Source organism: Harpegnathos saltator, unplaced genomic scaffold, assembly GCF_003227715.2.
Source record: "Harpegnathos saltator strain DR-91 unplaced genomic scaffold, Hsal_v8.6 scaffold87, whole genome shotgun sequence".
In the NCBI taxonomy this organism is placed as follows: Eukaryota; Metazoa; Arthropoda; class Insecta; order Hymenoptera; family Formicidae; genus Harpegnathos; species Harpegnathos saltator.
In genome coordinates, this window is record NW_020230714.1 from 478,794 (window position 1) to 547,255 (window position 68,462).

At 46.7% G+C, this 68,462-nt stretch overlaps 7 protein-coding genes and 1 non-coding gene across 21 annotated transcripts in view; 4 read left to right on the top strand and 4 right to left on the bottom strand.

The window, feature by feature from the left end:
• Window positions 1-18,416: 18,416 nt before the first annotated feature.
• On the top strand, window positions 18,417-26,981 carry arm (armadillo). 2 transcript variants are annotated; one of them, XM_011155858.3, is made up of 10 exons: window positions 18,417-18,731; window positions 20,241-20,306; window positions 20,401-20,631; window positions 20,731-21,525; window positions 21,660-21,928; window positions 22,029-22,370; window positions 22,450-22,623; window positions 22,798-23,100; window positions 24,258-24,354; window positions 25,849-26,981. In XM_011155858.3, the coding sequence occupies exons 2-10, from the start codon at window positions 20,270-20,272 to the stop codon at window positions 26,031-26,033; spliced, it is 2,433 nt and encodes an 810-aa protein (XP_011154160.2). In that variant the 5' UTR covers window positions 18,417-18,731; window positions 20,241-20,269; the 3' UTR covers window positions 26,034-26,981. The 2 variants fall into 2 exon arrangements, with proteins under 2 accessions (XP_011154160.2, XP_011154161.2); XM_011155859.3 differs by lacking the exon at window positions 24,258-24,354 and having other exon boundaries at window positions 18,418-18,731.
• Window positions 26,982-32,213: 5,232 nt separating this feature from the next.
• Window positions 32,214-33,267, top strand: LOC105192007 (uncharacterized). The gene is made up of 3 exons (XR_003114300.1): window positions 32,214-32,330; window positions 32,418-32,485; window positions 32,594-33,267. It is a non-coding gene; the product is annotated as an uncharacterized LOC105192007 (transcript).
• A 182-nt stretch (window positions 33,268-33,449) lies between these two features.
• NELF-B (negative elongation factor B) lies at window positions 33,450-36,489 on the bottom strand. The gene is made up of 8 exons (XM_011155856.2): window positions 36,242-36,489; window positions 35,685-36,164; window positions 35,438-35,605; window positions 35,236-35,361; window positions 34,884-35,153; window positions 34,498-34,782; window positions 34,206-34,406; window positions 33,450-34,116 (listed from the first exon to the last, which is right to left on the bottom strand). The coding sequence occupies exons 1-8, from the start codon at window positions 36,368-36,370 to the stop codon at window positions 33,952-33,954; spliced, it is 1,824 nt and encodes a 607-aa protein (XP_011154158.1). The 5' UTR covers window positions 36,371-36,489; the 3' UTR covers window positions 33,450-33,951.
• A 1,779-nt stretch (window positions 36,490-38,268) lies between these two features.
• LOC105192005 (dendritic arbor reduction protein 1) lies at window positions 38,269-46,809 on the top strand. Of its 3 annotated transcripts, XM_025307455.1 has the most exons (5): window positions 38,269-38,410; window positions 38,531-38,610; window positions 42,065-42,840; window positions 45,610-45,759; window positions 45,940-46,809. In XM_025307455.1, the coding sequence occupies exons 3-5, from the start codon at window positions 42,220-42,222 to the stop codon at window positions 46,477-46,479; spliced, it is 1,311 nt and encodes a 436-aa protein (XP_025163240.1). In that variant the 5' UTR covers window positions 38,269-38,410; window positions 38,531-38,610; window positions 42,065-42,219; the 3' UTR covers window positions 46,480-46,809. The 3 variants fall into 3 exon arrangements, with proteins under 3 accessions (XP_025163240.1, XP_025163239.1, XP_011154157.2); XM_025307454.1 differs by lacking the exons at window positions 38,269-38,410; window positions 38,531-38,610 and adding an exon at window positions 38,670-39,267; XM_011155855.2 differs by lacking the exons at window positions 38,269-38,410; window positions 38,531-38,610 and having other exon boundaries at window positions 41,961-42,840.
• Window positions 46,801-48,967, bottom strand: Nf-YB (nuclear factor Y-box B). The gene is made up of 2 exons (XM_011155853.3): window positions 48,725-48,967; window positions 46,801-47,682 (listed from the first exon to the last, which is right to left on the bottom strand). Exons 1-2 carry the CDS (start codon window positions 48,834-48,836, stop codon window positions 47,135-47,137), a joined length of 660 nt encoding a protein of 219 aa, XP_011154155.1. The 5' UTR covers window positions 48,837-48,967; the 3' UTR covers window positions 46,801-47,134.
• Window positions 48,968-49,762: 795 nt separating this feature from the next.
• Window positions 49,763-59,462, top strand: LOC105192000 (BAG family molecular chaperone regulator 2). 9 transcript variants are annotated; one of them, XR_003114301.1, is made up of 7 exons: window positions 49,763-50,425; window positions 50,973-51,085; window positions 51,166-51,817; window positions 54,617-55,008; window positions 55,081-56,249; window positions 56,688-57,011; window positions 57,777-59,462. XR_003114301.1 is itself a non-coding variant. In XM_019845493.2 (3 exons), the coding sequence occupies exons 1-3, from the start codon at window positions 50,227-50,229 to the stop codon at window positions 51,397-51,399; spliced, it is 546 nt and encodes a 181-aa protein (XP_019701052.1). In that variant the 5' UTR covers window positions 49,763-50,226; the 3' UTR covers window positions 51,400-53,434. The 9 variants fall into 9 exon arrangements, 1 of the variants encoding a protein (XP_019701052.1); XR_003114307.1 differs by lacking the exons at window positions 49,763-50,425; window positions 50,973-51,085 and having other exon boundaries at window positions 51,413-51,817; window positions 57,777-58,306; window positions 58,748-59,462; XR_002163152.2 differs by lacking the exons at window positions 49,763-50,425; window positions 50,973-51,085 and having other exon boundaries at window positions 51,413-51,817; window positions 55,081-56,003; window positions 56,086-56,249; window positions 57,777-58,188.
• On the bottom strand, window positions 53,166-59,691 carry Rab23 (RAS oncogene family member Rab23). Of its 2 annotated transcripts, none has more exons than XM_011155850.3 (6): window positions 59,530-59,691; window positions 56,017-56,138; window positions 54,408-54,570; window positions 54,065-54,144; window positions 53,762-53,955; window positions 53,166-53,352 (listed from the first exon to the last, which is right to left on the bottom strand). In XM_011155850.3, exons 1-6 carry the CDS (start codon window positions 59,608-59,610, stop codon window positions 53,222-53,224), a joined length of 771 nt encoding a protein of 256 aa, XP_011154152.2. In that variant the 5' UTR covers window positions 59,611-59,691; the 3' UTR covers window positions 53,166-53,221. The 2 variants fall into 2 exon arrangements, with proteins under 2 accessions (XP_011154152.2, XP_011154153.1); XM_011155851.3 differs by lacking the exon at window positions 59,530-59,691 and adding an exon at window positions 59,225-59,407.
• A 903-nt stretch (window positions 59,692-60,594) lies between these two features.
• Window positions 60,595-68,462, bottom strand: part of Src42A (Tyrosine-protein kinase Src42A) — a 9,309-nt gene continuing 1,441 nt past the window's right edge. Inside the window, exons 2-6 of one of the 2 annotated variants that reach the window (XM_025307463.1) lie at window positions 68,319-68,440; window positions 67,907-68,070; window positions 64,459-64,780; window positions 63,491-63,826; window positions 60,595-63,366 (exon numbers count right to left, since the gene is read on the bottom strand). In XM_025307463.1, coding sequence (XP_025163248.1) covers window positions 63,158-63,366; window positions 63,491-63,826; window positions 64,459-64,780; window positions 67,907-68,070; window positions 68,319-68,440 — 1,153 coding nt within the window. In that variant the 3' untranslated portion in view covers window positions 60,595-63,157. Of the gene's footprint in view, window positions 63,367-63,490; window positions 63,827-64,458; window positions 64,787-67,906; window positions 68,071-68,318; window positions 68,441-68,462 lie in introns of both variants that reach the window. The other variant, XM_011155852.3, reaches the window with a different exon arrangement.

The following is a 68,462-nucleotide window of genomic DNA, read 5'->3' on the forward strand; positions in this document are numbered from 1 at the left end:
GGGCAGGAGGAGGGAGGGGGAGAGAGAGAGAGAGGCAGACGCCCAAGTCACCGAGGTGAGGCAATAAAAGGGGTCGCTACTAGGCAATCCCGTCGAAACAAACGTTTTAATCCAGAAAGCGCGGCGCGACTCCTCGCCTCTTTCCCTCTCGCTCTCGCTTTCACTCTCGTGCGAGAGCCGAAGTTCTCCTCGCGCCAATACGCCGGCTGGGGTGGCAGGTAGGCGCGTGGGTGTCGGCGACGACGTATAATTTAAGGCTGCGAACGCAACGATTCAATTTCACAAGACCGTGATGCAGCCGCGCTCGTTCGGCTCGCACAGGCGAAACTAACCCGCTCCTTGGAGCTTGACGGGGAGGGGGGCAAGGAGAAGCGGGCGGGAAGGAAATAATCTTCTGATTTGTGTCGCGAATAAAACCGCACGATTCATACTCGTCCGCGGCCGCGGCTCGCGCCTTATCTGCGCGCACGCCGTGCCCGCAACGATCGGAAGTCTCTCTCTCTCTCTCTCTCTCTCTCTCTGTCTCTCTGTCTCTCTGAGAGACGTCCTCGCGACCGCGACTCGCAAAATTGTCGAAAATACTCGGCCCGGCCGTGGCCGCCTACGGGCGACCTTAAATTCGCGTTCCGCCATAACCGATACGCGGCGATAGCCGATAGCGGACATATTAGCGCCGAAATGACCGCCGGCGATACCGATCGCGGTCAGTGTCCTCGTGAGTTTCCTCGGGGGTTTATCGGCGGTGTCCTCGCCTCGACTTTAGCATACGCCACGCTCGCCGCGTCGCGAGGAAATCGACTCGTGTGCGCGATCGAATCGGGGAAAATTACGAGAGGAAAATATTCGCAACGCCGCTGCTCGAGGCGATCGGGTGCGCCCTCGATGAGGCTTCCGTGCGATCGAGCAGCCGCGGTGTAATTCAACCGCGTGGAATTCCGCGGAGAAACGTCCACTTGAATCCGAAGGACACCGTAATTTGTCTCCTTGCTGATAAATATCCGGGGCCAGAATGGGGGGGGGGGGGGGACGAGGGAAGCAAAGAAATAAACAAAATCCCCCGCACAATCGTATAACATCACGCTGATAATATTCTCATGCAATTTAACGTAAAGCTCGCACATCAGCGAAAGAGAGAGAGAGAGAGAGATGGGGGGAGGGAGAGACAGAGTATTTATTCAATTGCGAAAGAAGACACAAATCTGTCGCGCACGGCGATAAATCCCGGTTAAGGAGGAAAATGAGCGAACGCCTACGGCGCGATCGTGCCGCGTTATGCGTGTACATTATCTCGCCGCGTAAATGAGCCATTTAGCGAAGGCCCAGAGACAATGTCTCGATGTACGACGGCGCATAGTAAGTCATCCTGTCACCGTGCGCGCGCGGGCGCGCGGGCTGGCCGATTTTACCATTGCAAATAGCCCTCGATACAAGCGGACTCACACACATGCACACGCACACATGCGATCGGGCGAGTAAACGACCGAGGGAAATAATTCGATCGACGCTGGATTCGATCTAACGTGAGAACCGGACCAGTTGCGCGACCAAGGTGAGGCCGAGGTATCCGGGGCCGAAGGATCATGTCATACACACGCGCGCGAGAGCGCGCACACCAGCGCACGCATGCCGACTCGCACGTGCATTTCTATATACCGACATACGTACATACATATTTCTGTATAGATACATCTGTATACATATATTGTGTACACGCGCGCGCTCGCTCGCTCGCGCTCGCTCGCTCGCGCGCGCGCGCGCGCGCACGTGTATATATCTATATGTGTACACACCGAGAGAGGCGCTCCACCTCGCCAGGGCTCATATAATTGCTGGCATCCATAACGCTGATGTATTTATGGCATTAACTCGCCTCTTTCTCGTACGCTGCCGCCCCCGACCCACCCCGCCGCGGCCATGCCCGTACCCGTCATGCAACCACAAGTAGAAATAATTGGTTGAAAACAGCGCGCTCTCAGGCGGCAATATATCCAGCTTACTCCCCGCTGTCGCATCGCTTAGATCACTTCCCCGCCACCAAAACTCCCTGCCTGCCCGCCTCCTCCCCCCTCCCGCCCCTCCTCCTCGTCCTTCTCTTCCTCCTTCTCCTCCTCCTCCTCCTCCGTCCTTCTCCACCTTCCTCTTCTTCTTCTTCTTCTGGGCCGATTCTCTCTTCCGCCGCAAACCCTTGTCCCTCCCCCCCCCGCCTTCCTTCGCACGGCCGTTTCTTCAACGTTACCTCTCTCGCGCTACCGCGTCATCGTTCTCCACCTTGGTTTCTTCTTCGTCGTCGTCATCTTCTTCTTCTTCTTCTTCTTCTTCTTCTTCTTCTTCTTCTTCTCCTCCTCCTCCTCCTCCTCCTCCTCCTCTTCCTCCTGCTTCGTCGTCCTCTCGCCCTTCCGCCGCGACGAGCCGCGGACCGCCGCGCCGCGCCGCCCCGCCTCGCCCCGCTCATTTGAATAGCCCTTATTTATGAAAATTGAATTGAATGCTTCTCATTTATGAAGGTAATTGGTACCTGTCACGAGTCCTGCCGTAGGATATCCTACTTTATACGCGGATAAGCGGCGATAATTATTCTTGCAATTGAATTTATTTCTATAAGTCTCGTTTCCTCGGACCGGGGCGCGCTCACGCTCGCGAACGGTCACCGACGTGTTCCCCGATACGCCGACCATTCAACCCCCGTCGCGACGCGCGGCGTCGCGTGCTAAGAGCCATCCGGCCGCGCGGGAAAACGTTGATTTTTGCCGCGGTTCTGCGAGAGAGAGAGAGAGAGAGAGAGAGAGAGAGAGAGAGAGAGAGAGGACTCCCAGGGTGGAGACGACGTCCGACGAGCGACGTCTATCCGGAGGACTAGACGCGCGCGAGCGAGCGGATCGAGACGGGGGAACAGGAAGAGCGGGACTATGCTGCTAATCTCCGATAATTTATCGCCGTGCAACCGGTATTTGCCGGTATTCCAATAATTAACGGCGCGTAATCAATCGCCGTGGCTCCGTCGCGATAATTTATTGTTACCAGTTGAAGTTAGCGTAATAATTATCAGCGCGCAAGTTTTGTTACACTTCCGCGCAATAATCTTTCTGCCTGCCCTCCCCCGCCCCGCTCACCAGCGGCTAATCGCCGCTCGCTTTCGTAACGCTCGCGATTTTTCTCGCGACGTCAAACCAGTACTAATTTCCTTCCACTCGCGCTTCACACGTGCGCGCACGTGCACTTGTGTGTGTGTGTGTGTGTGCGCGCTCGCGCGCCGTTTATAACTATTATTTATCATTAACATAAGCCACTTCGATGTATTAATTGGCAAGGGCGTTAGTCATCCGGTCTTTCTCCGAGAGACGGCGAGAACGGTCCTCGACACGCAACACGAGACTCTCGCTTGCGTATGTCCGGGCCTCTTCGTTCGTATCCTCGTGATTGTCGTTATTACTCAGGACTCGGCGAGTCCTAGCTGTTACGGACTATTATCGATTCACGAATTCTCAATAGTCGGCCGGCGCGGCGCGGCGCGACGCGGCGGCGGAACTCGGCGGCGGCCGAGAAATGAATAGCGATGAACGCGGGTTTATGCTGGCAGATTTAAGAATCGAGACACGCCTCGGGATTTTAATACACCGGCTCGCCGATTCGTCGCGACGTCAGTCCCGGCGTGCTAGCGAACTAACGATATGAATGAATGAGTAAATTCGCGAGCGGCTCCGTGTCGACCGTGGCGATGTTGAATCGCCCGGCAAATGGCCGGCGATAGCCGAGCTCGATCGACGACAGAGCGCGGTCATTATCTGTATGACGCTGGAACTGTCGCGCGTTTCTAAATTTTAGATCGCTAACAAATATCGCCGATCGCGTAAACCTTTCTCCCTTCCACCCCGTTTTTCAGATTTCAACCCGTCTAAGCCTGATCTTCCTGTATTCCTTATTTATTATTTACTACGATATCTCGCATCTTGAATCTCTCGCTGCTTTGTCTATCATACGTAATTTACGCTAAGAGGCTTCGCCCACGACTACAGATTTTGTATTATTATTATTATTATTATTATTAACTGTGCAATTACTTGCTGGCTGATAAGGACGAGCCTCCGCGAATTGATACGCTCGATGGACTCGCCGCGGCGCGTCTCGCCGTGTATTTTCCGATTTCGCCAGTATAGCGATCGCTGTATTTCCACGGACCCTCCCCTCTCTCTCGCCCCCGCGGGCCGCGATGGTAACGGGGGGGTATCATGTTGCAGGGACGATCAAAGGAATCGGCGTGGCGCGTTCATGCGCGTTCATAATTTTAATGCTCGCCGACATCGCCTCTGATTACCGGCGTAGATCGACCGGCGTGGCTCGCCGGCGCGGGGAGTCCCCGCGAAATGGGGAGGATTCCCCGGAGGAGAACCGACCGCGCTCCGGCGGCCAATCGCTGTCACGTAACGCGGAAATTATCGTTCCCTGATTGCCGCGTAATGCGTCCCGGCGATTCCGCCGCCGCCGACGACGACGAGGCGTCCGGCTTTATCGTCTCGTCTTATTAAAAGCGCCCGGTAGCGCGAGCACGCGCGATTATTCCGTCGTCGGCCGTAAAACCACCATCGGCCGTCGTCGGCCGAAGAGCTTCCCCGGAGCCGCTCGCTCCCGGTGCGCCGGGAAATCGCACGGATCCATTCCCGATCGCGGGCCACGATAGCCATTCGATATTTACGAGCGATCGAGTCGGCCGCACCCCCCGACCCCCGATTCGCCGGTCGCAAGTAGATACGTACGTATACGCCGCGCGATCCTTCGGCACGGTTGGTCCCGGTTGTATCATTGTCCCGCGAGCGCCCGCTCAAAGGCGTGGGATCGCGCCGGGATGGAGGCTTCGCGTAAGGTTGCTCGGCGCGCACCGTCGAGTGACGTTCATACTCTTCGTAACGACTCGCGGGGACATCTAAGTTAACCCTCGACACGCCGGCCATTCACCACGTAGTGTTGTGTTGCCCAGCGGCCGAGAGCCGCGATAGTCGCGAGGCGTCCTCGCTGCGCTGCGCAGCACATCCTCTGTGGGCTAATATTTATAATATTGATGTGTACCATTGTGACTTTAGACTCGCTCGCGCGATAAGCTCGAAGGGATTTTTACGAGAAGCCGATAACCCCTCAGTCGGGCGTAGCTTTATTTTTTTTTCGGCTGAAATGTATTATCCAACAACGTTGTGCTCGACTGTGCGAAAATGTATCGACCTTTTACGCCTTGGAAAAATATAAATTCATCCAACAGACCGATGTTGCTATGTTGCTACTGACGAAAAATGAAAGATTACTTTGAGACGTAAGTCGTTTTACTAATAGCAAGGTGAAGAAAAGAGAGCGTTGAGCGGCTGTCGATCATGATCGACACTCGCATAACGAAAATAAGAATTAGTTCAACATAGCGATGAGAGAGAGAGAGAGAGAGAGAGAGAGAGAGACAGAGTGGACGTTCTCGCGTGTAATAAAATCGAAAGACAGGAGGAAGGGAAACAATGACGATCGGTCTCTTAATGAAAAACGGACGGGATTTTACGCGATCGAGGCTGACGCCTATGCGACGTGCCGCTCGTGTAGGGCTCGGATCCGATATCGTTCTGGAATTATATCATAAAACGTAACGGTGAATTTAATCAACGAGTGTTTACGTCGGTAGCCGTGTCCCGATGACTCTCGAAACTCCCGCAGATATCTCCGCCTCGGCCGGATACGATCGGTCTTATCGCGAGATATGCGCGCGTAGAGCCGGGATTAAATGGAAAAAAGAAACTTGCAGAGTTAGAATTAGAGTCGGGGGCTTATTTAACCTCCTCGAGTTCAACCACCTCCTCGAATTTACAGTTTGCAACGCGAAAATAGAAAGTCGGAGGCGAAAATAATTCTAGCACACACATTATTGGCGTGAAAACGAACATGCATCGTATTAAAAAGTAAGCGATGCAGCAAAGTTACATATATGATATTTAAAGTAGACGAATTCCTAAGCAGAGACGACGATCTCTGGTCATCTTCTCTCATTCTCAGCGCGAGCCCTCTATTCGTTTAGACGATTACGCGATGGAATAATATATTTATTTTGACGTACGAATAAAGTACGAATAAAATATCATAAAATAAAATAAACAATGTTAAAGAGAATGTTAAATTACTAAATAAATAAGAAGATACTAATCCATAGTCACATCTACTAATTGTACTCTGCGATGAAAAGAAGAGCACAACGTGTGCGGAATATTCGATTTCCGCTCCATTTCATGTGTCTACGACGTTTCGTTCGCGAGATTTTTCAAGTATCTGCCAACGATGCATACTATGGCCGTAAACAAGTGTGAACGACCTCGGGACGAGCTAGCACGTGCTTAGGCGACCGCGTGGCCCAAGCCACGTTCTAGTGGGGTAGGTCCGGGCTGAGTAGCGCGAGGCTACTGTTGTTGCGCGGTCTCGCTTCCGCCACCACCGAGCGGAAGTGAGTAGGTGCCATTGACCTCGCCCAAGTCGATCGCGACAGACCGCGACTCGATACGATCGCCGCCATCTTCGTTTCAAACGCGACGTAGAGACGCGGAACAAGACTCGTTGAAAAGCTTAGATTCTCGCGTTTTCACGTAACAAGCATAATCAAATAATAAAATCAGATCAGCAAAGGATGCAAATCAAATGCGGAGAGCCTTTAAGTAAAATGAAGAATTTTTCTGTAACTCGACTCTTAATTTTTCTCGTTGTCGGGATGTCACGAAGTATCGTAAGAGATCAATGAAAACCATCATCAACCTCATCATCGATCGAAATGTTCACCAATAGGATGGGAGCTAGAAGCAAACTATATCACTCTCGCGTATCCGCCGGCGATGTGCTTTTAAAAAAAATGTAATATATGCAATCTATATTTAAGATTTGTGACAGGAATTAAATTTAGATAATTACGTTTCTTCAAGTCCGCATCGACGTAGCTTCGCTGAGGTATTGATCGATATGATCGTACGACACGTCGATGAAGAAATACGTAACGTTTCGAGATACGTAACACTGACTCAGCTCTAAGCAGGATTCTAATCTAGGGGCGAGATAATTAATTTTCGCGGAATCCGCATCGTCGTGGCGTTGCGCGTTGCCGAGATACGAATTGCGAAATTTCGCGAGGCGATGGGCAGAGTGATCGAGCACATGGTCGAGCACGTGCTCAAGCGGTCACGTGAGCGAGTGGGGCTGACGAATAGTGCGGTGCGAGCGGCAATGTTGCGCCTTCTCGCTTTCACTTGCACGTAGGATAAACGAGCAGGTGATACTGACCTTGTTCAACTAACGACGAGTTGATATCTCCGTTCCTAGATGTCGTGCGCGCATCAGAGAAGGCTCGTTGGAGAGCTGAGATTTTCGCGCGTCCGAATAACGGGAAGTCGTCCCCCTTACGGTTGATGGAAAATCTGGAAAATGAAATGCAAATGTCGTCAATTCGTAGCAATGGAAACATACAGTAAAATGTTAACACATAAGAAAAATAAAAAAATTCTCGCGTAACCCGCGTCAACCTGTTTAATTCATCGCCAACTTACAAATCGGAAAACGTCGCGACAGTCGATCGCAATTGATCGATGCAACGTGCCCGGGAGACTCGTCGCCGACACCCGAAAGCTGTAAATAATTCTATGCAATACAGACATGTTTCAAACTGACTGCGCTAAAGGAAGAGAGGTAGAGAGGCGAAACGCCTCCAGCGGACAAATTGGCCGAGAGAATGATCGCACAATAACGACCTAGCTGTTCGCACCACAGTGTCCGCGCGAATCGCTTGAATTCGTTTCCGATCGCCAATCGCCCGCGGCGGTTGTATGTTTACGGGCCATCCGTATGACTTTTCCGTCGCTAGCACGAGCCGCCGTAAAGCACCGCAGCGTCTAGGCGGCTAACACGGCCCGCGTGTCGGTGTCACTTCCTCGCTGATGCACGCGCGGCACGTTCTCACGGCGATTACTCGGCGGAAATGTCCGTGGCGAAGCGATACCGGTCCCGAAGACAGTCAATAAGCGCAAACAAATTGGACACGTTAATCTAACGCGTAATAAGCTCTCGGCGCGTAAATCGCGCGCGCTATGCTACGCCAGGTTCGACAGTGCCGTGTGTGTTTGCTCTGCGAGAAGCGAGCTGCTCCTCCGCGAGAAATTCGAAACGCGACATGCGCGAAGGAGGGAAGCACGCAGTTGTCGCGTGCTTCCCTCCTTCGAGTCGCTCGCGCGAGAATGGACGACTGGGGACGTTGTCTCTCGCCTGCGACTAACACATCCCTCCGTTCATCTGTGCCAAAATCTGAAAACTGATCCGCCATTTTCCGACACCCTCGACGACATTTATCTCCGGAGCGGAGCTCCGGAGTATCCCCGTGTATATTTCCGGATACATTCCACCGCGCTCGATTCAATTATCGCACGGATCCCGTCAGAGAGTCGCTTACGCCGAAATTAATATCGACACGCCGAGTCGGCGTGACGCTTTTTTCATTTTGCGCGCCACGCCCGCCACGAGGGATACCGCGCGAGCGTGAAAACCGCGATTACCGGCTTCTCGAGCGTTCGTCGAGGAAGCCGCGGTCGCCTCGGCGTCACCGGGACTCCTCTACGTCATTAAGCACACCGGCGCGGCCGGTGTCTAATTAAGCGAGACGTTAAGTGGGGGCGTTCGATAAAGGGGGGTCCGTCCGATAAATTCAATTCGTCGGACAGCCGGTTAATACCCCCGCAGGACGGCGCTGAGAGGAAGACGAGGGCGAGGAGAGAGGGAGGGAAGGGTATATACGCGCGAGTGTACGGGGGTCAAGATAAACCGCGCGTTTTTTCTTCTTTTTTCTTTTTTTTTTTTTTCCCCAGAAAGATCTCGTTTTCGCGGACAGAGGCGGAGGATGATGGACCGGGCGGGGAAGTCGACGACGCTCCACGGACGACGAGGACGGACGACACGGTCGGGGCTGCGGAGGGAAAGGGGCGGCTTTCCCGCGTTTCTCCTCCCGGCCCCCTCGGCTAACGTCGTATAGAAGGAACGGAGATATGCAAACGTCTCGGCGCACGACGCTTGAACATAACTCAGGCACACATACGCGAAGGATACGACGCACACGGCCCCGGCGCGCTGAGGACACTATAAACCTCGATACCGGGCGAATAAAATCCCGGATTTACAGTCCTGATACCGAACGAGACGGTCCTGTCCTGTCCCGGTGCTGTCCTGTTTGTCGCTGTCGCACGGTGTGGGTTGGCTCATCAGTGATGGCCACGTTCCGCAGTATCTTTCCCCTCGGCACCGCCGCCGCTCGCCCGAGGATCGGCCAATCTCACACTCGTAGTGCGAGATGCGCGTCCGCTGACGCGTGTGTGCGTGCGTGCGTGCGTGCGTGCGTGCGTGCGATCGCGGACCTTCGTCGTCGGCCGCTCACGCACACACGACGACGGCGACGAGGCGATGATCGTCGTTAGCGCGACCCGCGGAGCCCGTCCGTCGATCTGCACGCGCGAAAAGCGACCGAAGGCGTCGAGGAAAACGCCGCGCTGATAATAATAGCCCGATTTCGACCACCGCGTTTGTGCCGCGCGTCGTCCGAGCGGTAGTTACGTTTCCGCGGACTGCCGGCAAAATTGCGAGCCGCGGCCTGAGACACGCGATGTCGAGAGTCGCGCGATGAGGTCGGGAATTAAGGAGAGACGGCACGATATAAGTGTTCGACAGCCGATGCTTGAGCGCGACGTTATCGCGCTCATTCGATCGCCTGCGGTTTCACGTTCACGCGTTAAACGCGCTCATGATGGCGCTCACGGCGAGGAGCTGATATCGGTCAATTGAAAATCGACCTCGTCCCGTTTTAGACAGCGTGAGCGAGTGGCGAGAGGAAGCGAGAGAGCGCGGTTCTCGAATAAAGATATTCCCGACTAGAAATGTATCCCATGGTCCTGATCAGGTTAACCTCATTTGGACATCAGGTCTCAATAAAGTAATACTATCGGGTCCTAGTAAGTCATGTAACGCAGCGTGGATATCAGGACCTTAGTAAGGATTCATAGTCAGGTCCTTATTGAGTTACCTTATGAAATCCTTATTATGTTTCTTTTTTTTTCAAATTATGATTACTCCTGAATACTCGCCACGGCTATATTGGATGACGATATTAGAAATAATAAATAACAAACTGAACATTCTTTCATGTCATTTTCAAAAAGATATTTGCATGAAATAATATTTTAGATCGCTTGAGCATACTTGTAAAATGTCTCGGAAAAGAAACATAAAATGAATATGATGAGAGCATAAATTATCACAAGGTGACAAGACATAAAGCAGTGTTAAAGAGAAAAGGTGCATGTCACGTTAATTTTACAACTATTTATTGACTGCTAAAAAAAGGATAGTTTCTATAGCATTTTACAAATATATTCAAGTGATCTGAAGTGTTTTTTCAATGCAAATATCTTTATATTTGGAAATGATACCCAAAAATTGTTTTGTTAAAACTTGATAATGCGAATCATATTAGATAGGTAATGAATAAGATCCTGACAAGGACCTGATTAACTGAACCATATTATATCATACACTAGGTTGATATATTAAAGTCCTAATGTGGACCCAATCATTATAACCTTGTAAAGGTCTTCTTTGCTCATTTGTCGTTAGGACATTATACAAGGACTGACTTACTTAGGATTAGTGACTTTCATTCACCCTATTAGGTCCTTATCAATGTTAGGTGAACCTGATCAAAATTTCTAGTCGGGTTCCGGCGGACGAAGCGCGCGTGTCCGATGGGGAGGGACTTCTGAAGAGCGCGGAGTGCGAGCACCTGGTCGCTCCACGAGATGCCGCCGTTGCTAGATCTGCTAGATTCGCTAGATCTGCTGCATCACTTGGAGAATTACAATAAGTATAAATGCAGCCATGGTGCGGCTTACATGAAAGCTTGACGACGCAATACACCGGGATTTGAATCTCCCGGACTAACCCGCCGCAAGCGATCCTTCGTTCGCGCGGAAGATGCAGCAGAAACCAACATAGGCAACTCCCTAAGCAACAATCGGACGAATTTATTCACTTTCAGGATACTCGCTCGGCGAATAATCAGCCGTGTCTAGGCTAATTAGGCTCGTCATCTTATGTCTCTCGTGCGCACCATCAGACCTTATTCAATCATCCAAACAAAATTATCTAACTATGCTCGGTAAGTGCCCTTTTCGACTGCGACTCGTGCATTCGCACGCCAATTCGCGCGAGCGACTGTGTGTATGTGTGTGTGTGTGTGCGCGCGCGCGAGATACTTAGAGAAACTGCTCCCTCTTATCACCCCTCACCGCGCGCTCGCCAGACAGAACCTTGTTCGATACCATTTCAGGACCTCCAATAACCTATCCGCACCGTTGCGATAGGAGCTGTCAGCCCGCACCCACACGCCGCGATGGGACCGCGAGACGCCGCGGCGGATAAGCGCAGGTGTGCCGCACAAAATCGTCTGATCGACATGCCGAGTGCACTGATCTCGATGACCTTCGCTAAAGGGTTCCCCCGCCCGACGGGGACGACGGCGGTGTTGGTGCGCGTCGCTGCGAGAAGCGCGTCCCGCGCGACGACGGTACCTGAAAGAGCGCGACTCACCGGGCGATTCGAGGTGCAGAGGGGGGAGAGGGGGGGGAACACACGGTCTCCACATGGCCGCGGATAATGAATTCTAACGCGCGAGTATTTGGCACAGATGCAGATCGGCAGGATCGTCATTGAGGGCGATTCGCCGATGATCGCGCGCGTCTAATCGACCGCCACGCCCTCCCCGCCCCCCTTTTCGATCCTGCGCGAGTGCGCGCAGATCTGACGAAGTGAACGAAGCGCAATACCGCCGTCGTGGCTCGCAAAGTCTTGTTCGCAGGACGATAAGAGAAGGGGCAGCCCGCTTTATTCTCCTCTCTCTCTCTCTCTCGTGCGCCATCTTGCGCCGCTTGAAATCGCGCCTAGTCTCCTAGATTACGAGGACACACGCTTCCCGCCGAGGAAAAAGCGAGACGAGGGGAACAAGGACGAGTCTGCTGACGAGTGCGTCCCGAGGACGATGCATAGTGCATCGCGCTGCGATTCGCAACAGTCGATACGCGATCCCGGGGTCAGCGATTTCCTCTTCAAGGATACAGCGGCCAGCCAGATTCCCTCCCGCGGGAGCGCCAGTTACAATCGATCCTGACGGGCAACGGCGGCGCTCGGGCCGGGTCCTGGCCGGCGCTTCCTCTTCCGATTTTCGAATGTACGTTGATTTGTCTGCGTCTTGGGAGTAGCGCGGGCGCACCGTCTACCGCCAACGGCCGGGGTGATGAATCAGGCATCGTTCGTCGTCCACGTCGTGGCCTGTACTCACCCTCGCTCGACATTAGCCGCGAGACTACTCCATCAAGCACGCCAGACGATACGACTGTGCACCCCCGTTGGAAGCTCACACCCTCGCCCCTCGTTCACCCTCGTCCTCGTCCCACGGGAGGCCGATGGTCATTCCCACCTATTCGCGTCCCCGACTTGCCGCAAAAATGTCCGTCTCTGTCCCCCCGTCTCGCCGCCCCCCTCCCGCCGCCGCCGACCGTCGTGAAAGTTGCGCGCGGAAGGCTCTCAACGCCGCGCCGTGAAAATTATTGACCGACGCGCTCCGTCCGAGCGAACGCGCACTCGTCGGATCTGACACGTGGACTGACGAGGGCCGGGAAGCGGCTCTCCCCCGCTTCGATTAGTCGCAAAGTTCCGGTAGAAAAGTCTGCAATTTTCGCAAGTTACTTCGAACTCGCGGAATCGCTCCGTGGGAGGCAAAGTTGATCAGCGTCGCGCAGGAACGCGAGGAAGTATAATCGACGAGCGTCAAATAATCGACCGAGATACTGCCCGTCGTCGGGCGGATCACGAGTGAACGATCGCGACGAGTCCTCCGCAAACTTCGATACGCTTCTCGCGAACAACGTCAGAGTTGCGAAAGCTTCGAAGATGCGCCGAGGTTTCAAACTAGTCCGCAGCGGCGACGCGGCTACGAGCGAGCGAGCGAGCGAGCGAGGACGAGAGCGCGCGAGAGGGGGCCGCCGATATCCTCGCATTATGCGACCGGGGGCTGTAAATAAGGCACGGCGCGCTCTCCCTTTCTGCCTTTCGACGCGTAAACACGAAGCGTTGCGGCGTGTACACGGGCATTAGGCGAGGTGGATCCCGCGCAGATTCCGAGAATGCATATAATTAAGCACGCTGCATCTTGTGCAGCAGCAAGCCCGTGTGTGCATGTGTACCTTCTCTCTCTCGCTCTCTCTCTCTCTCTCTCTCTCTCTCTCCTCCGTCCTCCACCACCTCCCTGGCGAGCGGGACGCGCGTAAATATACGCACGTCTAGGTCCCGCCGGCGGAGCCTGCCACCCCCGCGCGCCAACCCTCAAGCATCCGTCGCCTCCGCCGTTCCTCACAGGGCCGGCCGGACGGCGCTGAAACGCTTTATCGCGCTTCGCTCTGTCGTCATCCTGGAAGCCATAAAAATCGCGCGCGCGCGTCCCCGGACTCGCATCGATTCGAAACGACAGCAATCCGTCAAGCGATAACACCGTCGTCGGATGCCGTCACGCGACGTCACGCTACGCGCGCGCGAAACGTGGCTTTTGATTAATCAAGCGAGACTGTGTGATTTTCAGCGAGCCTCGCGCGTTCACGCTCGCTGGACCGTCCACCAAAGTGACTCTCTGATTTCCCTTCCCTTTCCTTCCCTTCCCACACTTCGCGCGCGCCTCTTGCCGACCGACCGATCGTCATTTTCGTCAGACGATCGAAATGTGGACACGCGTCTTTCCATTCGCATCGATCGGAAGCGACAGCGATCGGCCGCGCGACGCGCATGAACAAACGCGTCAAGTCACGCCACCAGCGTGTTTCCTCTCGCACGGTGGGAACGTAGTTTCTATTTTCTAATTAATCCGGCAGGAAATGTAAATCTCACGGAGGGCAGACGAGCCGGGCAGATCGCGCGATTATCCGAACCGGCCCTGATTCCTTAGCCCGCGCGCTCGCGCGGTGATCTACGGATCGGATTGCGCCCGCCGAACCGGCCAACGTGCGCGTCCGCTCGTCCGTGTGTGCTTACTTTATTATCGAGGCTCAAATGAGAATTTATGCAGACATAAACGCTCGTGTCAGCAACGCGCGCCGCGTAGGTGGGGAGACACACCGTTGAGCAGGCATCTATCACTCGACGGTGCCGGCTCGACCTGGCCGCCTGCCCCCGCCCCCGCTCGCCCGCCTGGCCGCCCGCGAGCCGCTGCCGCAGGTTCTTGTCGCGGAGGATCCCACGACGTTCGAGAAATGTCGGCGTCAGCCGACCCGAGGAGGGTGACGCGAAAAATTCGAGGGCGACTGACGACGCGCGGCGAGAGAAACGCCGAGGAGGAACACAGAGTCCGGCCGCGTAATGCGGCGCAGAAAATCGCGCCGCATTACGCGTCACTCGATTTGCGTCTTGTTGCCTCGCGTCTTTTCGACGCGAGGCCGACCAACGCGGCCGAGGTCCTCGCTGCGCGAACGCGTAGCCGCGCTAACAAACGACCGCGATGACTTTGCCCCGTGTCACCGTTCCGAATTTAAAGTAGGCAACGAGCGAGCGAGCGCGCGCGACTTTGCCAATCTGAATAAAGGGAGCAATGCGCTCGATATGGCGAAGCGTGGGCTAGAAGCGTCCTTCCCCTGCCGCCCTCACGCTCGTAAATAAATGAAACCTACGAGAAGGTAGCGCGCGCGAGCCGAGCGAGCGAGCGAGCGAGCGCGTGCGCATAAGTAGGCCTCTCAGGCGTACAAAAAGTATGCATTCCCCACTTTCGACGTGAATCATCGTAAAAGTGCACGACCGTTCAATATATTGTACTTACGCGAAGCGCCTGCCCGAGAGGGAGCGAGCGAGAAAGAGAGACGAAAGCGCGCGAGGTTTCTTTTGTCCGAGTATGCACCGCGTAATTCCTTATTCCGCGCGGCGAACTTTTACCGGCGAACTTTTGCCGGACGCTCCCCACCGCGGAACGGATAACCCGCGCGCTGATTCGCCTTTTATCGACACATATATACACACACACATACACACACACACACCAACCACCAAGTACGAGTCACCCCCCGCACACGGGGAGAATGTCGCAGCGAGCGATTGCAACGAGGATGATTTTCGTTGATTCGCGTCAGTTTCTTGATTCCTTGTTTTCTGTCAGCTTTGCTCTGAGTAAGAGTCAATCATAATTGACGTATTAAAGAAACACGCTGACTCGAAGATGGGAACGGAGTTGCCTGACGTCGCCGTGACAGTCGACATGTTGATCTCGAGAAGCGAAAGCGCGCAAGGAGGCGGAAAACGCGACACACGAGGAGGAGAGAAAGTGCAACCGAGGAGTGCAACGGAGCAGACGCGAGGAGACGAGGGCTAAGTAATTACCGTGTGCGAAATTGGGCCGAGAATCGGAGGAGGCACGAGAGAGAGAGAGAGAGAGAGAGAGAAAGAGAGAGAGAGGGGGGAGGGGAGGGAAGGAGGGAGGGAGGAAGAGAGAAAGAGACATCGGACGATGGGCATCGTACGTCGATGATTAACGATCCACTCGGATTCGGCATGAAGAATGCTACGGTATTTTTCACCGTCGACGTTCCCCGAACACTCTAAATTCCCAGCGCGGATCGACTTGGTGGCGTTTACGTAGATTAACGCGGAAGTCCCCATCACCACAAATCATTATTAGCATATTATCGGCGACACTTATCAGGGCGCTGCACGAAGTTCTACCCTCTCAAATAAGAGCCCGCTCATAAATCAGAAAGTGTCTTTCCTCGACTCGGTGATATTTCATTCGTTAACAGGTATATAATTACGTCCGCCGCTAAGTCCCGCCGATCAAATATTTTTCCACTCGGTGAAAATATACGCGTACAAAGAGACGGAAGAGAGAGAGAGAGAGAGAGAGAGAGAGAGAGAGAGAGAGAGAGAGAGAGAGAGAGAGAGAGAGAGAGAGAGAGAGAGAGAGAGAGAAGCGGCGGGCGAGGAGTCGCCTTGCGAACGATAGACGCCGTAAAGTGACTGGTTTATCGGCCGATCGAAGGTACGTCTTCATGATAAATATTTGCCTGACGATTATCCAACGGATTACCGTTACTTCTCGTAATTACGAGCCGTACGTTTCGCCGAGCGAGCGGATATGTGCGTGCTAGCGGCGCCGCGATTGCATCGCGCCGTAGAAAGTAAACTTGGAGTTTACCGTCGTCTTGCTCGTGCGACTCGCGTTGCGTGTGTGACACATCGTCGGAGTGAAACACTGCCTTCACAATACGCCTCGTGAGCCTCGGATAACCAACGACATGAAGCGTATTTCGTCGACCGGACAAGACGAAAATAGAATCGTGCGTGCAAAATGTAAAAAGGCGGAGAAAGACAGACAGAGAGACAGAGAGACAGAGAGACAGAGAGATAGATAGATAGATAGATAGAGAGAGAGAGAGAGAGAGAGAGAGAGAGAGAGACAAAAAAAACAAAGAAACGATGACGCGCATCGATCATCGGTTTTCTGGAATAATTAAAAGCGCGTTTGAGCAGGCGCGCATTTCGTGCCGCGCCGTGTGAAACGCGAACAAGAACAGAAAGGGTAACAACGAAAAAAAAAAACTTAATCGATATTTATCATTAATTACGATGACGGATCCGCGCGGATTTATCGCGCGCGCTTCGCGGCTATATTTCACCGCGCCGGCCGCCGTATATTTCGAAGGAAATTTTTCCACTTTTTTCAGTTATCCGCTCAATATCAGCGCAGACATAAAATGTATCATCACCGTTCGAAACGGAAGGAACGCTACCGCCATCACGCATCCGAAAATTAATCGGCGTGGGCGCAGCCGATAACGAATGGTGTTCCCGCCAAACGGCCAGTATATTTTACTTTGCTCTCCAGTGTCTGTTATTTTGTGCGCATTCTGGCTGTCCGCTCGGCACGATTTACTCGCCGGGCTCGATCAGGAATTTTCGAGTCGCGCGCGCGCGCGCGCGCTTGGCCGGACAAATACCTGCGAATCCATTAAAAAATTGCTGCCTCGCGCGCGCGCGACGATTACTCAAGATCGGCCGAGATCCTCGATGATCCTTGGGCCTGTCAGCTGGACCGACTGACTTTTCGTCCCTTTACCTTCGACGCTACGTTGGACAGGAAGGCGAGAAGTGCAACTTGGTGGCAAATGGAAGGAACAGAGAGGAGGCAAAGATCGTGAAACTATTCGAAGAACTTTCGATCGCAGGAAGCATCCTATAGTTTCCTAATACCTGCCTGCGGGTCTTTTATTGTTATCGCGGCTTGTCTTCCGGCGGATTCTCGTGCTTCCTCGCACTTTCTTACGACCCTCCATGCCGCCAGTCACGTTCTACTCGTGCACCTGATGCCTCTTTTCACGCTGTACCTCTCTGTTGGTCAGGTTACAGGTTGCAGGCGCACCTTCGCACGCGCGAGCGAGTATCTCAGTTGCGAGTCTATTCGCGGACACGATCAGCCCTTTCTGCCTCTTGGCGAAGGTCCGATTTCGCTCTTTTTACTTTACGTCCGCGGTAAGTAGTCTTTTTTTTAACGACGTCTCGTCGAAGGAAAGGAAAAAGTAAGTGAGTAGGTTGTCGATAACGCGAGCGAGGAAGATGCGTGCTCAAAGTGTCAGATAATCCAAGATATGGGCTATTTCTCACGTTTTCGGAGATTGTATTCGAGTATTGTATTCAAAGTGATTGAATCATCTCTCGTGAGTGAGATTCTTAAACGCACTTTCTCAGCAAATTCCGACTAGGCTAGTCGACGATTACTCAGCCGGCAAAGTTGCCAACGTGAAAAGCAAAAGGCAGTTTGTTGTCGAAAAACAAGCAACTCTCTCGTTCTCTCTTCACAATCTGTATTTCCAATCGCTGTCAATCTGTCCCATTCGACTGACACATGTAAAATTATCAAGTTACCGCCAGTTGCTGTTGTGGGCAATTCTGCCGGTTAATTTAATCGGAATTTCACGGAGGTCATCATAACTAAATTTATCGAGAGATACGCTCGCGTCTCTACATCTCTGCCCGGCCAAGGATCGAGTCTGGAAGAATCGAATCCCTACTAGCCGTCGGGGACGGAGAAGACTTCCCGATACCGTCCTCCGCAGGCGGCGGGTAACTCTTTCGCGGAAACGGCGACGGCCGACTTGACTCGCGATGTGAACGAACGGCGGGCCGGAACGCGTTACAAAGAAGTGACGGTTCGATGCTGCAGTCTGACGAGGCGGCGGAGCGAGAGAGCGCGAGAGACAGGGCTAGATAGAGAAGAAGAGATCCATCTCCCGCTCTATCACTCGTTCCGTCGCCCTGCCGCAACATCACTAGACCGGCGCAGCACGGCAGATGGCGTTACGATTGCCCGACTGCGCGTCTTCCGCCATCTTTGCTGGACGGAGTCGTTGTTGGAGCTTCGCTGGCGTAGAGAAACGGTGGATACGTGTGCTCGCGGCGGGCAGTGAACGGGGAATCGTGATCGTGGTGCCGTGAGTGTCGAGTGTGAATCAGTCGAAAAAGAAGGAAAGAAAGAAATAAAAAGAGTGAGAGAGAGAGAGAAAGATAGAGCGGTGAATCAGAGCCGTGCGCTGTTACGGAGTGTCACACGGGCGACTGAGGAGAGAACGAGAGCCTCGCAGAGTCGCGCTTACGCCGAACGTCGCAGCACGGTAAGTAGTAATCGGCCGTAGTAATAACCGCAATCGCACAGGAGGTCCTCCGCTCCGCGCGGAGAGAAGCGTAGGAGCGTCATCGTCGCGCGAGCGCGCCCTACCGCGCCGAGCCGCGAGTGTTTACACTGGGTGTGTCAAAGTGCCGCTTTCTGCTACTGCTGAGAGACATGGGAGATTCGCGGCGAAACGCGTGTCCCGCATCGCGATGCGTCAACAACGACGGCCGTTGTCGCAGAGCGACGAGCACGCGCGCACGAGGAGCGACGCCCGACGGCAAGGCGCTCCTTCGAGGCTCGACGAGAACGGCGCGGCCGAGATTATCGGCCCGAACTAGATTCCGAGAGTCGATCGGAAAGCACGACGCGACATGCGCGCCGGCTGAGATACACTTTCACGCCCGACATCTCTGCCAGGCGAGAATAATTGTTATTGCCTGTGCTCGCTTGCTTTCGCCCTTCCGCAGGAATTCTCGCATCTTTATCTCGAGTCGAGCGCTTTTCCGCTTTCTCGACGTTTTCTCGTTTATCTCACGGTCATACTCTTCATTTCTCTCTGTTTCTCTCTCTCTCTCTCTCGCTCTCGCTCTCGCTCTCGTGCGCATCACGCTATACGCACACACAGATGTCAATCGCCTCTCCCTTTGCCACTTCCTCGCTCACTCACCGTCTCTCTGTCTCTATCTACCTATCTATCTTTCGCTCGCTCGCTCTCTCTCTCTCTCTCTCTCGCGCGCCTCCCCCTTCCCAGGGGCATCGTCGATTGTCGGAAAATGGTGATACGCCGCATTCTTGGGCTCTTTGTTGCGCCACGTAGAGACTGATACGCGAAATCCGTGTCTTGCATATCGCGAGAATCCCACCGCGACTTCTCATCTTGCGGCTGCACCCGCCGAGTGCAACGACACGACAGGCCGCGGAGTGCGTAATATTCGATCGCGACGCGAGGGAGACGGAGATAGATACAGACGGAGACGGAGAGAGAGAGAGAAAAAGAGAGAGAGAGAGAGAGAGAGAGGAGGGAGTGGGAGGGAAACAGATAGAAGGAGAGAGAGAGAGAGAGAGAGAGAGAGAGAGAGAGAGAGAGACCCTTCGATCGTGCCCACATTCCGTGCAGCATAAGTATCTCTCACCGTCAGCACGAGATATACTGACCCACCGTAGTTCTGCGCACCGTTTCACCGTGTGAACTACCGCGCACGGTACGCGCGAGACGAGACACTCACGTGCCATTTTAAAAGGATTTCGAGCCATTTTTATTCTCGCCGCTCGGAGAGCCGGTGTGATTCGGTGTGACTCGGTCTCGCGCTGCACAAACGGGAGCGTCGCTTCGCCTCGCCTCGCCTCGCCCTGCGCTTGTGCCTGATCTCTTTTTGCATCGCCGCGCGAGCGAGTAGTTTCCTTTTGCATATCTGACACAGCCGGAGGGAACGTCGAGAGGCTAACGGGTCGTGCCATGAGGCGGAGTGTCTAGAGGAGCTCACGAGTTCACGGGTTTTATTTGTCGCAGGTGACAGGATAAACTCGCTTGTCGGAGACATGAGTTACCCGATGTCGTCGAATCAATCTAGACCGAGTAAGTCACGTTTGGTGTGATTTGATTGTTTGTCGCTTGGATGGGATTGTGCGCGATAGATCAGATTGTTATTGTCCGTTTGCTCGGGTTTCAGTGTCCCACGGAAATTATCAGGGCCCGGGCGACCTGCCCATGGGCTCTGCCAAGGAACAGACCCTGATGTGGCAGCAGAATTCTTATCTGAGTGATTCAGGTATTCATTCTGGTGCTGTCACTCAGGCGCCATCCTTGTCTGGCAAGGAGGATGAGGAGATGGAGGGGGATCAGTTGATGTTCGACCTGGACCAAGGATTCGCACAGGGTTTCACACAGGACCAAGTAGATGGTGAGGCTGGCCAAGGACCATCTTTGTAAATTAGAATATAGAGTTTTTGAGAAATTGGGTGTATTATCTGTATTATGACCAGTAACTGACACCTTACAGAGATGAACCAACAACTGAGTCACACACGGTCCCAGCGTGTGCGCGCTGCCATGTTCCCCGAAACATTGGAGGAAGGTATTGAGATTCCTTCCACGCAATTCGATCCAGCACAGCCCACTGCTGTGCAACGGCTGGCTGAGCCGAGTCAGATGCTGAAGCATGCCGTCGTCAATTTGATCAATTATCAAGATGATGCCGATTTGGCGACACGCGCTATTCCGGAATTAATTAAACTCTTGAACGATGAGGATCAGGTGGTCGTTTCTCAGGCAGCTATGATGGTACATCAATTGTCGAAGAAAGAAGCCTCCCGCCACGCCATCATGAACAGCTCGCAAATGGTGGCTGCATTAGTACGCGCCATTTCGAACAGCGACGATCTGGAGTCGACCAAGGCCGCCGTCGGTACTTTGCACAATTTGTCTCATCACAGGCAAGGTCTTCTGGCCATTTTCAAGAGCGGCGGCATACCGGCTCTGGTGAAACTGCTAAGCTCCCCGGTGGAATCGGTGCTTTTCTACGCGATAACGACCCTTCATAACTTGCTGCTGCATCAGGATGGCTCCAAAATGGCTGTGCGTCTTGCCGGAGGCCTCCAAAAAATGGTCGCTCTGCTGCAACGGAATAACGTCAAATTCTTGGCCATCGTCACCGATTGTCTGCAAATTCTGGCATACGGGAACCAAGAGAGCAAACTGATCATCCTCGCTTCACAAGGCCCGATAGAGCTCGTGCGCATCATGCGCTCCTATGATTATGAAAAATTGTTGTGGACCACTTCGAGGGTATTGAAGGGTAAGTATCGCGATTTATTATCTATAAGTTTTCTACAACTTGTTCAGTCACGTTTTCATTCTCGTTCATCATCGACAAGTATTTATCTCATCTTCATTACATTACCTCATTAATGTTGAATGTTTCCTTTACAGTACTGTCTGTATGCCCCAGTAACAAGCCGGCAATCGTAGAAGCGGGTGGCATGCAAGCACTTGCAATGCATCTCGGAAATCCGAGTCAAAGATTAGTGCAAAACTGTTTGTGGACGTTGCGTAATCTATCAGATGCTGGTACAAAAGTCGACGGACTCGAGGTCTTACTGCAAAGTCTCGTGCAGGTGCTTGGGTCAACGGACGTGAACGTCGTCACGTGTGCTGCTGGCATCTTGTCAAATCTTACTTGCAACAATCAACGTAACAAAGTATGCCAAAGTGAAGACACTTTCTCGCGCGCCTTCCTTATGATATAATATTTGGCAGAAGTAAAAACTTGTATCTCTCTCTCTTTCTCTCTCCTTACAGGTGACTGTCTGTCAGGTCGGCGGTGTCGACGCTCTCGTTCGTACGATTATCAATGCCGGCGATCGGGAGGAGATCACTGAGCCAGCAGTCTGCGCTTTGCGCCACTTGACCTCGCGTCACGGAGAAGCGGAAATGGCACAAAATTCCGTTCGATTAAATTACGGTATCCAGGTCATAGTCAAATTACTCCATCCTCCATCGCGCTGGCCACTGGTGAAGGCGGTAATCGGATTAATCCGCAATTTGGCTCTCTGTCCCGCAAATCACATCCCGCTACGCGACCACGGTGCGATACATCATCTTGTGAGACTTCTAATGCGCGCATTCCAGGATACACAGCGAGTGAGTATACCCGAGAGCAATCTGTTATTACGTCTGAATTACATTCATGTCACAAAGTGATACCATTTGTGATTTGCAGCAACGATCATCCGTGGCGAGTACCGGTAGCCAACAGACTTCGGGCGCGTATGCTGACGGCGTACGTATGGAGGAGATTGTGGAAGGTTCAGTAGGTGCGCTGCATATCCTCGCAAGAGAATCCCACAACAGGGTGATAATCCGATCACAGAACGTGATTCCAATTTTTGTTCAGGTATGTACAGCCGTCTTCGTGGAAACATGCAATTTCTTCGACTATATACTTTTGAAAGCCGCAAGTCTTCTTTTTTTTTTTTCTTTTTGCTCAATATAATGATGAAAATGATTGCGTCGTATGATATATAAGGAAGCTATTTTTTTTGTATAATAATATTATGTTTTTCCACAGTTACTCTTCAATGAGATTGAAAACATTCAGCGTGTGGCTGCCGGCGTACTTTGCGAACTGGCGGCTGATAAGGAAGGCGCCGAAATGATCGAACAAGAGGGTGCTACCGCCCCGTTAACAGAGCTGCTCCACTCCAGGAACGAGGGTGTTGCAACCTACGCAGCGGCAGTGTTGTTCCGCATGAGCGAGGACAAGCCACAAGAATACAAAAAGCGACTTTCCATGGAATTGACGAATTCCTTATTCCGCGAAGACACCAATTTGTGGAACAATGCTGACTTTAGCATGCCTCCAGATCTTCAGGTATCGTAGCGAAGGGATACAACACTAGTGCACGTAAAACATCTCGTGGCGAAACTGATTTACTTGCAAACACTATGTAACATAGCGATTGTTGGTATTACATGTTGAAAGTAGTCTGCGTCTCTTATCGTTGGTTCTTTTCAAGTACTCGCCAGGAGTCAGGTTTGTAACGCGACGTCAGTGGTAATACATTTTTTACATGGTAGCATAGAAAATACGTTAAACATTCTACTAGATGGTTACATTGTGTTGAGTAAATTGTGCCACGTTAAGATAATAGTTTTTTACTGGTCATAGAGACACACCCCATTTCTCTAGTTATAACTACAGGTATTTATATACAAGGTTTTCCCCGTGTAACATTAATTCCGAGCACAGCTGTTTATATAAGCTACGTACATTATCCATTATTCCAATTTGCACTACTAAGGCATCTGCGATACTATGCGATTTGTGTTTCACGGCGCTCAGTTTTTTTTTTTACTGTCGATGAATTTTTTTTTCTTTTTTTATGCCTTTATCATTACATACTTGAAAGTGACGGGTATATGACATGTTGAGGCACTAATTTCATACACAGTCTTACAGTTCTTAACCAATTTTTTCAACGTTTTAATCAGCAGTTTTCACATGTTCGCTTCTCGTGCAAATGCATCTTGGTTATACATACATCATTAACTCATAAGCGCACTTGAAACTAAATTTTCGACTCATGCTTAAGCTTCGTAACATACGGTTTTCACTGTGTATAAAGTTTTTTTCTCTTTAGATTTCCATATCTATACGTGCGTATGTACGCATAAATATGTTGGGCGAAATTTGATGAAAGATCGACGAAGGTGACAGGGTCGTGCCTAATGGAGCAATGGATCACGAGATACATTTAGTCTAATTGATAGTTTGCAAGATTATATAATCTGCATGAGAATGCGTTTTGTCCCAGATATTTATTTCAAAATTTTTCCCCTTTTATTTATTTTTTTTTATTACCGTCATTACCACTGTTGTTTACGCAAGCCCCTTTATAGTTGTTTCCATTATTGTACGAGACTTACCAGACAGACATAGCGCGCGTATCTCATCGGTATTTCGGGGTGTCATGACACGCCTCCCTCGGATAATATGCTTTGTGTTGACCTGAGCTACCTAATCTTCAGGACATGCTTGGCCCTGACCAAGGCTATGATGGTATGTATGGGCAAGGACCTCCTAGTGTACACAGCAGCCACGGCGGTCGGGGTTATCAACCGCAAGGTAATTTATAAATGTTATCCATCTTGTTCGTCGAATGCCGCTTCCGAACAGTCGACTTATTACTCGATCGAAGGTAGACGGAGTTACAAATGATCATTGAAGCAAATGTCATTCTATATCAAATCTGCTCTTGTACATAATCGTAAATGACGATGATTGCGTATGGCGTGTAATTCACTGCAACGACACCTAATCGTACGTTGATATAACGCTACCTTACGAGCCGATTCCGTTGTTTTGCATTCCTATGAATATACGAGAAAGTTCGATCTCACAACTCGCCATCTCGTTATCTCTTAATACGAAATAATGCATTTAATTGTGTATGTTATTTTAACAGCAGCTTAACCCATGGACTTAGATTAAAATACGAGCTATCAGCCGTATCTCGCAGTAACATAGGTGATATTCGGTCCTCACGTACCGTTCTTTGTTTCGTCATCTGATTGGTCTTTAATCACTTTAATCACTTGTCGTTTATATAATTGCATGTTCAATGTTACACCTTCACTCTCAATCGCTTCCTTCTTTTCTGTTTATTTACTATCACACACTCGTCGTTTGGTGCATGGCATATGTTCTTTCTTTGGGAATGTACATTTAACCCTATCGTACTTTCTGCCACGATATACACTTTATGGTGGAGAAATCGTATGTGAGGATGGTATTTGTAAGTAATTATGTAAGAGAATTTCCCGGCGCATAATTTATCCCCCGAGACAGAGAGAGAGAGAGAGAGAGAGAGAGAAAAAGAGAGAGAGAGAGAGAGAGAGAGAGAGAGAAAAATCAAGCCCGAGGATAACGTTTCGCGGAGTAGAGTAACACGCAAATGTCTCATTAATGTCTCGGGAACGATAGCAACGTGACTTTTCACTCTTCCGATTACATAGCGGCATGTAATCAGGCTCCACAGTACTCAGTTGATTAGCTATTGTCTTTGTGTATCGCTTATTTCCGTTACAAAGTTTCGAGAATCTCTTTTCATGTGTACACCATCTATCTTTCTATAATTATTCACTACAATTATTAATCCGAGAGTGGGCGCGCGCGTGAGGCGATCTTACGCCTCAACGGCAGAGAAACGAAGCTCACGTCACAGTGGCTATTTTTTTGCCACCGTATACCTACCTACGCACCCACTCTCGGGTTAGTCGGTAGCTTCTGTCGCTAAACAGTCTTTGCTCTGCAACTCGGGTCTTTATGATAGAAAAAGAAGTATCATAGTTTAATCGACGGCCGGATCTATCGAGTATGATATGTGTTAATATTGTACGATATGGTCGTGCAAATTAGTCCAATGAATATGATAATAGCCGTTAGAAAAGAAATGTAGAAGTATCTCGACTTTTGACAGCGCGTAGTTTATTGCAGTTTCGTAACAGTTTCGGAAGATTGCACTTGTTTTTTTTTTTTATCGATGTATAATTATCATCGCGGCAACTGCGAGCGATGGAATGTCTGACGCAGAAAATGTTTTTCTCTTCCGTACAACAGGTTATGACCAGATACCAGTAGACTCGATGCAAGGCTTAGAGATAGGTGGTGGATCGACGTATGGTGCAATGGACACCATGGATGTGGCGCACGAGGGTGATTTAAGTTTCGATCATTTGGAAGAGCTTCCTGCACCGCCGCAGGACAACAACCAGGTAGCGGCCTGGTACGATACCGATCTCTAAATCCGTGCCATCACCGATCTCGCGCGAAAAGAGAAGAGAGGGAAGAGAAAGAAAGACAAAGAGAGACGGAATCAAATAAAAACAAAGAGAAAACGAAATGAGAAGATGTAAAAAAAAAACGAAGTAAAAGATAAAGGAAAGGATAACTGCACGGTGGTCAACCGCCGTATGCGCTAAATCTACGACCAATCTCTCACACACACATACACACACGTGCATACACACAAGTACACACACACACGCACGCACACACGTTCATTTTAGACTGGTTTTATTTACAAGACTCACTTTCGACATGACGTAGTAGACCGATCGAAGACTATTCGCAACTTTGACCGCCTTTCGTCCGCGAACGCGGTCGTCCTCGGATACAAACGATCGTATAGTCGCGCTGTAGCTGACATCTTCCTGTAGTCCATCCACCTTCGCTTCCATCGAACGAAGAGTGGAGACGTTCGCGCTAACTCATATCGACCCAAGAAGAAAAAAAGGAATGTATCGCCTAATATGATCACTCACCCGTGCGTATGAGCATTATATTACGCGTTTCTGTTGGCGGCTCTGATTTTTAATCGCGCTGCGAGAGCGACGACCTATTTATATCACACTCTCCCCCTCCCTGCCCCTTCCCCCTGCCCAGTCCCGAAAAAAAAAAACTGGTAGTGTCATTTCGAGGTATCGATGACTTAACAATCACATATAAGTATAACTATGGAATAACGATGAAACTTTCGTATTATGTATTTTACAGGGTAGTTATACTTAATTTGTATTGTCATTATTAAAGTAGCTGCGCAATCGGAACGACACTCGGCGTCGCACGATGCACCGTATGCGCTTCCGATCGCAATCGATGTATTAGAATTAAGAAAAAGACACTCGTAATTCGTACACACATGTATATGTATCGTTTATTGTCCATACAAATAAACTGAACGATCAAGTCAAGCTCTCGTATGTTGTTTTCACTGTTTCTCGCTTAGAACTAGCTAGAAACATACGACAGGATGCAGAATGCACTGATAAAATGGAGATTAAAGTTTTTGTACCATTATTGCGTTCACGCTCGCGGACGATTATCGTTAATAACGTCGAGCAATAAAACAACTAACGACAAATCCATAATGATACTTGTTTATGAGTGACAATCATAAACATAACTCTGTTTATATAACAAATCGCTGTACACTAAACTGTACATATGCTTTAACACCCATCCGCAAATATTTCCCACAATTCTACCTGCATGTACACGTAAAAATCGTAGGAAACCTTATCAAATGAATGTTAAAGCATTTATGCAGCTTATTGTACCGATTTACCGATTCTTATATACAAATATTTTATATATAAATTTTATATATAATTAATTATATATAAATTTTATATATAAATATTTTTAACTCCAGTCAAGTTCAAATAAGGATACTGATGCATTACATATATTTTATTAGCAGTATTTCTTTCAGCATGACATTTATCATGCATCAATAACAAAGGAAGAAAATGTTATAAAAATGTTGTAATAATGTATTCACTATGTTTATAATAAGTTTCATTCCAACATGTGTGAAGTTTATGAAAGTATAATACTGTAATATTATTTTAAACAAATGATTATAATCGATCCAATAAATATGAATAAATGTCAGAAAACAATTTTGTGTTTTCCTAATATTTCCTAACAATCTTCATATCTAACTTCACCTGAAAAACAATAAACAATCTAACTGCACTTACGAAAAGCATTAAATAATTCCATACATTCAAAAATACATTCAAATTGGCTATGGTATAGAAAATTTCCCTAAAACACTATATATTTTCTCTAAAGGCTACAAAAATTCTTTATCTGACAACCAATCGGCACACCTGACAATATACACGTAGTGTAGCCGAGTGCAAAGCATGGAGTCCGGTTCCGATTTAAATAGCAATCTAAAAGGAACTCAAGTAACTTCTGGACTGCCAACTCATATTACAATATACGCGAATGTTCAACACAAGCGATTAAAAACACGTTCGCAATAAAACAATACGTATTATAAAATTCAATATACATATGTTTGTAAGGCAATATATATAATATTTAAACCGATAGGCCGAAATCAATGTGAAAATGAAAGATCACCGATTATAAGTTAATTATTTGTGATAAGACGTTAATCTACATTCGAAATAAGGATGATCCGAGTAAATCACATCGAGTTGTGATCGCACGTTTTGAAGTTAGAAGTTACGAAAATTTGAAAAGTTACAGGCCCAGAAACGACGAGCCATCAAATATTAATTAACGAAATATTAGTGATAGAGTTTTAATCTAGACACAAAATAAGAAAGATCCTCATAAATTACAACAAGGTGTGCCTATTTGTTATCGAGAAATTAAAGTGGATAGGTCAAGACCGATCGATGCGAAAACAACGTGTCACCGGATATAAGCTGCAAAATTATTTGCTATAAGATATTAATCTAGGTTCAAAATAAGATTGATCCGTGATTAAACCGTATCGAGCTGTGATCACGCGTTTCAGAGTTATAAGCCACGAAAAATGAAAAAGTGACAGGCTCGAAAATGACCTATCACGAAATATTAATTATAGAAATATGGATAATAAGGTTTTAATCTAGACCCAAAATAAGAAAGATCCTCACAAATTATAACAAGGTGCGCCTATTCGTTATCGAGAAATTAAAGTCGATAGGTCAAAGCCGATCGATGCGAAAATAACGTGTCACCGGATATAAGTTGCAAAATTATTTGCTATAAGACATTAATCTAGGTTCAAAATAAGATTGATCCGTGCAAACCGCATCGATCTATGATCACGCGTTTCAGAGTTATAAGCCCCGAAACATGAAAAAGTGACAGGCTCGAAAATGACCTGTCACGAAATATTAATTATCGAAATATGGATAATAAGGTTTTAATCTAGACCCAAAATAAGAAAGATCCTCACAAATTACAACAAAGTGCGCAATATTCGTTATCGAGAAATTAAAGCCGATATATCAAGACCGATCTATGCGAAAATAATGTGTCACCGGGTATAAGCTGCAAAATTATTTGCTGAGACATTAATCCACGTTCGAAATAAGATTCATCCGAGCAAACCGCGTCGAGCTGCAATCACGCGTTTGTTAGAGTTCCACAAAAGATGGAAAAGTGACAGTGTCCGAAATGATCTGTCACGAAATATTAATTATCGAAATATGGATGGTTAAGATTTTAATCTTATCTTTAATTATATAGAATACCTTCTTCACCTTCAATATCGACAAAAAAATATTTTATCGACGCGTTTTTGTAAGGCAACTGTTCTATTTGAAAAAATCGTCGCTTTGCCTTATGGAGCGAGATATTAATTGTTAAAGTTGACGGCAATTTAGGTTAGGAAATCCGTCACGGAGGTGACAGATAATTAAAAATAAATCTTCGCCTTACTAAAAAGATGAGCCTACAATATACTAAGAATGTATACAATCAAAATACAATTATATACAGTTAAATATAATTAGATACAATTAGAAAATGAATTAAAATGTTTTATATTTATATTTTTATATACTTATATTTTTATTGATATTTAAAATATATTTTATATATTTATTTTTATTTCTATGTCATTTTTATATATTATCTCATTTACATTTGCCATTTTAGCTATGTCTGTCACTTCTCTTATTTTCTTTTAAACCTTTCGCCTTATTAAAAAGATGAATTTACAACATACTAAAAATGGATTGTTAAGGTTGACGGCAATTTGGATTAGGAAATCTGTCACAGAGGTGACAGATGATAAAAAATAAATCTTCGCCTCACTGAAATGATGAGTCTACAATATACTAGGAATGTATACAATCAAAATACAATTGTATACAATTAAATAGAATTAGATACAATTAGAAAATCAATTAAAATGTTTTATATTTATATTTTTATATACTTATATTTTTACTGAAAATACAGGAAAGATTAGCAAGGGAGGATGTATAATGAATCAAAAGTGAAAGAATCATAGCTATTTCATTACATAACAAAAGGAACAGGATCAGTTCTACATAATAAGATAGCACATGCTATTGTTCTTCTGCTTCTGATTCATGATACATCCTTCCTTGCGTATGGGCTTTGCTAATTTTTTCTATCCATTTTTAGTATATTGTAGACTCATCTTTTTAGTAAGGCGAAGATTTATTTTTTATTATCTGTCACCTCCGTGACAGATTTCCTAACCTAAATTGCCGTCAATTTTAACAATTAATATCTCCACAAGGCAGAGTGACGATTTTTTTCAAATAGGACAAACGCGTCGATTGAGTATTTTTTCGTCGATATTGAAGGTGAGGAGGGTATTCTGTATAATTACTTCGAATTGTTATAATGTTGTACATAAAATAAACTTACCCCTCGATGGTTCCTGAGGTCCCTCCTTGTAAAATATATCCTTGGACACTTAATATTTTCCACAACACAAACACTAAATTTAACGTTGCACAATAAGAGGCCATTTTTTCACACTTGATCACAACACAAATCTTAAGCAACAAACGCGCGTAATTTCATTCGGCACTCCCGACGATCCGGTTTCGTCAATTAGTTACTTTCGACTACTTGGCGATACTTCGCCATAACAGCCAAATGCACGAAATTTGCTTTCGGTACTCTCGACGAAACAATATACGCCGATATTCGCCTTTGGTAATTTAAAATCGCGGAAAATACGCACGGCTTTTGGAATCTACGTACTAAGCGTTGCAGTGCAATGGTCACGATTTTCAATGTGTGCGTATGTCGGTGAATACGTATCACTAGCGCACTAGCCAATCAAAATATTCTATCCGAAACCGTCCGTTCCGTTTGAAATATTCCAAGAAGTCGGCCATAACAGAAAAAATTCCCGGAACTTTACTCGACCCTCCCGACGAACAATGCACATTTCCAGCGAATATTTAACGAAGGCTGTGCCATACCTCGATGTTTAACGATAATTCGCGGCCGAGACTTGGCTGACGAGTCAAAAACGAAGCTCCGCGACGCGAAAACCGAGCTGCCCTTATGCAGCTAGCGCGCCGAACTTTCCTCGGAATTCCGACGATTTATCTCACTTCACTTCGCACGGCGGAACGAACATCACTCCATCATAACACACGCGCGAAACTTACTTTCGGCACTCTCGGTAACGATTTAAGGCACGAGACTCAGCTACGGCGAGTCAAAATCACGGGCGACGGTTTCACGCACACAACACAACCCGTAACCACCGCCATAACTAAATACGAATGTAACTGCGAACAGCGCCACAAGCGAGATACTCGGGAAGCTGAGTCAACCAATCACAGTAATTCATTTCTTTCCGTAATGGAACTATTTAACTGTACAAAGTGTACGAGGTGCAGGTGAAAGCAGTCGATGATAGGTCGATTTAATTCGGAGCTACACGCAGTGTAATAAAAGACAGTGATAGTACAATTTGATGCAATAACCGGATCGCTTCATGGCACTCTTTTACACCGTACTGTACTGTAAATAAAATTACGTGCTCTTAATTTTAATGTTTATATTTTCCACAATCTTAGTTTGTAATTACGTATTATTATAAAATAGGGGAAAGAAAAGATTACTTAAAGTTAACTTACTTAAAGTTATATTTTATGTATAAATAACACTCGGTAATTATCAAGGTTATCAATTGTTCTTTCTCGAAGAACTTCTGAACTGTAATTGAGCAAGTTAGAGTGAGAGAAAATATATCTGTTTCACTCTGACTTATTGCACTACTTCACAACTTCGAAACAGAACAGACTTGAAGAAACGAACTCCCTCACGATTTGCCTAAAACACTCTAACAATGTCAACAAATAAGAAGCAATCAAATGAAAGAGCAAAAGTTAAAAAGATGAAGTGCATCTGATTTTTGTAAATAAAAATATAGTTAATAAATTAAGGATGTAAAAGATAATATTGCAAAAGCATAGAAACCAATGTTATTAAATTGTTATTAAACATGAAACACGTATGGCATATGATGTCAAAAGAATTTTGTTGAGGGAGCTCTTGCAATTTATGTGGATAATTAATTGGTATTTATCTGTAGGGTCATTTTCCTAATTTCTGATGTCAATTACATTAAAATAAATTTTGTATTACTCTTCTTCAATATAATTATATGTATTTCAGTAAGGTTGAGATGCAACAAGCCATAATAAAAAAAGAATAATGCGATGCAAAGGCTCTTGCAAATAGTTGAACAGCTTTTAGAACCAAATGTGGATTCTGACTGGCTTCTGCAAAATGTAAGTATGTTAATTATTATTTTCTAATTGTGTATATAATGATGAACGATATATGAATGATATATATATTATTTGTTAACTTTATAGTTACAATTTATAAATAAAGCACACTTGGAGGATGTAATAGAAGAAAGAGTTATCATAAAACTATGTGGGTATGTTCTTTGTTCAAAACCATTAATAGTTATTGTCAAACAACAATATCGTATATCAACATGTACAAATAAGGTATATGATATCAGCAAACACAAAAACTTTTGCAGTTCATCATGTTATGGGGCATCTAATTATTTACTTGAACAATGAAAAGCTTGAACAAATGCTTGAGAGTCCGCTGTGGTCAAGAAGAAAAGAGGATATATTCAGTTTTTAAAATTTTACCTATAAATTCTGGCTCAGGTTGAGCCTATAAATTCTGGCTCAACCTGAAATTATATATTTTTAGATTTTATACTCATGTATTTGACTTTGTAGTTATATATATATATATATATATATATGTGTCCATTCACAATTTATCTAGAATTTATAGGTCAAATTTTAAAAACTGATATATCCTTTTCTGGCTAATTGACAAGCAATTGCAATCGGTGCTCAAGTCTAAACAAGCTTCCATGTACACGTTGACGATTCTTATGTCTTATAAATGAAATTCGGGTTACTTAGATAGGCTCATAGTAGATGTGATAAACAATATAACTGATATAAGTGATAAAAAAATATATATGAATCGTATAATGAACAAAATTTATTAGAATAATGATATTTACATATATATTCTGTTTTGTTTTAGTAGATTCAACTTTGTTAATATTTACCTTTTCTCCTACATTTTAATATAAAACATTTTGTTAAAAACAGTTATAATACTGTTTACTGTTTATAATATTATAATTATGTATCAGATCTTTGATACACATTTGTATACGAGTGTAAGTCGATATATAAGTCGCAAAACGGAATAAAGAAAAAACAAGTACTTGCCTGTTCCTTTGTTATTTTTTCCACACAATCCTGCCAACAAGAGCACTTGTTGGTTGCGCAAACAGCTGCCGATTTTCAAAAACTTGTGAAACGATGGAATAAGTGTCTGAATGCAGGATTATGTGAAAAAATAACCAAAAAAATAAGCAAATACTAGTCGTTTCTTTTCTATCCCGTTTTGCGATTTATGTATTGATTTTCACTTGTGTGTATATGTGTATATGTTATGTATTGTATCTACATTTGTTTATTTTTATATTGGTATATATATGTAAAAAATATTTTATGACGCATGAGCACATCTTATTAGAATATCTGATAAGATGTGATTGCAACCATAATTTTTTCAATATTGTGGCCTTCAGAAATCTGTACAACATTGTAAATATTCATATTTATAGTTATTTAAAGAATTGGTCTTCTAAGCAAATGTAATGTTATACGTTAGATTATATGTATCAGTGTACGTATTAATTACGAAATTCTTAATTATACACTTGGTATATATATTTAGTGAGACCAGGAAATTTTTTGAATAAAATTACAAAGATATCAGTCATAGCAATGAGGTTTTTGCCTTTATTTTAATTGTACCTCTTTTGCTTGGTCCTATTTCCTTTAAGTCAAATGTACAATTCTAAAGCGAACTTGAAGTTGCTGTCGGTATCCCAGAAAGTGTAGAGGGAGAACAATCCATACCTAATGTGTCCATTTGTCCATTTCCTGCCAATTGATCTTCTGCAGAGTGGTTGCCGACTTTATCACGTAGAGATTCATAAAGTGTATGAACTGCTTCGTTATGCTGCGAATTTAAAAAATGTTTAATCAATATAATTGACAAATTACAATTGTTATTTAATGTAACAACTTTTAAATACAGCAAAATTTTACCTGGCTCGTTGGCTGCAAAGCTTTCAATAATGAATGCAACCTCGCGGATGGTAATTTAGGATGTATATACCAAAGTAGCTTCAGCAAGTGTCGCGTAACATTATCTCGACTTAAACCAGTCAAGAAAAATTCATCGAAGATAACCGTACAGAATGACTCGGTTGAAAATTCATCGGCCATGTTTAATATTAATAGCGAAACCTATAATTCATTGACAAAGTTGTTGGTAAAATGCATAAAAATTATTGCACACGTCTGTAATGTGCAAGATGTTAAGTACGATGAATGTTACCAGTGTATGTAGGAATGGATCTTCAAAAGCTCGATGTGCCTGACAATTTGGCAATATCGGCAATACTCTCGTCAAACCTCTGGTATCTCCTCTACCTTTTACAACCCCACCACCACCTCCAACGTGTAATGAATAATACATCGATAGGACTGCCGCTACTCCGGAAAGCTGAACATATGTTTGACACGCATCTGGAGTTGGTCCAGCATGTTCTATAATTGCAATTGCGCTTTCTCTTTCATCAGGTGGTAGTCTACAATTGAGCTGTCTTATTTGATCATCAACCTAAAAAGCAATAACATCATTCATATCATTATCATACCAATGTTAATTTCTTTAATATTCCAAAATATTACGTGCAATATTTAATTACTTCACAAAGTTACCATAAGTGACATAAGTGCTGGCAGAAATTTCGTGACAACTTGACCATCCAGTTTAGGTTCCTTGAATACTTGCGTGTCAATCATTTGCCAAGCAGATAATCCTAGGGCGAGCATTCTCAGCAGTAACAAAAGCACTGCATTGTCTCTAGGTAACGATTCGCTATTTATCAGATGGAGCGCTATTTTAATTACACTACTAGCCAAAAAATTTACCGCATACGGATCACACAGAATCATACTCAGGTCCCCTAATACTTGCTCCTGTCCTCTCTATAAGACACAATAAAATATTTGCAATAAGTAATAATGAATAATATTATAAAATACAAGTTCAATCCAATCAATCTGATACCTTAATACTATCCAAGAAGCCTTGCAGCTCACGAGACCTTTTAACATCTACATTCTTCTCTCTTATACAGGCATCCAAACACCAAGTAAATTTATGACAAGGGTCTACAGAAATAATTTCCTGCACCTAATAACAAATTAACATATTAACAAAATTAATACAATATAATTTAAATAACTGCATTAACACAACACATATCTACCTCTAGATCGTGCAATGCCATTAACAATTCTGCTCTCAGAGTACAATAATTGATATTTTTCGTACGTAAAAATAAAGTTCTTAAAAATTGCAGCACCATATCGTACAACTTTACACTATGCCCAATCATATGGGCCAACTTTTGTACAACTTCTCCCTGTCTTCTTACCTACATAAAAGAAAAAAATATTTAGCTGACAAATATTTCATGATATATAAATTCTAAAATATTATCAACTATAGTATACCTTAGGAGATGGTGTAAAAAATAGACTATTCAAGTTCCGATGATCGAATAAAATTTGTTCTTTTTCAATAATATAACGACTAAACAGTGGAGAAACTTCATCTCCGAAAAGACTTTGGTTATCTTTCCAGATTTGACGTTTTACTTCTGTATCAGCATCGTTGTATAACTCCTTTTCCTTAACCAACACTCGCAGGTATTTTTCTTCGATATGTGGAGTATTCCTCAAGATAGCCATCACAACAGGTCGCAACTGAGCAACTCTTACAGCAGGAAAGCTTTTGGACAATAATTCTTTTAGCCTCTTATCCACAGAAGCACTCTTATCTGCTCTTTCCAAACCAATTTCATTAATTCGTTTTATCAATTTCTCTCGTAATTCCTCAAGAACAGAAGCATGAAAATCTAATCTTCTGACTCCATGTAAATCCAGTAAAGGCAACATTGGTCGTAATGATGGTAATAATATACCATTTTCCATCTAAAATATATTAGATATTAAGATATATAAAAGAGAAATATGCTATACAACTATCTGCCCAATTTCCTAATTGTTACTTGATATTCCTCAATAGCTTTCAGTGGATCCGTGCAACTTGTCAAAGCATCTCTCAGATATGCTTGTCCAGGTATACCAAGATCCTCCAGTCCATGACCAGTTTCATCACTGTTCTTCATCGAATTCATCGCGTCGTTTTATTGCACAATAAATTATTTCATGCGTATTTATGACCACTTTATATTAAAAATTGAATGTCTATTTAAATCTTATGTACATTATAAATTTTTAAAACTTAAATTTATTATTAAACTTAAACTTAAACTTTAATTTATTATAACATTTATTGATGTTTTATATACATTAGGAATTTTAAAAATTTAAACTTTTATTATTGTAGTTTTCTGTTCTTTTTTCTTTTTTAACGACAGTTCATTCAATATCACGTTAAGTAATTGGTAGACCCGCTTTTATCTTCACTTGAAAATTTTTTATATAATTAGCTGGTAAAACTTTATTATTCCTCTTTTACTCGTGAATATCAGTTAACGTCTCTAACAGTTACTGAAAATAGAATGACTAACCTCGTCGCTCTCATACGCATGCAACGTGAGGATGTACTTTGTGCGCATGAGCATGGGTCTGTTCTTTTTCGAAGGAACCTTCGAAAGGGGCCTTTCTCGAAAATTCCTGAAAAAAAAAACGTATGCGATGTTTCATCAATGGGGCGATTTAATTGGCTGAGAATCGTGATATCTAGTAACATTCATTTGGTTTTGGTTATAAAATTAGTAAGCCTTAAACTTAGATATGTTCCGTAATTGGTTAGCTGATTTATTTGATCGACGTACGATCGGAAGATTCGGTAATCAGAGTAATAATAAAAAATCTATCCATTTCTATATGAATAGTACAAAGTTAGTAGATAAAAGCAAGTTCTTAAACAGAAATAGTACATGCCTACGAGCGTCCAAGCATGATCAGCTGATCAATTACGAAACGTAACTGATTTAATTTCAAATCCACCAATCTTATAACTAAAATCAAAGTTTCCAAAACCGTTTTTGGAACAAGCCTGTAAAATTTAGCCGTAACTAAAACAGGTACTTTTGTGAACTTTTAGGAATGCATTCGATAGTATTCGTTGAGCTATATAAGATGGCGCAACCTTCGACTTTTCCTCTTCACCGGAAATCACCCTAAATAATTTCTTTTCGGTTTTTCAACATCGTCAATCCCTACTGCCAGACTATTATGTTTGGATATTTGTACAACATGGCTGTTGATTATTCGACAAAACGGCAGCAATATTTCAAAGTAGCCGATCCGTCACAGTTTGACATTTTAAGCGGGTGAGCGGATGAGCGGATGAGCGGTTTTCAAAAAGGTTAGAAAGCGATGCTTAGCCAATCATATGAATCTCCTAAGTACGTTTAATGTAAAATAATGTAAAATAATAGCTCATAGGTTAATCACACAAATCATCAGTAAGATACGAATGCCCGACGGTTTTTATCCTTACAGTACTCACAAGGAAATTACATGGATATTGATTCATCAGTTTCGATACAAAATACTCTTAATAGCATTTTTCGTTATATAAGTTCTAAACTTCGCAAATATTAGCTCTTTATGCAGAATTCCAGTCTTAATAATATCAGCCGCAGTTTTTATAGAATTTCAATGGAACACATTTTATTTTTATAAAGTATATTAATGTGTTAACTTGTTTTTATAGAAACTATTTCCACGGCATAAACATGCGTGTATCGTATCTTACATAGGCAGCAATTACGTTCATATAACAAACATTACTTCCTAATTTTTCTATACGATACTAACGCAACGATAAAACATTCCGATCGCTCACACAACACCTGTAATAACTCGAGGAAAAATGATTAGAATTCCCTTGGCGAAACGCCCAGGGTCGATAAGGCAGGTCGTTGCCTACATTGCGAAATCAGGCTAAGGTAGTAAAGGTGAAAGGTCAAAGGCAATGGGCTAACACGGATATCGACTCACGGGTGAGATCGAGAGGTCGAGGTAACCCGGTTACAGCCGGGGTGGTGGATAGGCGCGAAAGCGGGTCGCCCTAGAATTCGACTTTGGCGTTTCCGCACACGCGCACTATTTAGCAACACCCTTCACCCATGAAGGGACCCTCCGCGAATGATCCAAGGGCCGAGTCAATTTCCGCTCGATCCTGGGCCAATCCTCCATCGCAGGTATCTATGCAAATAATATAATATAAAAAAAAATATCTCTCAGTACAGAACACAACAATAAGTGTTCCCACAGCGTGACACGCGATGCGTCCGTTGAAAGCGAAACGTTCAAATTTTTAGATACGTCCACGCTACGTCGCGCGACGCTTTTCCACGGAGCCGAGGAAACTCGCTTCTCGCGAGGCTGAGGAGAGCGACAGGTATGTCTGCGCCTTTGTGTCACGTTGATGAGGCTGCACCTCGCACACCCCCGTTTAGATTCGGCCCTGCCGAACGAGAGGTGCTACTGCGCGCTGCCGAGGGTGGTGAGGGTGAAAAGAAGGAGAAAGGAAGAGGGTGGAAAAGAGACGGGAAGAGTGGAAGAGCACGATAGCGCGTACGGTGCGGCTGTCTGCGGCTGCTCGGTCGTCAGTTGGTGATCGTGGATGATCGCACGCACGCTCGGGGGTGACGGGCGCGTCTACATTCGCGAGGAGGGCGATGGAGCCTTCGTGCGTCTCGTTGGCGATCGAGTGAGACGCGCCGTCGTCGAATCGCGTCCCCGTCGCCGTCTCCGTCGCCGTTAGTGTAGCAAGTATCGTCCTCCGTGACCGCGAGTGCACGGACTGGCGAGAGGCAACGCGACCGAAAAAAAGGAGGAAGCAGCCCCCACGAGCAGCGGAGCGACAAAATGTCGACGTACCATTATTTATCGTGAAGGAGACAAGGGAAAGAGAGAGAGAGAGAGAGGGAGATAGAGAAACAGAGAGAGAGAAAGAAAAAAAAGTGAGAAGAAAGATAGGAAGAAAAAAAGAGAGAGAGAGAAAGAGAAAAGAGGGTTAAACACACACAGTGACGATATCTCTCTCGAGTTGTTGGTACGCGCAGTCGTTTTTGCTGTTGTTGGCTGGCTTGATGTCTGTTTCTTCTGTTCTTGTTTTTTTTTCTTTTATTTTGTTTCCTTTTGCTGTATTGCTGTTGCTGCCGCCGTTGAAGCCGCCGTACGCTGCTGCAGCGGTCGCTAGCGACCGAATTGATAAAAAGGAAAAATGACAAATGATATATTCTCGGACGTGTGACCCTTTCATTGTTTCGTTGTGCCGTCTTCGTCGTCGTCGTCGTCGTCGTCGCCGCCGTCGTCGTCGTCGTCGTCGTCGTCGTCGTCATCGTCGATCGTCGATCGTCGCCGCCGTCGTCGTCGTCGTCGTTGTTTTCGTTCTACCTAGACTCCTCCGTTACCCCCGTTACCTTCCGCCGCTCTCCCCCGCTCCGATGTTTCCCTGTCTCGCGCGAGAAAAATGCGAACAGAACAAGAAACGTAAAGAAAAAAGAGAAAATTACATGATTTTCTCCCGGGGGCCACCAGCCAGCCTTCTCTTTTTGTATCACGAGTAGATGACGTATCTCTGTAGTTCGTTCTTCCTTTTAATATCTCTTGCAAATCGTGTTCACACCGCGGACTCTCTTGGTCCCGCGAATACGTATCCACGGATTTCTCTTTCTTGTGTTGAACATATATATATATATATACACATGTATATATACATATATATGTACGCACACGCATATATATATATATATATATATATATATATATATGTATATATCTACTCCAATCTTTATATATTTCTTCGTGTACGCACGCATTGTCGCATGCATGTTACCTGCCTGCTAGACATATGACGACTATATGGTTATATCATCTAAGTCATTCGTCATGCATTTTTAAGAGCCGCGTCGTGCAAGAGTTCTTTCCTCGGCTTCCTCCCCAACAGCTGATTTCTTGCGTGAATAATTCAACGAGCGCGCCGATTGCAACGTCAGTCAACTTTACATGTGTTGCGGTCAATTAGTTAGGCGAACGGTTCGTTGCATTACATGTGACATAATAACTGAACTTCTCATTCTCGGCGAATTCCGTGGCGATACATTTAACCGATTCTTTCTTTTTCTTTTTTCTTTTTTGAGGGAAAGTCGACCAGATTTAATTTGCTGATAAAGTCAGCGAACGTCGTTGAAATCAGCTGTGAGCGATCGAGGTGATCGCGGCCGGGCAGAAAGAGGAGAGGAAAATACACGCGCTTTGTGCATTCAGAGCTTACTGTTTATTTCACCGTCGCTTTTCTCGCTCGCTTTTCTTCGCATGGGCCGTTTGCAATGTATAGTCAAGCACTTTACTTGAATATATAAATATATATATATCCATACACACAGAAACTGCTCTCTCTTTCGACTCTCTTCAGAATTATCGGGAATTATCGTCGATGGTAATGGGACGATTCAGACAAACGCAATTGAAAGCTAATATTTGTGCAGCAACGTCTTGGATTATATAATTCGATTGTGTGTAAATTTCGACTGTGGCTTTACAGATCAATTGACAACACGTATCTCGCCGAAGTATCGAAAATTGTTGTCGCTGCAACGGGACCGAAAAAAGTAATAATCATTTTGTCAAAATGTGCATAAGAATGGAAGCCAACTCGAGCCTGAACGCTGTTGGTTGTGCGTTGATAAGTAAAAGCTCATGTATTTTTAATTAATTTTTTTTAATTTAATAATAATTAATCAAACGTTTCATAATTTCTTTTCTACCGTGAGGGTATCGTCTTTCCGTTAATATACACCGATGTACAAAATTATTCTGCTTGCACGGCAAAGTGTGTACTTAAATCCAGTCTCAACAAAGCACGGATCGAGTCGGATCCATGAGAGAGGATTTGAGGAGAATATTGTTGTACAAAGACAGAATTACAAGAATATATGCATATACGTGGCCACGTATATACCAGCCTTTCTTGTTGTTGTGTTAGAACCATAGATGTAGCAATTAGACGTAAAACTTCGTGACTCTCCTTGCATCGCTTCTAGAGTTTAAAGAGGGACCAAGGCGGGGAGCAAGACATTCTGACGCGAAAGATTGCTGAGAGAAACCAAAATCACCGAAAGATTACCGAAGTGTTCCAAACACATCCGGGATGATCGCAGGACATTTTGCGCTACTTGGGATTCTTTTTAAATTCCCTTCGTCGTTGAACACGTCTTTGTCGCAAACGCACCACGAGGATGAATTGCTCGCTGCATACGTTACAGTACCTTTCCTCGCTTTCCCGAACATCCAGCGAACGCGTAACAATCAACAGAAAGATAAACGCAAGCTCGCGTTACGGACGACGTAAGCGACGTGGTGTGACAAGTATTACACGATGACGTCCGACCGAGACTTGAAAAATCGCCGTAACCCCGAGGGGATGAGAACTGTCGCGTCTCGTCCGCTTCACATCCGCGGGTTGCACGAGTCGTCCGGTGAATAATGCGTTACGCGTTCGCTGATCAGCGGTGATTCGACCCGACGTGAAATGGGCCGCTTTCAACGTGCTTGCCGCATAGCGATTTAGAGATGTAGAGTGTAACGACGGGCGCCGCAGTGACCGCAGCACCGTCACGTTTCTTGCCTCTTCAAAGAGTGGCAAGAGAAAAGAAAGGGGAAGAAAAGATAGTTAGATAGATAGATAGAGAGAGAGAGAGAAAAAGAGAGAGAGAGAGAGAGAGTGAGAGAGAGTGTGAGAGAGAGAGGGAGAGAGAGAGCGAGCGAGAGAGAGAAAGAGAGAGAGAGAGAGAGAGGGGGAGAATAGAAAACGGACAGGAGAGCAAAAGAAAATTTTTTCGGGATAGAAGCGGAGGAGACGAGGGACCTCGTCATGACACGGAGCGATCGTCGGCAGCATGCGACGCGACCATAATTCGTAACGGAAACCCGGGGCGTCAGCCTCTCGGAACTGTTTTGATACGGCCAACGGAGAAGCTGGACAGCTGACCGCGGAGCCGCGATGTACGCCGCGGCGGGTGGTGCTAGCATCGCCAACCGGAGGAAGCAGAAACGGCTGCAGCTGAACAAGCAGGGCGGCGGCGCCGCGACTCCTGTCATCAATGTCGTCCCGCCAAGACTAAAGGGTGCCGCCGGGGCGCGTTATCAGCAGCAGCAGCAGCAGCAGCACTATCACCACCAGCATCAGCATCAGCACCACCAGCACCAGCACCAGCACCAACACCAGCACCAGCACCAGCACCAGCACCACCATCACCATCACCAGTACCAGACCAAGCTCGGCCGGCTGTACCAGACGGTACCGCCGGCGGTGTCGGCGCCGCGAGCGCAGCATCAGCAGCAACAGGCGCCTACGTCGACATCGTCGTCGTCGGCCGCGTTCCACCCGGGTGCCGACGCCGACAGCCGGCACCGTCACCACGCCGACCACCGCAAGTCGTCGCAGCAGCAAGTCGCGCCGCTCTCGCCGATCCAGTTCCCGATCTCGCCGCCCCCGCTCTCCCTCGAGTCCTCGGTGTCCGCCACAACCTGTCCCAACAACAACAACAAGGCCAGCAACTTCCCCTTCCCGCCACCCTCGATCCTTGATCTCCGAGTCTCGCCTCCTACTTCGGAGCCACAGGTGGGTAGCATCGTCGAGAACTCTCTCTCTCCTCGTGACCACCGGGCCTCACCGGGTTTCACACTGTTTCTTTAGTCGCTCTCTCGCCTACAGGTTACATTTACATTTAACCCATCCCCCCACGTTCTTATTTAGTACACCTGTACCCTCACACGCACACAGACACACGTACACGTACGTGTGCACCACACCCCAGCCCAGGAATCACGCAGAGCGAAAAAAATGCGTCACGCAATGCGCGCATTAGGCAGGGAGAACCTGCCGAGATATCGGCTCGAGACATCCCCGGCGATGTTGTCGCGAGCTGCGAGTCGGGACAGGGTGGAAACACGAGACCCGCGCGATCTGCCGCTGACCGGGTGGGGGAAGGGTCGAGTCTTGCTCGGCGAAGACTCTCCTCTACCCTCCTGCCTTCTCGATCTCTCGTCGCGTGGAAATTCTCCCACCCGGTTGGCGTCCAGGTGCCCCGCGGGACACCCCATGTTTGATAAGCAACGTTGCAGCGTCCTTGATCGCCGGACATTTGAATTCACTCTCGCCGGCGCTCACTGAACCGCGCGAGACGACCATCGCTTTGAGAGGCTCGCCTCTCTCCTGAAGCGATCTCTCTTGGTCATCCTCTCGACTCGCCGGTGATCTGATCTCCAGGTCTGCTACATCGCTAAGGGCCGGTTGTTCCGACTCCTCGGTAAGTTAACTGACAGTCAAATCATATGTCTGTCTTTGTGTCAAATTGAAGAAAAAACAAAGATAAATATGTGATTCTAAGTAAGATTCTTGGTAAGTTAACCGATAGTAGTTAACTATCAGTTAACCTACCAAGACCTACCTGGAACAATCGGCCCTAAGACGAAAAAAGGAAACAGCGGAGTTTCTCTTTCTCTCAAGTAACCGATCCGTAATCGCCGAGGTCCACCCCGACTGTCCCGCTCCATCGCTTGCGCGTACGCATCGGTCTCTCCTCCCGGGCGGTCGTGATCTCTGCCGAATGCGAGCACCGACGATTTTATTAGATTGACAAGGATTGCGAACTCACTCTATCGCTTTAGTGCGACTCACCTTCACTCAGGCGTATATTGCTCCCTCTGGTTGCACCATATCTCTTTTGCCGGCACCTCGTGCAACATATATAGCAAATAGCATCGATCGGCTGTCTGGTGGCGTATAACACGCGATAAACCTATCGAGCTGAGTAAGAAAGAGAAAGAGAGAGAGAGAGAGAGAGGCAGAGAAAAAAAGAGAGAGAGAGAGAGAGAGAGAGAGAGAGAGAGAGAGAGAGGAGACGCCGGATTCTCCACGTCCGAACATCTCCTCCGGCCGACTCACAGGTCGGCTAAAGGCTCGCAATGTAATTTCAGTACAGGGTGAAACATGCCTTCCACGAAACCCGACGGGAAACACGAACAGCGATCGATGCCGCTGATGGCAGGTAGCGCGATGTTAGGTGTAGATCGTTACGCACGATATCGATCAGGATCGATGGCGGATCTTTGAGGTGGACTCGAGAGAGTGCTCTCTCTTCACGTTATCGGGGAACGAGGAAGAGACGGGGAGAAAGAGAGAGAGAGAGAGAGAGGAGAGAGAAAGAGAGAGAGCGAGAGAGGGGGGAAATCCGGAGAACAAAAAGCACCGACGATCAAGCGACAGGCAGTGTCGGCGAAAACGGAAGGTCGGACCCTCGACAATCGATAATTTACGCAAATGAATGAGCGGAATGCAGGCCGCTCTATTGATTAGACGTGAAAAACAGCGATTACGGGGGGGTAAGGTGGTGAATTTTAGAGAATTACCTTCCAACTTCGCCACCAGACTTATTCCGCCGCTTCCACGGTATCCCCCACGATCTTACGTGTACGGGGTAAGTATCAAGCCATGACGTAAAACTCGCCTTCGCCGGCCGCGCCGAAGGGCGCGCGAGATCTCTCGGTCCCCTCGCGTGAATACCGTAGATTAGCGTCGCATTGTGTTATACGCGGCGGGCTTCTCCCGGCCACCGCAACCCCCGCGGGTATCGACCACACGACATACGCATATAATACGCTTCGACGTTGCTTCGAGCTTCGATCGCGGTTTGAGGGAATCGGTCGCACCCACCAGCTCCAGCAGGCTGAGCGCGGGCGATCGTGATCCACCAGGGTGAAGCTCATGTCTCCTCGTTTGTCGCTTCTACCCGCCTCGAAATGCGACTCGACGCTCATTCTGTTCATTCATATCACGCACGAGGCTGGGCATCGAAGGGCTGCAGGAGACGCAGGACCTTGCGCGGCCACGTTGGACTTTCGCTCCAGAGAGTCCCGAATACACGTGTCTTTCTCACGGAAAGTTTGCGCAAAGTGTATCGGTAATTTTCAGTCGGTACAATGCAAAAAATAATAACATATACAATACACGTTGCGCAATGTATGTAATGTAACCGAAGGAGAAGGCACGTTGAAGAGAAGGAGAACGCGCTGAAAACAAAGGAAACAAAGAGAGACGAAAGAAAACAAGTTTGAAACGACGTTCTCGAAAAGTGCGATCTGGAAAGGAAGAGAGAGAATAAAGGCGAACGAGAGCCAAGCGTCGGTCTCGATTGTACACACCGACTGATTATTGTGCTTCTCGCTCGCCTTTGTTCTCTTCCTTCCAAGGGACGACGAAAGTACTCGGAACGTATCGAGTAATCGCATTAACGGAGGACCACAGGAGACCGTCGCAAAAAGCGATTCGTGTTGGAATCGCCCTCGAGAGACTACTCTTAATGATATATCTGAGAGTCACATATTTCAGTGCGGCGGTCAGGGACCCGGCGGTAAGGCAGCATGGCAAGGGTGCAACAGGCCTTCGCTTCCCCTATCGCCCACATCGCCCGGTTGTCGCGGAGAGGGTTACAAGACGAAGCAGTGCGAGGCGCATCGGCGATGGATGAAGAGGAACAGGGTAAGTGTCTCAAAAGAAGTCAACCGCGGACTGAAGAGAAGTTTTCACTCGTACGTTCTCCATCGCGTCGCGTTACAATCCAAGATGCCCGGCAAGATGCCGAGTGATTTTCTTCAAACAGTTGGAGATGATCGGTCGACTTGATTGATGAGCAACAGCGCGCACGAAATCCTGTTGCAGATACGAGACGCCAGTTACTGCTACGGCAGCAGCGGCGAGGACGAGGAGGAAGATGACAGCAGTAACGCCGTTCGCCACCGGGGAGAGGTCAGCGCGGCGGTCAATACCGTGCTTTATGCGGGCTTAGGGACCACGGCGCTCGGTTTAATAATCTCGTTCGTCGGCACCGGGGAGAAGGGCTTCCTCAGTCCGGAGCTCAGGCTGGTCGGTCCATCGCTGCTCTGCGTCGGGCTGCTGTGCTGCCTGTTTCGCGTGCTACTGTGCCTCTGCCTGTGCCGTTGCGGCTCATGCCGCTGGCGGTTCTGCCAGGTCGCCTCGCACAAAAAGGAGAAGGCGAGGAAGGCCGAGGCACGGCCCACGGGGACGTTGTCGACCGCCTCGTTGTTGCCGCCGGCGCAGCAGGAGCATCAGCAACAGTCGCAGCAGCAACAGCGACATCACCAACAGGATCGGCAACCGACAGCGCCTATGAGCCGTTCAGTGTCGCCGGCGACGAAAGGACACGAGCTCCTGCTCTCGCCTGCCCAGTTGCCGGAGTGAAGCGGCCGCGCGCGCGCGCGCGCCGCGGCGCGAACGAACGTTTTTTACGAAATGAATTCTATAAACGCCGATCTACTGCCGGTTCTCGCCCGACTCACTCGATCTAGTCTACCCGGTCGCGGCCTGAATCGTTCTCTCTTCTCTATCTCGCAGACTCTCAGCGCATCCTGAAAAAAAAAGAACAAAAAAAAAACAGCGTAGCCTCTAATGCGTTTCTCTAGAGCTTAAACAATAGAGGAATAAAGGAATCGGCCATGTTTTCTACCCTTTTGTCGTGTACGAAGAAGTAAAGGAACCATCACACGTCGTCGACGGGTCGACTCTCTCGCAGAAACTCTTCATTTATTTGCGTCCGTGCTTGATACAAGTTGCTTCGTCGAAAAGGTTTCTTTTCTCTCGCTTACAACGCTTTGTCGCGCTACACCGCAGCGCGGCAAAGCGTTCTCGTATCATTTCGATTCTTTTCGTGCGAGTCGTCACATTCGGAAATTAAAGTATATAAAGTACTTCGCCGTTACCCCCAAATCGTGTCTCTCTGCCGCAAGGTCAGTTTTGTACGGCAACGATGCGAAGTTGTCTTCGTGTCCGTGATCTCACACGTCACACAGTGTGTCTTAGAACAAATATATAACGATATCACTTTAATTCGCAGTAATCAGGTAAGCTGAAACTGCATTTGTTCGTTGGAAGAGTAACTATAAATGACCGGTGTAGCATCGGCTGTGGTAGCGCCGGGCGCCGTCGCAATGGCAAATATCGATTCGTCGTAAATGGTGGTCTGCGGCTCCGTTTTGCCATTGCCGGCGATCGGCCCGGTGGTGGGTGGGTTGTCGCCTTTTGTTGCCTCGCGGTACTTCTGCAGATACATCTTCAGCGGCTCGACGTAATTGTCGAAGCCGAGCGTGGTCATGGCGAACAGAATGTCCTCACCGTTGATAGTCTTACGCTTCTCCATGTGACACCTGTCGCTCGCCTCCGAAGTGATGAACGAAATAAATTCAGACACACACTCCTGTACACACTCTCGTGCATCTTTAGCTATTTTGCCGGATTCTGGAATGGCTCGTTTCATAATTTTTGCGACGTTCGCTATCGGCAAGAAGCGATCCTGCTCTCGAAGAGGCACACTACTACCGGTACCACCAGCGACCTGCAAGGGATCCCCGGTACCATGGTTGGAGTCATCTGTGTTCTCAGGGTCATCTGTTTAAAGAGAAAAAGCATTTGTTAAAAATTATGTATATTATTACAGTCCCGAGAATATATGGAATTTGTTTGCAACTTGTGGTGATTTACAGAGAATTGACGATGTATATAAATATGCTACATCAATATAAAAATATCAATCTTTTAATAAATATATGCAATCAATATATATATATATATTTGTACTTTCACATATTCCAATTAGAGTTAGAAACATATAAGCGGAGATAGAATTGAGTATTTTCGACTATGCTATACTTTCTCATAGAATATTAATCTATAATAAAGATAAAGAATATGATAAAACCAATAACATGTTTGGAGAAAAATGATCATTTGTATTCGTATAAAATTGGTAATGGAAAGGATATATAAACATGATTTATTGTTTATCTTATTATTATTCATCTACTTGCTATATTTTTCTTATCTTATCATCTACATCATTTGTTTATTTAATGTATTTATATTAGTTTATTAAATATTTTCATCTGATGTATAACTCCTTAGTAAAATGCTCCAAAGTCATAATAAATATGTCCAAAGTGTTCAGAGAAACATTCTAAAACATCCTAGAATTCTAGAATTTAAGACATTCTAGAATGTTCAAGAACACTCTGTACATTTTGTGCCAATGTAGATTCAAAATATTATGTGTTACCTCATTACATCAATCAGTATTTAGAGTTAATAATATATTGCATTATTCGTCACAAAAACACTTGTTGCAAGTTATTTAAGCAACCATTTAAGTGAAATCAGTAATATCTCGGTGTTTGTACTTTTTCTGCTGAAAGCAGCTTATCATTTGATGCTGTTTTTATAATGATTTTTATACTGCTTTTATATTGATTTTGCTTTTATATTGATTTTCTACTTATACTTCCTTATGGATTTCTTAATCTTCCGTGGCTCAACGAGGCACATAATATATACGTGGAACATATAACGGATTAAGAATAAACGATTAGTGCATCTGGAGTTACAACAAAATCCGCATAAACCATAATTTTACCGTAACCACGCTACGCTAACCTACCTTCCATATCGTCCGACTGAACACTGATGTAAGACGCGGACACGTTGTTTCCTCCCAAAAATGCCGTAGTGCCTAAAGGGCCACCGTCGTCTCCGCTTTCGCTATTCTCCATTGTTCGGCAAGAATCGTATCGAAAATAAATCAAATTCTTTGTATTCTCTTAACCTTTTCCTCCCTTTGTTTTTACGCCTACGTAAACCTACGTCCTTCATTGGCCCAGCCAACGTACGAAGTGAGTCATTTAATCGTAATTGCCAACCTACGGCATAGGCTATTGGTCTGTTCTTCTTAGTTGCACTACTGAACTGGTGCAATAAGTTAAGCCAGCGGCACACGGTGCTTGTTTTCGTGCTGGATGAAAATACTGCGTTCTGATTGGTACATTTCCGAAGATGGATGGAAATATACTAATCAGAACGCAGTATTTTCATCCAGCAAGCAATCCAGCACGAAAATAAAGCCAGCGGCACACGGTGCTTGTTTTCGTGCTGGATTGCTTGCTGGATGAAAATATTGCGTTGTGATTGATACATTTCCGAAGATAGATGGACTTCCACCATATGCAGATTTTACCACCGAGACCTGAAAGTAGATGTACTATCGTAGTTCGCCTCTCAAAATGGATGCAGATGGCGTCCTTTCCCAGTGCGGAAAGTCGGTGTCACAGAAAATGTCGTGTTGGCCGCTTTCAGGTTTCTCTCTGGTTAAAGTGAGAAAAAATATAGTTGTCTCATTCTAACTTATTGCACACTAGTTCCGCAGTGCAGCTAAAAAGAACAGTTCCAAGAACCAAGTGTTCCAAAATTCACTGCCAGTAGTGAAAATACATAGTTTGTGTCACGTATATTATAGATCTTCAGTGCTGGCAGTGAATATTGGAACGCAGCCAGAATGAACTTTGTTGTTTAACGAGATTATCGAAATAATCGCTAGATGGCGCCAAATAGGCCGTCGATTAATTTATCTAGTCGAAGGCCAAGTTGCACCAACATTATTTTAGTTTTAAACGAGATTTAAATATAAGTCCATCTTTATTCTCCTTTCTAAGTAAATAAAGACAGATGCATACTTAAGTCGCTTAAAAGCAAAATAATATTAGTGCAACCGGACCGGAGTCTGGCTATTAGACCCATTATTTCAACTTTAATTTTAATATCATACTCCTTAACGATTGGTCAGATGCAGTTTTATTTTATGAAAATGAGTAAAATATAATCTCCCGTTTTGGTTTCATTTACTTTTTCATCTGCGCCATGCAGGAGTATCGAATATCGAAACAGATCGAATCGCATTGAATTGAGTGCAGCATATATAACGCAATACGACGTGCAAATTCAACATATCTCATCTTGCTATAGATCGAGTGAACGTTCGGCGTGAACCGCGCTTGCACGATTGCATTGTCTTATCATCGACATCGTTAAACGACAGAAAGGACGTAGAAAAGAAATTTGGTTGAAGCGTGTTGTCAAGTGACAAGTTTATGAGAAACAAAGTGCAGGATGGAAAGTGAACAACAACGACAACAGAGTAGTAACGTGTCGAAACCAAAGGATAGGTTAGTCGGCCTATTGGATCAAATTGAGGTGCACGTAGAACAATTGAGAAAAGATGCTTCTAGACTCGAGGAGGAAAAGGATAGTCTGCTAACGACCTTGGATACTTTGCGGAATAATGACATCCTGTGTACTCTCGAAGAATGTGAGTAATTTAATTAGTCTTCATTGTCGCGATCGATTTGGAAAGCTCTAGAATCACGCTAAAGAATACATAGCATTCCATGACATAGTAGCTTTACAATATCAAATAGCAAAAGCAGAAGAAGATAACAGAGAGAAGGAAATGAAAATGGAGCCTGTCTTCTTCTCAGCCGTATTTTCTATAATTTTGTATTGTCCTTTCTTTACCTTCTACTAAATCTCAAATATATATTTTATTTTAAATGTAGAGAGACTATTACGTATAACATTATGTATTAAAAACAGCAAATTTAATACAAGATGACTAAAGTATTTTTCTTTATTAACAAGATGATTATTCAGATAAGAAATTATTATTATCATGATACCAAGCACGATATTAATAATGATTTAATAGGAAACAATACTAATAATGTAGCAATATTTCAGTATATGGAAATATATATCTCTCAAAAATATATTATTCTCATAAAATACATATCTAACTCTCTTTGTAAGTTATTATAATATCATTGTTTATAATAATATACATGTTTTTTCCTATACAGCTGATAGGGATGATGTCTTAAGGTATGCCGAGAGACTATCCATGCGATGTTTGACTGTAGATGTATTAGTAAAAGTCCAACGTGACCATATACAGCAGGAAGCGCTACATCAAGTATTTAAAATTCTGCAAACATTTTATATAAAAGCATTGCAAACATTACAAGTAATTCACATACTGTGGTTTTGTTCCAGGTTAACGGCTTAATTGATGGCTTGGTTGTGGGTTTGCGTCAAGATCCCAGTGCTACTCGGCAAAGGTGTGCAGAATTTATGAATGCGTGTTCCTCCCATGGTACAGGACATTCTGATAAAACTTTTGAGACTGCCATTCTCGGATGTACAATGGACGATCAGAAACGTATAAAGAAGAGGCTGCAGGGACTCCTAGACTATATAGATAAGATGCACATTTTGGAGTTACAGTGAAATCATGGTCGAAGAAATGAAAGAAATCATGTAACAGATAAATCTAACGATGTTTGCGCATTTTCTGTGTGGATTTCAGACGACAAGTTTTCTGATAAAGCTAAGACACTTGTACTTACAACAGAGACCTGATGATGATGTTATCTTGATGATTGTAGCAAATTTAGGAAAGAATACTTGGACGTATCTCCAGCAAATTACATTCGTTGCATCTCCATTATGTGGCTACGACTTATCGATCATCTCTTCACTTGACAAGTAAACTATTATGTGAAACTACTCTACTGTATGTATAGAACAAGCAACTGGATTTAGTGACATAGCAGATAGGATGCTGTCAACAGTATCTTCCAGTTCAAGATTTTAAGAAAAAAGTTACCTTAAGACACATTTAACATCCCAGCGCACCAGCAAAAAGGTCTATCTTTAGTCAAAGGAAGTGATGTCTGACTGATGATGGTTTTCCAATGCATTGTATATTTCAAAGTAATGCGAAGTTTCCAGAAATGTTATACATATAAAAAATATTGAATTTTCATATTACACGATAGTGTAACATTTTATACAAAGCAAGTAGCAGAGTGCTTTTTCGCTGTTTGCCTATTTATCTTAATTCAAGCATCAATCAGAAAGCGATTCTTTTTCTTTGAATTTCTTTTATTTGAAGTCGAAAACTAAATCTCTATATCTTAGAAACTTCGTAATAACAATCCGACACTTGTGTGCGTTCCCAAGTTTGAGAGTATCTGCTCTTCCCTCTTTTTCCTCTTTCATTCGCATTGTGCTAAGCATTAGTTATGCCTCGGGACGTTCTTGCGTTTCCTTTGATAGCGCTTCAATATCAGAGATTTATTTCATTTTTATCAAAATGTACAAAGACTTATTGTGTTCTGTAATAATTAAATACAATAAAAGTACGGCATACGATAGATCTTAAGTCAACTTACTGTAAACGCTCTTGTGGTAAGGTCGCGATTTGTACTACTAACTCACGTATGTCCGGGATGCATTTCCATTTCATTCGAGTCCGGCTTAAAACTCCGCGTTTGGAAAGTCGCGTCGACGCTTTCTCCGTCGTAGTCGCACAAATTGCATAGTAAGAAGGAGCTTAATCGATCTCGACGCGCCGCTTTTGTAAATAACTGTTATTGTATTGTTATTGTTAGCGTTATCGTCATTATACCGTGATACACTGTTAATATGTTCGCGTTACGCAATCCACATTGCCGTACAATTTAATGTGTGTGTGTGTGTGTGACGCGAGCGTTGAGGAAGATAGAAAAAAAACTACAAGAGAGAAAATAAGAAAAGAGAGACCGATCATAATTCGGCAATTTGCAAACTGCGCTTCAAAAGCGCATATTCTGTCGATCGTTCCCCGTTCGCAGCCGCACGATCGTGTAGTTCATACGCAATATTAATCTCTCTCTCTCTCTCTCTCTCTCTCTCGTGGATTACACTTATGCGATCTGCAAAATCATTTGGTTAACATTACCGGCGTATTAACTCTCTGCTTCGTATAAATTAACGAGTTCTGGATGTCGGAGCGTAAGAGCAGCACTTACTCTCACTCTCGCAGTACATGCGACCGTTCCTCTCTGGTAACACCAGTCCAGTTCGCACTTTAGTTGGCCACTGTAAGATCACCGTTTCTGCGCATATACGGAATAAACTATGTATATTTACAACTATCACCGCGTACGAGGCACCACTGACACGCACAACTTCCAGCACGTAACGTGTGTCGGTGTGTGTGTGTGCATTTTGTATGAATGTATGTGTGTGCACGCGCGTCGTGTGTAACGTTACACGAAAGAAATCGCTACAAAAGTCTGCAAGCGTTCTTCACGAAATTCCGCTTCTTGTGGCTCTTCGTCTTGCCGCCCGGTCGCAGAATTATCGTGCCGTTACCGGCGTTGCGGCCGCACATCGAGCCGTCCGGATTAAATGCACCTACGGCAAAATAGCGGAGACGTTATGTACCTGGAGCAGGTGGGTCGGTCGACATTAAAAAGCGTTTGTTAATCTGCCCAGACTCGACAGTTTCACGAAGACCCGTATCAATAGCCGTCACTAGGAACTGCTCTCATGTGAGATAATAATAACGCAATCGCGATTCAATAAAAACGTTACATCCTTTAGGATCAAACCAGAGTTTGCCTCGCTTGGGGCAAGTTTCAAGCAACGGCTATTAAAATATTGAGACTTCGTTTTTCTTCTAAATCCTCCAAATCCCGATAATCTTTTGTATCCAACGGTCTCACTCATCTCTTCTCTTTCCCTGCAGCGACGTCGTCCGGGAGACAGACGGACGCGCTCTCAGCGGAGTAAAGCAACGCTAGAAGAATCACATTCCACTCACTGATGACTGCAGGAGACCTGGGCTCCGCGGAGTACAGTCGCAGGTCGTCCTGATAATCGTCGTCGGAGCGGCGCATCTCGTGCAGACATCGTGACGCCAAATGTCGGAAGACGCTCATCACGCCGATGTCTTCTTTCACAGACGTTCGCAGGAGTTTGCAGCCCAAGGCGCGGCCGAGTCTCTCGGCCTCGTCCCTGCGGTACACCGAGGTGGATCGTTTAGTCGACACGAATCGACATAGTCTTAATTAGAAAGACACGATCGAGAGGAGAGAGAAGAGAAAAAGTAAAGAAGACTACTCACGGATCAATCACGCATTGGTCGACGAGGTCGATCTTATTTTGCACCAGGACCGTGGGGATCTCTCCGCACTCGTTCTCCACCTACGAGGAGCAGACAAAACTTCACAGAGAGAAAATCCTCCACGCGATTTTGACACATTCGCTACCAATTCGAAAGATTGCCTCGCCACAGACTATCCCTATCTATCTCTATTTTTATGCAATGTCTCTCCTTTTTACGCAATGTCTCTCCTTTTTACACAATGGTGTAAAGCAGAGTTTTCTTAATTTGCTTATATGGTACTCGAGTGAAAAATGATCGCTGTCAAAGTCGAGCGGACGAAAAACGAGGTGGCTCCGTATACCTTAAGCTTCCACGACGGAATCGCGTCGAAGGAATCCCTGTCGGTGGCCGAGTAAGCGAGGACACAGGCGTGAGCGCCGCGATAATAAGCCGCCGTAATCGCGTCAAACTCCTCCTGCCCCGCGGTGTCCCACAGCATCAGTCTCACATCCTCGCCGTCGACTCTGTCGGAATGACACATGTAACGTATCGATCGATTTATTTTTACAGTTTTATGCTCAGTTATTCATCACGTCTGCTCGGCGATATTTCATCCGTCGAGAGCATACACGAGAGAGATGATATTATGCTTTTGGTATTTTTTCGCCAAGAAACACGTGATCAATTCTGCTGAGGAACATTATACGGAAGATGAGGCAATAACCCGATGGATGTTTCCTCTCAGAATATACAGCGCATCCTGCGTATTTCATTTAAGAAAAAAAAAATAAAAATGACCTTCGGATCCTCGAGGCTACGTCGAAAAAAGTCTACAAAAAAGAGAGAGAGAGAGAAGAAGAAGAATGTGGGGAAAAAGCGTTACCGCCACGAGACGGCCGCTTCGGTGTCGTGTAATTCCAGTTAGACCAACGTCTCTCCTACTCGGGAAGACGTTCAACGTGGTAATTGTTATTACCTCATATTGTATATATAAATATACACACACACACATATGTATATATATTTTTTTCAAGTACTGGGCTCTGGTTCCTAAAATATAAGCAGCGTGCATAAAACGGAAGGAAAGGAAATGAAGGCAGGATGTGCCGGTTGCAAAATCCCACAGTAATTTCGCCGCTATGAAATTCTGCCCGTGTGCGGAGCGCGCAGGTCTCGTTAGAAAAATTTCACTCGTCGTTTACGCGCAGCCCCGAGTCCTCTAATTTCAGTGCCGATTAATTTCAGGTTTCTCGCTAGTCTCAGCTTTAATTGGAACGCTGCCCGCAAATTACGCGACCTACCGGCGAAGCGAGTGACTGATGGATGCCGAAGCGCGTGGCATGCAACGAGAGGGACGAAATCTCCTTTTCATATTGACCGACATTACACATCCCCGGCCGGGGGGGGGGGGCGTCCGGTGGGGGATACGAGAAGTATCCCACGATACAGCTCGCGCCGGCGCGATTAAAATCGGCTCTTTCTCAGGCACCGTCGTTCGAGCTCATGTGCATGCACGTAGCGGTATAATAATCAGCGGCGAATAATCAGCTCGGCGTGCAATAATCGAAGCGGCTTAACTTAACGCGTAGCGTTAGGTCAGCGCCGGTCAGCTAGCTACTTCAGCGAGAAATATTCGCGGAATTCACGGCGAAAATGGGCCAACCCTTCGATGAGCGAAAATAACGAACGATTGATGAGCGTTTAATTAATAAACGTCACTAATCAGCCCGGCGTGCGATAATCTAAAGCGACTCGCCGGTTGGCTCTCCCCGCCAGCGGGAAATATTCGCGAAATCCGGCAAAAATGGCGTGAGTCCGATCGGTGGACAAGTAACGAGCGATTGATCAAAGATTCCGCGAAATTCGCCGTCGATTTAGCCGGGCTTTTCTCTCTCGCTGCGCGAATGACGCGCTCGTTGAATAGTAATTTTCAGCGTAGCGCGACACGATATTGCCGGTAATTCACTCACTCGATCTCACGCTCCAGGAAGTCAACGCCGATGGTCTTCTTGTAATCCCTCGTGTATGTGCCTTTGCAGAACCTTTGGATCATCGACGACTTCCCCACGGCGCCGTTGCCTACTATCACCACCTGAGCAAGAAATGTTAAATCGCGCGTCAGATGTACCGTTCATTAAGGGGGCATCGAGCAGGAGAGCATCCATTAATCGAGAGATCTGAGCGTCGCCTCGGCTTATATCAAGTAAATCTCGATAATTCCGCACGATTCTGTGATCAATCTCGACGTAATTTCGTCTATTTGCAAATCGCCCCGCGAGTAAACTAGACCACAAGAGGCTCTTAAGACTTGCAGTCGAGGAAATTAAACGAGCGCGTGGCGAATGAGAGCCCGAGCGGCAATAATTCAATTAATCGGTGAAACCGAGTGCAATTATTAATCGCCGTCTCGATATGATTAACGATTGCTTAATTGGCTTCACCAATTAATCGCGGTTCACTGATCCGTCACCAGCGCTCTGCCTCTCAGCCGCTCCGTTGAATCGCTTCATTTGTCTCGACTTCGGTTCGGGAGAAATGCTGAAAAAACCAGTCTTTAATTAATATTTTTTCACGGCGGAGACCGAGAACCCTTCGATTTCACGTCAGCAAGTGCTCTCGAGAACTCGTTCGCTCCTTGCAGATCCACACGATGATAGCGACGAGGACGGTCGATCGATCGATTCGCGGGCCGAATAATTTCACCGAATACGAGCGACGCCGCGAGTGCCGGGCGAGGTAGGAAGTGGGTTACGCCGATAATAAAACGAGGAATAAAGCAAGACGCAAGTCCGCGGAAGGAAAAAAACCGGTCGTCACGAGGACGGTCTCTCGCTTCAGCGGACGCGGTTTAGAATGTACACCGACACATGCGTAAATCATCGTACGGCGAGGAATCTCTGGAATGCTCGTTGTATCCGCATCGAATCGGCACGACGTTGAAGCGGCCGACACACGTCGTGAGTGAGTGAGTGCGGCGGAATTAATGTCGATTTAACGCCTTCGGACTTCTTTCACGCGCGCATCCTCATCCTGATTTATCCATCCGGTGGTCGCGGGGAGTACTCTCGTATATTTCTATACTTTGCGTTCGACTGCTTTCAACGTGTCGCGGCCGCGAGAGGAGCGCAGGGTGGTCGGAAAGCGCCGGGGACGCCTTTCCAACGCGCAGTACCTCCGTTAATTCGAGATCGGCGGATGTTGACGGCTTTCTAGCGATTAGCGACCGAAGGCAGACGATTTTTTGCGAGCTCGCTGCCTCGAGATCGAAACGTCGCCGAAACGTCGCCGCTCGTCTCGCCTGGTCTCGACTGGGACTGATCTGAATTTTAAGCGGACTTGCAGAGACGTCTCAGCGATCGGCCTTGAAATTTGCCGAGACACTCGGATTTGCATTTACGATATTAGTCGAATTGGACGCTCAGATGTGGAGACGATCATTATAATTAGAATTGTTTGTCATCAGAGCGTTTCGCAGTCAGGACCTAGACACTCTCAACCTTTCATTCGAAAATTCAGATTCGCGGAGATTAATTTAGATTCGAATGCAGAGCTCGACTTCTGCACGAATTTTGCCAGTTAAATCGCCATTACTGATGTGTCCCGGGTGAAATTCAATCAGGCTTTGACTCCAAGCTCCGACCCGAGTGTCTCACATGAGACAAGCTTCAAGCAACGGTTGTTAGTACCGTTCTTGATCGTACGAAGATACGTCATGACGAAAATGTTTCAGACGCGGCGCTGATCCTCCCGTCGGAGAGACGTCACCTCCGAGCGAGATAAGAAGTCTCCGACCGATGAGACCGCGGCTAGAAGAAGAACGGCCGTCGCGGTTCCGGCACACCCTGTACAAATAAGAGGAAAGGACACAAACGCCCGACGGTGGAAGGTGCATACATACGCGAGAATGAAAATGCGAGCGAGTACCGTTACGGCAATCGCCAGATAAGCAGAGAGATCACTGGAGCAGCACCGAGCTCTCGCGTACCGGCGATTGGCGGCGCCCCGCGGCTCCTTCGCCTCTGTTTTGAATTCGCCACCTTTCGTCCGTCATTGCGAAGTGCCCGCGTGCTCGCGAGATCTCCGGGCGATCACACCAAATGGAGATTCTCGTCGGGGACGAGCCGCTGTGGCAGGCATCGAAATTAATATCGAACGTTATATTATGCGCGGGCTCGTGAGCAACGTCCGATGATATATACATCCTGCGCGTCGCAGCCAAATGAAGCGAGTGGACGTCGTCGCCCGACGACGAGTGTGAAGGTGATTTGCATAGAAATACCGCGGCAGGACGGGCGAATTTGCGAGTCAATATCTCAGACGAACGAGTAAACGGTTCAGTCGCAGAGGTAAACCTCTGCGTCGCGTATTAATAGTCCTTGCTCGAGACTCGTTTCGCGTGAGATACTCAGACCTGAATGCAGACTTGGATCTGAATCTTTTTATTCGAGGATCGCGTGATACATGCGATACGTTACATTAGCGATCGTTAGGCTAGGTTTCAGCTAGCGTCTGAACGTACACAGTTAGGTCCGTGTGTCTTCTCATTTGAATCGCGTTTAAAGCGTATGATTTACGTCGACGTCGCATTCGCGATCGCGGATCAGTTGAGAAACTCGCATCTCTAATTCCGAAGTCCACACGCAGAGAGATCGCGTCGCGTTGTAATTTCTATTTTTTACTCCACGGGGACAACCGTTCCAGCGGAAGACGTCGTCGTCGGGTAGCCGGCAGCTGGCGGGAGCAAAGACGAGAGCGAAAAACGCGCCGGTCAATCTCCGTCCGGACGCGGAATAATTCCCCGCCGAGTATCATCGCTCGGCACGAACGGGGCTGCGTGGAAGAAGCTGCCGTCCTGCTCCTTTTTCCTTCCTCTTTTTGCCACTCGCCGGAAAATCGTGGCGCGTGAGGATGAGAGACGCGGCGCACGGAGCGGCTGAATAGAAGAGAATAGAGAGAGAATAGAAAAGGGGAAACCGGCCAGACCCGGAGGATCCGCTCGTTCCAGCGGCGGCATCACGGCGCGCGCGTGTCCGCCGAACTTTCGGGACACGATAAGGACACCGTGGCTCGCGCGGCGGTTCCGAAGGCGAGACCGGAATGAAAGAGAAAAGTGAAAGATCGCGCGGCGAGCGTGTACTCACGGAGCGAAAAAGAAGCGCAGCGCAGTCACGCGATTACCTTGAGTGATATCTCGAGCTCTTCCTCCCGCATCCTGAGCGCAAAGCCAATTAGCATAATATCCCACTACACCACCACGAATTCATGGTCCAATCGATCCGATCGGCCTACGTGTGAAACGCGGATCACCGTGGATCCGCTCGCGCGTGTGAAAACTCGACTTTTAACCGAAAGCGACGGAAGAATCTTGGATAGAGAAAGAGAGGGAATAAAAATGAGAGAGAGAGAGAGAGAGAGAACCAAACGAGAGAGAGAGAGAAAGAGAGAGAGAGAGAGAGAGAGAGAGAGAAAGAGAGAGATCTCACCTCTCTCTTCTCGGTATTCCCGAGTCGATGACTTTGCGCCTCAGCCGAGTCATTATTCAGAGCTCCGACGAGCACACGCATCGCGTCTCTCTTCTCGTCACTCGGCACACCACTCGCGTAACTCTCTTCCTTTCTCTCTCTCTCTCTCTCTCTCTCTCTCTCTCTCTCTCTCTCTTCCTTTTTCCCTCTATCGCCCCTTCTTTCCCTCGTGTGGACGGAGAAAAGTTTCTTTCCCGCGGAGAACGGAGAACAAGCACTCGCGAAGGAGAAGAGATTTCTTCGTCGTTCGTCGCGGATAGCACGGAAAATCGAACACGCACGCACGCACGCACGCATGCACGCACGCACGCACGCACGAATGCGCGCCGCTCTGACCACTACTGGCTGACTGAACACCTGTATGGCAGGACCCGAGACACCTGTCGCCGACGCCGCGCCGCTCTGGTGACTTTACATACACCTAGTGAATCGCTCGGCCCGCAAGGCACTAGAGCAGCCATGTCGAGCTCCTGTGCTCGTTACGTCTCTTCGCTTCTCCACCACTTCGCATTTCGCTCGGGCGCGTCAGCGTCGTCGTCGATGGCCGGCGTTGATTCGATGGGAAATTTAGCCGATTCGAATAGTCAAACCGCTCCGAGTGGCAAAGCTCACCCCCGATTTAGAAAAAGCCACGGATATCTTCCGGGCACAAAATGTCCCGCAGACACTTAACCGGCGGCGATAAGAATTATCTACATGCACGCTCTCGCGCACGAGTATTTAGCCGATTCGCACCCGGTGAAATCAGTACTCGAGTGATTTTACTTTCGCAGACAAAACTCTTGCGTTTATTTCGCTCTCTGGTCTCAGTCTCCGATACATCCGTCACGCTTTTACCGGCGCCCGTCGCAGGTTCTCCATCGTGTCGTGTCGATTAGACGGGAGAATCGCTCCTTCTCTCAAACGGTCGGGAGAAGGAGAGAAAAACAAAGGGCTCGCCTGGATGAGGATCGACAGTGAGAGTAAACTTTCGTCCGTTTTGTGCTTGTAATCTCGTTGCATAATGTTTCATTATTATAATTCTCGTTATCGTAATCATAGTCTCTTTATCTTATTTATTTCTTAAACGTACTTGTCACAACTTCATGACGCCGCGCGTTAGCTCTCGGCAATCTTACAATTCGGCGGGAACCTGCGAATAGTCGTGTCGAAATGCAAAATCACTCGCTGTAATATCTTATTACACAAATATATGATGCATATATCTTCTGCTCGATTGAAATCTTTCACGGGAGGAAGGGGGACGCTTAAGATAAGAAAACAAAAAAAGATACAACTTGGGTGATGCAAATCGTGCTTCTCGCCGCTTGATCGACGATCTCTCGAGAAACCGACAAAGATATGCCTTAGCGAAAAGTTCGTCGCGTGTCTCGTTAATGGTTCCGCCTGGTAAGCATACATTCTCGAAATTTACGATTAATTTGGTACCATTAACACAGCTCTGACTTTCGAACAGAATATACGGATGCTTGCTGACGCTGTATTTCTTACAAATATATGTATATGTATATATATATATATATGTATAAGACAAGGCTCGTGTATACGACGAGCGCGTGCCTTGTAAAATTTGCATCAAACTTCGGAGGCGCATTCTCTGACGAGATGGAGCTTGACCTTTCGGCATTTCGAGCGTGTCTACATTAAAATACAGCGCGATGTTGTTCTCCGAGAATCGATCTTCGAATCGTAATCGTCGCGAGGAACTCGAGGTAGTCGTGGATGGGAGCGGATGACCGATCGAGTTCTCGTTGCAGAAAGGCTAACTCCGAGTCGACCATAGAATTGACAGTTTAAGGGAATGGCGATGATGGTTTTGGCACATTCCGTACATATTTTTATGTATGTGTGTGTGTGTGTGTTGCGTACACTGAGTCCTAAACGATTTCAAACTTTTTTTTCTTGGATGCAGTTTGGATAACAGCCGGTGGCCCAGCAAGAGAACTCGTTTCTGAGGAATATCCGGTCCTCTCGCTGGACATCTGCTGCATTCCGAATTGCATTGAAAAAGCAAAATACAACTGTTTTGAAATCTAGTGTATATATGTGCGTGTCTGTTGCGTATATCAAGAGGGTTTTAAAGTATCGCTAAAATATCTGTATATAACTTTACATCGTATTATTAGAATCGTACATTTATGAAATATAATATAAATAATATTATATGCACATACGTATATGTATTATGTATATACAATATTATTTATTTACTTTCTCTATGTGTATACGGATAGCATAACTATTCTCAAGTTCAAGTGACTCGCCAACGTGAAAAGTCGCGATAAATGAGTAATAAAATCCTTTCGGGTACACGATATAAAAATATATAAAAATTACGAATTCGATATAACGCGTGGCCGAATGATCAACGAAGGTGGCGCAATTCGTGCCGAGAAATTACACTCCCTTCTCGAAATACATAAAAAATCCGACGATTCCTCGAAACGATAAGCCTATCTTCGGCCGCGCACGTTACCGATATCTCGCGTACGCTTCCGAAAATCTTATCGTAATCTTACGTGCGATAAATATACCTTAGAAAACGTAGTTGGCAGTTTACAATGTATTAGTCGCTTTGTGACGAGCCGGACGAGACGGGCAAAGAGACAATGTCCTGCCGATGATGATCGCCGCGGCGCGTTTCACGCGACAGGACGCACACGCAAGATCGCTCCGGACGATTTTCGCATGTCCGTCTCGCGGGAATTCATCGTGAATGTTCGAGTCATCGTGCTCGAGCGAGAAGAGAGAGACAGAGAAGGAATGATAAATTGTGCATTCGTGGTCCGTCGTTTCGACCGCATCGTCGGTCGAGTGTGGCCGGCAGAGAAAGAGAGAGAGAAAGAGGATTAGCGCCCGTCGTCTCATATAGTCTCACGTGTAAATAGAATACAATCATACGGTAATTGCAACACGGGAAGTACAATTTATATATTGTACACGAATATATTACATCGCTCTACTACTGTCGTCAATCGCAACGTCACCGTCTGAGCGATCGAGGTCTATCTCGATAACTGACGCTAACTGACACTTATACAAACGATTTTACAAAGGCCAGTAATATCTATGTACGTCGTAACATCCTTACTGCGATCTAAAACGATACCTAAAGCCACGTGTCGCCGCCGCTGAGAATTATCAAAATATGCCGACGTGTACGTCCGTCAAGTAATAAGTAAAAATGTACAAACATCGCGTTCTTCGATCCCCTATGGCAGACAGAATGTACGAAGACGAAAACATAAAAAGAAAAAAGGAAGAAAAAAGAAGAAATGGGGGAGAAAACAAGAGGACGGGGGCGAAAAGATAGAAAACGAGGGGCGGGGAGAGAGAGGAGAGACGGAAAATTAACGTTAAATAAAATCACACTATCATCTATCGATCGTTCGTAAAATGACCATCGTCGATCGAGTATAAAGGTTATACAGTATTCTCGGAAGTACCGCGAACATTGGCGTCACGTATGGTTAACGAAGAGGACCGCGTAACAACCACCACTGTGCCGCGATAACGGCAGCGCTGATCGTTATCGCGCGTCTCCCGACGGAGTAATATGTAAACGTGGAAGATTTCAAAACTCCTTTGTTCAGTATGCGGACGCTTCCTTATACTCGGAACCTTCCATGGTGAAGAAGTCCTCGAGCTTCCACTGGAGCGTCTCGAAGGTCGGTCTCTTCATGGGGTCCTTGTTCCAGCATTCCAGCATGATGTCGTAGAGCGTACTCGGGCAACCGGGTGGACACGGCATCCTGTAGCCGTGCTCCACCTGGTGCAGGACCTCGGCGTTCGTCATACCTGCGGAGTAGCGCATTTACATTTTATCAATCCGGTCATAACGACCGAGATTTGTTTTCTCAGGTGATCCGGTGTTCAAAGATGAAAAACACGGAGAGAAGAAGAGCTATGGCGAGAAACTCACCTGGATAAGGTATTCTACCGTATGTGACTAATTCAGTGAGGAGGATACCGAACGACCACACGTCAGACTTAATACTGAATTTGCTGTAGTTTGCCGCCTCGGGCGCGGTCCACTTGATGGGGAAGCGGGCTCCTATTCGGGCTTCGTACTCATCCTCCTTGATGAGCCTGGCCAAGCCGAAATCGGCGATCTTGACGACGTTGCCGTCCGCCACGAGGACGTTACGGGCTGCCAGATCTCGATGGATGTAGTTCTGCGACTCCAAGTAAGCCATACCAGCGGCTATTTGCGCGGACATGTCGATCAGTTGCTGCAACTTTACGCCTCTACCTTTGCCTATAGGAGAAAAGAGGAGAAAAGAATAAAAAATGATGTTCGATCATGTCGAGTCGGACGCCGATATGAAGGCCGAAGAATACTAAGCGCGTGGGACATTGCGAATCCGAAACAGACACCTGGCTTACACGATCGTTGTATTCCGGCGTGATGTAACAATTATTCATCAGTCGTAGTAATTTGTCGGTTGAGTGTTTCAGCGAGACATTTGTTGTTGCAACGCGAATTATCGCGATTCATAAGTCATAATTGTCCCATCAAACAACCAAATAAGGACCACAACGATTGTTACATTATGCCAGAATAACAGTCATGCCTTGTACACGGAGTACAGTAAGGCAATAACCATTACCACTTTATGCACCTTCGCAAAAAAAAAAAAAAAAAAAAAAAAAAATCAAAGCTATTCCCCATCTAAAAAAAGTAAAACAACCGTTTCACACGATGTCTGTCAGACACATTTCTCCTACTCTCACATATTTCTCTATTGTGTAATTCTTGTTGGCAAAATGTTCGATATCTCACAAATTTCAAGGTGAATATCACCTCACCGTAAGTCAAGCGTCCATCTCAATTTGTTCGGTTACTAGAAGTGCACGATACTGTTTCACCCGTGTGCGATCCGATTATACCTTGCAGGTATTCCAGTAGACTGCCGTTTCTCATCAACTCGGTGATGATGTAGATCGGCTCCTCCATCGTGCACACGGCGTACAGCTGGATTAGCTTGTTGTGTCGCAGCTTCTTCATGATTTGCGCCTCGGCCAAGAAGTCCTTCGGGTCCATGGTGCCAGGCTTGAGCGTCTTTATCGCCACCGGTGTGGTGTTGTTCCACAGTCCCTCCCACACCTCACCGAATTGCCCCTGTCCCAACTTTCTGAGGAACTTGAGCGACGAACGGTCGATCTCCCACTGGTCTCGTGTACGGTGGCTCAGGCCCTCGGTTACGGGTTTCTCAACCTGCCGACAAAGCCAGAGCCGGATCAGCCGCACCGCGCGGGCCCAGACTCGCGGCTTGCGATTTGTTGTGCGAGGAAGGGTATCGTGTGTTGTCGGCGGTACAATCGTTAATAATTGCGAGCTATTCGTTCCGGCCTCCTTTGCGAGGAGAGGAGAAAGAATTTCTAAGTAAGCGTTCAAGAGACAATCTCTACGCACAGCGTAAGGAGAGCTAGCGCATCATAACCTCCCTCTTCGCGGATATACAAACCTACCCTGATCGCCCTGAGTCCTGCAAATCGTTAAGCGCCGCGGTGACGATCTCTCGCGGCGGCGGCCAAGCGCGACGCGAGAGAGATCACACTCCGACGGCGGCTGATTTTCAGAGGAACGAAGAGAGAGAGAGAGAGAGATAGAGATACGTATATAATATTTAAATATACATATATAGAAACGAAGAGGAAATGAAATAATGAACGAATACAACGCGAGCGTATGCAAAATGTCTCAAATCGGCGTTTCACGCCGCGGAAAACACGCGTCGGTCACGCGTAATCGGCGTACGTACGTATAATCTAAAACGCGATAACACGCACACGCACTCACACCCGTCCATCCGTCCGTCCGTCTGTCCATCCATCCATCCATCCATCCAAGTACCAAACTCGTTCGTCATCCGAGGAGAGCGGAAGAGGTTCCCGCCGTTACGCGGAGGCGCGCCTTTGGGACATTCTGCATGCGCGCGAGCGAATATACAGATCTCGAGCACACATACATTCGCCGACAAGCGCGCGTTCAATTCTCTCGCTTTCGTCAGAGCACGGCAGAGCACGCATATGGTGAAGGAGGCGTTGGTCAAAGGTAAATTGTTATTCACAGGCGAGACGAAACGCATTTTCGCGCTTGCCAAATGCTTGCCCGTTCGGATCTCTTAGAGACTTTCCACTTTTCCTCTCGTTCCGTGTGTGCTGCCAATCTTTCCGATTCGTACGTTTCCGTTATCCTAATTTCGTTATCCCTCTCGCGGAGAGCTTGCTAGGATGCTAGATGAATATGTTTCTTGCATGTGTGTGATGTGAGAATGAGAGAACGAGATCAAAAACCATGTTGCAGATATGGAATCACATCGAGATGTACAGAGAGAGAGAGAGAGAGAGAGAGAGAGAGAGAGAGAGAGAGAGAGAAAGAGAGAGAGAGAGAGAGAGAGCTTTTAGATACGAGATATCTCTAAGTGAATGACAATCTACTGCTTTTGGAACATAATCCCGTATAAAACGGGCTTGTGCTGTATGTACAGGCCGGACACAATGGAGAGAAGCGTTTTGCGTCGAAAAAAGAAGAGAAATCAAAACGTGTTATGGCATATTAGGACATTCAATTTACCAAGAAAATCCACCGGGAGGTAGGGCAAGCAATAAACAGACAAACAAACACAGTCTATTCAGACATCGAACTTCGCAAGAAGAGAGAGAGTGCTTATCAAGAAGTGCGCTTCTACAAAGACCGCGGCATCTTTTCCTCTTTTACTCCCCGTAAGGGTGCAAACGCAACCTTTGACGGCTGCGAGTGTCTCATTACTGCGCGCTGCGCGTTACTGCGGGCCTCGATATGTATGTACACGTTACTCTAAGCGTGTTACTTTCCGCGCGATTTCCCGAGAGCGAGGGCCAACCGCTGCTCGGGAATAACGCGCATCACGCGCGGTCGCAATCAATGTATCTGATGTAACTGACATGTTTGTAAATGTTGTCTCTTTAGGATGTGCCATTCGACACCTATGCTATGCGCGGACACGTCGGAGTGTCGGCTCGACCGGCTCACGCGCGCGCGCTAGCGATAGTAACAATAATGAGAGCAAAAACAATAAGAATAATCTGGGGACACTGTGATACGTCGGGCAATCACGGCAACAATAGCGATGACCGTGCAATTATCGCCATTATTATCATAATCGGGCGGCTTCGGGCAATCGTGCGAATCAATCGCGTCTCGCGCGTTTGCTTTTGCAAGTGCCGACCGCAAATGCGAGTTTGGACAGCTTCTCCGTCGCGCGCGCGCGCGATATCGCCGAGTAGCGGCGTGCAACGTCGAGCTGATCGATTCGCCGATAATGAGGTCTCAATCGCTGTTATTTATTGCCCAATTTTCGCGCAGGGCACCTCGCGCCGCGGCGCGACTTACGCTCGGCTCGCGATAGCGACGATAACGGTAACGCGCGCGCTACGGTATTCGCTCGTTCGTTGCACATTTTAATGCGCGCGACTCGTCCAGCGTGATTCAATGCCAATGAAGAGAGTTTTCCCTTCTTCGAAGGTTCTCTCTCTCCCCCTCGCGACGAGACAAAATGCGCTCTCCCTTTGGCGACGGGGAAGGGGCAGGTGAACGAGTGCCTCCGTGCGAGAGAAAGAGAGAGAGAGAGAGAGAGAGACAGAGAGGATGCCGCACGGAGAAGAAAGATTGAATGGAGTTGTCATGACAATGACGCAGCCAGGCGCGTTTTGGCGGAAGGAAACGGCACTCTTGGTTCTCGCAGACCAAATTCGGCTCTTCAGCATGAGAAATTCCATTTCCTTCAAACGTCTTCTGGTTCACACCGATCGAATACGTTCCTGCAGCTCAAAAGATCAGAAATTTCGTTTCATTCCACAAACCGAGATCGGTCTCCTTACATACCAGAAACTCTGTTCCTTTAAAAATCTCTGCTTACAAATCGAACCTACTCTTGAAAAAACTTGGAAATTCCGTTTCCTTCGAAATTTCCGCTCATAGAAAACAAATTCGCGTCTGGAGAGCCAGAAACTCGTTTCCTCGTCCAAGGGAAACGCATCGAGTCGCCGTGTCAACTCGGCCACTCTCATCGTTCCCCTCCGTGCGCGTTTCTTCATCGATCATCAGGACCCGCCGGTGTCTGCGACAAGCGAGACTGGCGACGACAATAACGCGTGAAACACGACATTCACACGATTCCATCTCTAATCTGCCTCGTAAGGAAGCTGGGGTAATCCACAGCGGCTGCAGCGACATCGATCATCACGTCCCAACGGCAATTGCCGTTTGCCGCTCTGATTACATTACAAGCCCGGTCTCGTGTCGGCCACGTGGGGAGCGGGGGCGATTGGGGGCAGCAACTCGATCGCTTACCTGCACGCAAGGCTTGCACAGGTTCACACACAGCCCGTCCGCGTCCTTGCTGTAGTGCTCCACCAGGTCCTGCAGATTCCTGAACGTGGTTCGCCTGGCGATGAAGAAGCCGCCCTCGTCCAGCTGACGGATGCGGTAGTGCTTGACCGTGTCGCCGTCGCGCACTGCAACGATCCTCGTTAGACAGATTCCACGTCGCGCGCCTGTCGATCGCACGCGGTCTCTCCTCGCGCCGCTTGGCCACGGTTCTCTCTCACTCTCTCTCTCTCTCTCCCCCTCTCTCAGCAACGCGCGGCCCGCGGTCGAGCGAGGAGATCCACGCCAATCGTTATTCACTTATTAATATCGCACGGTGACCGCGTTACACGATCGACCGTTATACGGCTCTTCTATTATCGTCCGATTGCGTTACCTGAGAGGGAGTAATCGTTGTGCCGGCTCTCGGAGTCTCTTATCAGGAAGGCGCCGTGGTCGTTCTCCGGCAGCAGCAGCTTCTTCTCCGCCTCGATCCGCTTGATCTTCCTGAAGTACCACCTGCAAGTGCGAATGCCAGCGG

Bases quoted from the DNA above. Each gene is read 5' to 3' on its own strand.
- arm (XM_011155858.3), top strand. From the start codon at position 20,270: ATGAGTTACCCGATGTCGTCGAATCAATCTAGACCGA. The intron at 21,929-22,028 runs GTATGCCAAAGT...CTCTCCTTACAG, and splicing joins GCAACAATCAACGTAACAAA to GTGACTGTCTGTCAGGTCGG. The intron at 23,101-24,257 runs GTATCGTAGCGA...CCTAATCTTCAG, and splicing joins GCATGCCTCCAGATCTTCAG to GACATGCTTGGCCCTGACCA.
- NELF-B (XM_011155856.2), bottom strand. From the start codon at position 36,370: ATGAATTCGATGAAGAACAGTGATGAAACTGGTCATGGACTGGAGGAT. The intron at 35,154-35,235 runs GTATCAGATTGA...TGTGTCTTATAG, and splicing joins GCTTCTTGGATAGTATTAAG to AGAGGACAGGAGCAAGTATT. The intron at 34,117-34,205 runs GTAAAATTTTGC...TTAAATTCGCAG, and splicing joins CTTTGCAGCCAACGAGCCAG to CATAACGAAGCAGTTCATAC.
- LOC105192005 (XM_025307455.1), top strand. From the start codon at position 42,220: ATGTACGCCGCGGCGGGTGGTGCTAGCATCGCCAACCGGAGGAAGCAG. The intron at 42,841-45,609 runs GTGGGTAGCATC...CACATATTTCAG, and splicing joins CTCCTACTTCGGAGCCACAG to TGCGGCGGTCAGGGACCCGG. The intron at 45,760-45,939 runs GTAAGTGTCTCA...ATCCTGTTGCAG, and splicing joins GATGGATGAAGAGGAACAGG to ATACGAGACGCCAGTTACTG.
- Nf-YB (XM_011155853.3), bottom strand. From the start codon at position 48,836: ATGGAGAATAGCGAAAGCGGAGACGACGGTGGCCCTTTAGGCACTACG. The intron at 47,683-48,724 runs GTAGGTTAGCGT...CTCTTTAAACAG, and splicing joins TCAGTCGGACGATATGGAAG to ATGACCCTGAGAACACAGAT.
- LOC105192000 (XM_019845493.2), top strand. From the start codon at position 50,227: ATGGAAAGTGAACAACAACGACAACAGAGTAGTAACGTGTCGAAACCA. The intron at 50,426-50,972 runs GTGAGTAATTTA...TTTCCTATACAG, and splicing joins CCTGTGTACTCTCGAAGAAT to CTGATAGGGATGATGTCTTA. The intron at 51,086-51,165 runs GTATTTAAAATT...GTTTTGTTCCAG, and splicing joins AGCAGGAAGCGCTACATCAA to GTTAACGGCTTAATTGATGG.
- Rab23 (XM_011155850.3), bottom strand. From the start codon at position 59,610: ATGCGTGTGCTCGTCGGAGCTCTGAATAATGACTCGGCTGAGGCGCAA. The intron at 53,956-54,064 runs GTGAGTAGTCTT...GGTGTACCGCAG, and splicing joins GACCAATGCGTGATTGATCC to GGACGAGGCCGAGAGACTCG. The intron at 53,353-53,761 runs GTGAGTGGAATG...ATTTTGCCGTAG, and splicing joins CAGGTCTCCTGCAGTCATCA to GTGCATTTAATCCGGACGGC.